Source organism: Hyalella azteca, unplaced genomic scaffold (genome assembly GCF_000764305.2).
Source record: "Hyalella azteca isolate HAZT.00-mixed unplaced genomic scaffold, Hazt_2.0.2 contig10004, whole genome shotgun sequence".
In the NCBI taxonomy this organism is placed as follows: domain Eukaryota; kingdom Metazoa; phylum Arthropoda; class Malacostraca; order Amphipoda; family Hyalellidae; genus Hyalella; species Hyalella azteca.
In genome coordinates this window covers 485,196-556,412 of record NW_025940059.1, presented here as the reverse complement: position 1 = coordinate 556,412, position 71,217 = coordinate 485,196, and the positions used below count along the sequence as shown (strand labels likewise).

Sequence of the window (71,217 nt, the reverse complement as noted above, 5' to 3'; positions counted from 1 at the left end):
GTTTCGTTGCTGGAGACCTCGTCTGTCTTGTGAAACATGCGCGTAAACTAGCGAGCAACAGGTAATGTGTCTGAAGTAGTTTTATAATAATTGGTAATATGATAAGAATGGGCAATATGTCTGAAATTGGTGCTATATCAGCAGCCTGCATTATTTTTGCAATTGGTAATATGTCAGCAGCAGGCAAGATGTTCGTAGTAGGTAATATGTATGCTACGTGTTGAATTTCCTTATACATGGCAACTGTCAGTCATGGTTAAACCTACTTCTCGCCAGTAATGAGGTTTAAACAAACAAATTTACTTGCTATTACTATCCTTTTGAACCGCTATTAATTGATCTTTTTGTGACTAATTGATATATGTAATATTCCATGTGAAATATCTTTATATTTTTGCATATTAATTTTGAAAAAAATTAATATTGGCTGTATACCTTGAACTGTTGGAAATGTGTAGAAATTATTTTGCAGAGTATTTAAAGAGTCGTCATATGGCCAAGCCAAGAGTTTCAGTGACTTCCCTTCTGGTCCTCAATCTAATGATGACGGCAGCGATCCAGCCAAACTTCTGATTACGACGGACGATCTTTTGAACTCTGTCAAGGTAATAAAGCCATTATTCAGCTACCATGTGAGCTCTTTAAAAATTGAGGCACTTCAAAAGTTTTCGTACTTATGATTTTGAGGAGTTAGCACATTATTTTGCTCTATCACTTTTATTTTTGCCAATAGACAGTATTTTTTTCCTGCTGTTTGTAATATCTATTTTGCTGGTCGATATTTTATGACAGATTACTTGTATCAAAAATTTCATATTACATGGTGTGAAAATTGTTATACTATTTGATCATAGGGAATATGAAAAGTCTAGGAGTTGAGGCGATTAAATTTATGTTCTCACAGTTGGTGGTGCCTAGCCTGAAGCGTCACGGGTTCCCCGCGATCCCTGACACGACGTGGGCAGATATCGGTGGTCTGGAGGTGGCTAAGAAGGGACTCAGGGACTGCATCCTGAAGCCCATTAAGCGCCCCGAGTACAGCTCACGCTTCGGGCTCAGGCAGAACTCGGGTGCGATATCTGTGTGTGTACAGCGGTTGTGGCTGTTTGGGATGCTTGCGTAGTTAAAGATGAGCGACTAGGATCCTTTAAATACTTCAGATTCTTGCTTGGTTTTCAATACTCTCGTTCTATTGTGAAGTGCTTACTCCCCGTGGTTATTGCTCACAAGTTCTGATCTCTGGTGACTGGTGAGATTTTCATATAAATTTCTTCCTTTTTAACTACCTTGATATTTATTTATTTTGCGTTTCTTGAGAGGAATTTATATGTTGTGCTTAAATACTTTCATAAGGGACCAGTCATTGTACGTTAAGCAGCATGGCTGCCAATGAGTATTTTTTATTAGTATCACAAGGTAACCGTGAATTATGATCAACGTAGGTGTTCTCTTGTGGGGACCCCCTGGATGCGGTAAGACGCTGCTCGCTAAGGCTGTTGCCAACGAGGCAGGCATCAACCTCCTGACGGTGAACGGTCCCGAGCTGCTCTCCATGTACCAGGGCGAGAGCGAGCGTGCCGTTCGTGAAGTCTTTGCCCGCGCGGCTTCCGTGGCACCGTGCGTTATATTCTTCGACGAGTTCGACTCCCTCTGCCCCAGGCGCTCCAAGACAGGCTCTGAAGTAGGTGTTTAATCCATGAGTTTCACGTTATTGTTTTATGCCGTTTCTTTACATGAACAACATGACCTTTTCAGGCTATTTATAATAATAACACATTCAAGATGTTTAAATGATCTCGTTGTTGCAGTCTGGCAGCAAGTCGACTATCGTCAACATGCTGCTCACGGAGATGGACGGGTTCATGGCGCGTCCCGGAATTTATCTCATCGCCGCCACAAACTTACCTTCTATCCTGGACCCTGCTGTCCTCAGGCCTGGTCGCTTCGACACTAAAGTTTACGTCGGCCTCCCAAATGCTGAGGGCAGAGTTTCTGTGCTCAAAGCCACCACCAAAGTTCGTAAATGGTTAACGTTAAAAATAGGCTAAATATAATTTTCTGGAATACTCGATTGTTTCGATTAGTGAATGCCTTTGAATCGTCCTATGCAAATTGTTTCTCATTTTAGGGGAAAAGTTACAACTAGATTGAGTTTTTGCCACAGGTCATTTGGATATACGAGGTAACTTGAAACGTCAATGATTCCAGTTTATCATTCATTCTCTATTATTACAACACTTAACTTTAACTTCACTTCTTGTTTGTTTGTTTGTCTGTCTGCTACAAATCTTATAATCGATATTTAACACACTTCTACCTCTCCAATCGATCTGAAAATTTGCACACTTGTGTAAAGCTGGAGACAATGCATGTATTAATTGACAGAATCAATAATTTGAAAATTAAAAAAAAATTTTGATATTAAAAAAATGAAAAAAATATTTTATCTGCTACATTACTTATTATCGATATTTAACGCACTTCTACCTGTCCAATCGATCTGAAATTTTGCACACTTGCGTAAAGTTGGAGACAATGCATGTATCAATTGACAGAATAAAAATTTTTGAAAAATTTCAATTTTTTATACTTTTAAAAATAGAATTAAAAAAATTAATTTTTATCATTTAATAATAAAATTAGAAATTCATTGTACATGTGTAACACAGGAGACACTGGATTCTTTAGAAGTGTTGTATTTAAAAAGTAATTTTTAAACGCATATTATTATTTTAGATGTCTTTTCGATTAAAATATTTTTTCTTGAAGTCGCCCTCTTTCTCTAATGTTGATAAAGTAACCGCCTCAAAATTTTAAGTCACAGAACGCTAGTTGCGGAAAGATCTCTGAACTGTTATTTGTAAATTGACTGACTACAAGTTTTTTATTAGAATGGCTCTCTACCGTGCCTTGCATCTGACGTGGACGTGGAAGCTATTGCTCAGCGCCAAGAATGCCAGAACTTTACTGGTGCCGATTGCAGGAACCTCGTCGATCTTGCAATCAAAGCGGCGATCGATGAGCACGAGAAAAACATCTCTACTACTGAAAACGATACTGTTGAGTCTGTCTCCAAGAAAAGAAAGCTAGATAACGGTTCAACGAGTGACAACCGGCCTACTAAAATCATGGCCGCGGCTGCCGACATTGGCGTGCCGTCAATGAAGTGCTTTTATCCCGACGGGGAGTTCGTGCTCTATGCACGACATTTTGATATGGCCTTCAAGGAGGTCAAACCATCAGTACTCGAGAAGGTATGTACCGAAATATTTACTATATTTCAATGATTTTGGTGCTCTTCGTTCAAATTTCATATCCATGCAGCTTCTTGCTGAAGGTTGTTGTTATAACTACTTAAATAATCGCGTTTGAAATGTGCCTGCCGATGCTACGTGATGCTCGTTTTTAAATATGCATTTTTTATCGAGCAGATCATCATGGGTGCAATCAGGATAGATTTTTTCACGATTCTATTTCTGTGCATGATAGATTTGACGTATTTCCGTTTTTTTTCAGGAGCGTCTTATGTACGAGTTTCAACGGAAGGAGTTCGAATCTGGTCCTGAGTGATGCACCGACTTGCGATGTCCGAAGTTGAAATATTAACGTTTCGCATTGAATAAAAAATCTAATTGCCAAATTATCTTTTATTCCTTGTTGGAAGTAATTTTAGTTCACGGAGAACAAAATTAAGTTTAGTCCGTTCTACATTCTGACAACGTACTAGGCTAGCCCAGATGCATCGCTTCATATACCGCTCGAATGTGTTCGAAGTAACAAGTGCTTATTACGATGGTGCCATTTTTAAATGAAGCCTATTGTTTTTGGAACTTAGAACAAGATAGTTTATTGAGTGAGCATTCGTTGACTTTAATTGCATTGACAACCTAAGTTTGCTCTTGGTTAGTGGTTTGATTGAGCGTCTCAGATGTGGGAAAATAGTCTTATCTGATGCATTTTATCTACATTGTTCTTCTGAGATAAATTTTGCTCGGGAAGGCCATTAGACATGTCGAATGTTCCCACGATTACGTATGTTTAATCTTCGTGGCATTTTCTTCTATAAAATTTATATTGTTGAATGATGATGAATTGCTTGTTATTATGTTTAAACATTTAAAAATGTTTGTCTACAAATGTGAGGTCAACAACAGTGTCTTGGACAACATGAATTCATTGAGGTACCGAAAGATGCATTGTACAACCTGGCTATGTCGTCCGTATGATCTTTTTTCTCTTCCACGTGATATCTGCCAAGGCTAGTAAGAATCGTCAGAACGCTGCTGACATCGACGTCACTCACAGTCTGCTGCGTGGGCAATGCATTAGCTGATTAGGCCTCCACTAAGGATGAATTTATTCGTTCTGTAAGTAACAACGAAAGAAATCTGATAAATGAGTTGATCGGTCAATTATGCAGGAGACAATTATACTAGCGACAGGCCAATTTGGCCTTTCTTCAACGTCGATGTTACTGTGCTTAAAACGTTCGAATGATTAAAGATATAACTTTATCATGATATTTGACGGTTGAGTTTGGACTCCGTTCTCATAGGAGTTTAAGGCCTTTCTGATGTTTTTTTTTTGGAAATTCGACGAGTAAGATCGAAATTTTAATTTGAGATTTTGGTTATCACGTTTGATCTTAATTTATTTGGAAGCTTTAAAGTTTTAATTTAATTAGGTTTTATATCTCACTCATCATGCGCCAGCATACGTGATACAGGTAATTTTATGCCACAAGCTATACTTTCTAAAAACGTTTGCATTACGATTAGCTAAGAAATAAATTTTCGTTACATTGTTTGTGGAATTGTTAAATGTTGGCTTACAGGTTGTTAAGCGCGTTTGCGCTACTGGCCGCACCGTGTCGCTCCTATCTAACAGTGCTACAGAGCGACGAAGGCTTCTCTGTGGCATATCAGGGACGCCTGGTGAGATTATTCCACACCTTAAAATTAAGTTTAATTCAATTTTAGGTTTCACGCAACATCATCGTTGGCATGTTATTTTATGACTTCACGTTGAATACAAACGCATTCGATTTTGTCTTGAAGTCGATGTTAATGAATATACCTTACATCACATTCTTGGGAACTTAATAGATCTTGGAGCACACGATCAGTGCTCCAGTTTTGACGGTGGGCTCTGGCAACACGAGTTTCGAACAAATCAGCGGCAACTTTGCCATCGAAGAAAACGTATCTACAGCCATCGGTCTCGGCAGCTTCGCGGTTGTGAATGAGAGTGACACGTTCGTACAGATCGTCCTAACTTCCAACACTGCGCCGGATCTACAGGTGATTATTTGTATCGAAAAATATTTTGAAACTTTAATCTGAATATTGTGTAAAAATATATGCTATCAAGACAATTTTTAACAGAACTTGTGCAATCCTTTAAATGAATATCGGATTTATATGTATTGACTTCAATATTTAAAATGAAGACGTCATCTGTTTTCACTATCATTCTAAGGCAACTATCAACTTGCTAGTGGCGTCAGGAGCATCAAACGGATCGGAGTTTGATACTGTGATTGTTCAAGCGGCAGCAATCCATCCGCTTCTAGAAAAGATCAACAGGCTATGGTTGAAAATCTATGCTGAAAAAAGCGAAAAAATTTTCGGAGGCGGAGAGCAGTACACATATTTTAACCTACGTGGTCGCGACTACCCAATCTGGACCAGAGAACAAGGCACGTCAGTATCCTTTACATAACACTCATTTACGAATAATTAAATGTTAGGTATCGATATAGTCTTGCAGGTGTTTTACAAAGTTTGTGTATTTGAAGCCTGCCACCACAAATATTTAGAGGCTATTCCAGCTAGTGTCTATAGTTTTTTTCGTGTTGGGATATTACCTGGGCCGGAAAATTGTTTCCCAATTGGAGAATATTTAGACACTGCATAACTCGGTAGAAAAGATAGGTTCAAAGATTGAAATTTGTTTTCTACATTATACATATACATTTGGTTTAAAAGACGCAAAGAAGTGTTGACATATTTTAGAATGAGAGCGGCGAGCAGTACACATATACGAATAGAACTGGGAGTTCTACTCGCATTTCAAAGGTTGCTTTGATCAGGGGCCGGATTATCAAAAAATCTTTAATTAGATAAGGATTTATTGTTAAACATGGGATTTGCGATGGCGGGAATCAGGATGACAAAAATGTAAAATTGTTTTAATGAACGATCTTGGGAAACGCCTACCTAGACTTAATTTGCAACTATAAATTTTGCACAGGTGTTGGACGAGGTGACGGTGTGGTTGCGAATGTAAGTAACTCAGTGGCAGACGCCGGAGGCTCTTACCACACTACTTACTGGCCTCAGTCCAGCTTCTTCTCATCAAGACTTTACACAGCATTGATCTGGAACAACAAGTCAGAGGCCGAGCAGTTCTTGAGTAGTGGGAACCTAGGATAGCTGCAACGATTTCTTTTTTTACTTCTATCATGATTTACTATTATACCATCCATGGATTGAATAAATAGTTATTTCATGAATAGAAGTATTATTTAGTTGTTATTATTATGGAAAATTATTATTTCACTTCATGAATTGAATTAATAAATTATTGATTAATATACCTATAAAGTATTACTTATTCAAATCATATTGTATAGGTATTTTTTTTATAATTTCATTGTTCGGTTATATGCCACTCATTACTCCATTTTAGCAGTTATATAGTACAAACCACTAAATTTTTGCTGTCATATGGTAGTCAACTCCTCATTTTGGCAGCCATGTGATACGGTCCACTCAATTTTGGCAGTTATGTGGTACTCAATTATGATGACACATGATGATTCCACCCCGTGAAATGGTCATTTTGGCAGTCTTGTGGTACCCTTCACTCAATTTCGGCTGTTAAATGGTACTCGACACCTCATTTTGGCAGTCTTTTGGTACCCTCCACACCACTCCATTTCGGCAGTTATATGGTGCTGAACTTTACGGCTACTGATTACCACGAAGTGTTCGTCCACTCGGCATCGCTCACCCTTGAGCTGGACTATGACAACACAGCTCTCGGTCTCGTACAGAAGGTGTACAAGAGGGCAGGGACTCAACCTCCTCTGCCTGACTGGGTACTTGGAGGAGCCATACTGGGACTTGAGGATGGTACTGAAGAGGTGAATTGCAGTAAAAGAAACTAAGATTCCGTTTATGACATATTTCCTTGCCACAGCCGGTAAGATGTGTTGAATGAAACATCAAATTCAACTCACCACAACTAAAATGTCTCAATTATGCTTTTAATTGCAAAAGCGGAACTCATTATAGAAGAAGGAAACCATGTATCTGTACATAAATAATTTGAAATGCTGACGACCAATGAGTCACGTTCTATGCAGGCGCTCTACTACTACAACTTAGCAAAGGAGGCCGGAGTGAACGTGAGCGCCCTCTGGCTGCAGGATTGGTCAGGGTACATCCAGACAGCTTTTGGCCACAGGGTCTACTGGAATTGGGCCTGGAATAGTACCTTCTATCCAGGTATGAGACATTTGCTTCTATTCCGAGCGATTTATTTGTTGGTTCTAATTTTACGTTGAATACTTGTGTTGCGATTGTGATTAGGATCATGAATCTTTCATCGCTATGAATGGTTCATCAACGGCTTCTGTTCAAAAGTCCACTGTCCAACCGACATACTAACTGGAGTATTAATTGCATACACACCTGGTTTCTAGCTGCTGACTACTTTCTACTCAATAAAGTGCTAAAACCTTTCAGACACATGATTATTCCACCCCGTGGAATTTGGGGCCAGATTCCAGAATCTGGGGAATCTGGGGCTAGAATCTCAGCGACTGGGAGGCCAGAGAGAACGCTCTGGTTATACGATCTTCCCTGTTTATAAAGCATGGTAAATGTTACCTCGGTGAATGAGCTTTCCTAAACTGATTATTTTAACATTTTATGTTTATTTAGATGCTATATTTGCCAGGCCTGGATGAGGTGGTACAGGAGTTGGCTACAGATGGCGTGCGTGTGACGGTCTACTGCAATCCACATCTAATTCAAGGCAGCCCCATGTTCGAGGAGGCCGCGGCTGCCGGTCACCTCATGCGTGACCGGGATGGCCAAATTTTCCTTTTGGACTTCGGAGGTTTCTACGGTGGCACCGTCGACGTTCACTACACCCCCTCTGCGAATTGGTATGCTGGTGAGTAAATTCTAATGAAAATTTAGTCCAAAATAGCTTAGTTTTCACGATCAAAACTGTCATATCAATAATAGACTTGTCGAAACGAGGAGACGGCACGAGTCTCCATTTTAACACCAGCATCCTCCGATACCTAGGATCGTTTTATTTATGACGGAATTCATTTCTTTTGGTAAGTCAATCAACATAATTTTTTTAATGAGAAGGAAATCTGATTTTGTTTGTGTGTTGTCAGCATCCAATGAAATTTTTTACTTATTTTGCCTGATTGCCTTCAGTTAGGCAGCTGTCCTAAATTTGTTTGTATCTAATCTACTTCTTTTGTTCTAGCACGTCTCAGTACCAACATTTTTGGCTTGGGGTTTCCTGGCTACATGGCCGACTTCGGCGAGTACACGGACATAAATATGGTCTCCAGGAACACGGAGCTAAACGCTGAGGAGACACACAACTATTTTCCCGTAGCCTGGGCAAAAGTTAACAGGTCCGTTCGAACAACTTTGGTCTTGTTCAAAATTTAAATGAATTGAGGGTTGCGTAAAGTTTATGCGTGGCCTCTCTCGGTGAGCGCTCTGTAATAAATTATTTTACTTAAATATTGTTTCGTCACGTACTTTGTGCATTCAAGTCACTGCTCTTGGAATTTGCGGTGAATGACAGAAGTACTTAATTTTAATGCCATTTATTATATATTATTAAGATTTTCTATAAACGGTTATAAGTGGTAAATGCCACGAGACGAATGTTCTATTCTGATTGGTACATAAATTATTATTTGATCAAGAATTTAACGAACATTCCATGCAATTTTAGATCCGACTCATAAACTGTCAGAAATATGTTATTCGTTAGACGCTAACGAGTATACAAACATAGTAGAATATCACCAAGATATTGAACCTAAAATATTTGTACATTTGTTTCATTTTAAATACCCGCTTCATTAACGTAGGCTAGCAGTACAGGCGGCTGGGCTGGAGGGCGAGGCAGTTTACTGGATGCGTTCAGGAGCTCTGGGCGCCGGCGCTGCTCAGACGCTTGCCTGGGCCGGGGACCAGGACGTTGACTTCTCTACCACCGACGGGGTCGCTACCACCATCGTGGCTGGTGAGTGAGGCTGTGGATCAAATAAGTGTTTAAATTAAAATAAATAGGTTGAATTAATTCGGCGATCAAAATCTATTCCTGATCAATGATTACTAATATATTTCCTGAGCTGATTCATATTGAATTGCCAGAATTGGTTCATTTCTTTGCTGGAATGGCATATTAAGATCGTGCTGCTGACACCTGGGAAATTTAGGACAAACTATTAATTGAAATATCCTAAATTTTCTAAATAATTGAAATATCACACCGCTAAATTATCACCGATGTATTTCTCATGGGGCAGCGCTGTCTCTGGGCCTCAGCGGCATGGGCTTCACTCATTTCGACATCGGGGGCTACACAACGCAACCTCCCATGGTGCGCACGCAGGAACTCTTCCTCAGATCTGCTGAGTACGCTGTTTTCACGCCGGTTATGAGAACTCATCTCGGTGAGTGTTCTTATTTGCACTCTTGGTGAGTACGTGTTCTCCTCATCTTTATTATAAATTATCCAATTTTATTATTATTTATATTTGTAATTTAAAAACGTTATAAATTATAACGTTTTTTAGAGACGCTGTCCTATGCTGTTTCCGTCATTATAGTATGCCGTCCTTATAGCTTTCGAGCAAGACCCGTGAATGGTCAGGAATTGTGAAGCACAAAATAATGATCATTGCTGATCATGGTTTATGAAATTGATTTCAGTAATGCCTCGAAAAATACGTCATAATTGTTGTAAACTATGTTTTCATGTATTATTTAGATTGTGGAATGATTACGTTTTCTTGTTTTAATCAGATGATGAAATGAATCGTTGAGTAAGCAGCTTACTAAACAAAATTTTGACGTTAGAACTAATATTTCACTGCAGGTAACAAGCCTGACGCCAACCACCAGTTCTACAGCAGCAACGACACCCTCACTCAATTCGCCAGACTCACACAGATTCACGCGCGTCTGAAGCCCTATACTGCAGCCTTCGTCAAGGAGACTAGCCTATTAGGTAGACGGGCGTATGGAAATGACGGGCATATGAAAATGACGGGCGTACGGAAATAATGATTGTATGGAAATGCCGGGCGTATGAATATGGCTGGCGTATAGAAATGACAGCCGAATGGAAATTACGATTGTATAGAAATGACGAGCGTATGGAAATTACGATTCTATGGAAATGACGGGCGTATGAATATGGCTGGCGTATGGGAATGACGATCGTGTACGGAAATGATGTTCGCATGGAAATGATAGTCGTAGGGAAATGATGGCCATATGCAAATGATGGTTTTACGTTCGCTGGGAGGCCGTATGAGAAAGTGATGAAACATTGACAAATTTTTAGAAATTATGAATAGATGATTTTTTATTAATTAGCTAAATATCTGCTCAATAGCTATTAAGTAGTCGTATTACGACTCTATATATGAGGGATCGAAAAAAGCTAAGGGACTCTGAGATTGAGCACTTAAACCCAGAAAACTAAGCAGGTTTCGGCTGATTGATCAGACTCTTGAAGCCCATGTTTGTTCTCATTTTAATATGTGATACGGGAAATATTTTTATTTGATTCTAGGATTTTAACTTATGTTGAAAGGTATCCCGCTGCAAAGACCACTGTTCTTGCACTACGAGTCAGAATCGCAAGCCTGGAACACGCAAGAGGAATATCTGTACGGACGGGACTTGCTCGTGGCTCCAGTCCTGCATAGAGGACAGGTTAGAAGTCCTTCGTAGTCCTTCCTTCCTTCTTGGCTTCCGTCCTTGCAGAAATTACTTGGTTAAGATGGGGCGCGTCACTTTCTTGAGTATAGGCGCCCGTTGAAGAAATTGAAACCATAAAGCTGAAGTTAAAGTACAGGTAAAGTTGCGCGACTTTAAGAAATACTATAAGAGTTTAGTTTGAGTACAGTTGAGCAAGCTAAAGTTAGAAACGAGTACATTCAAGTACATATACATAGAAGTACAATAAGGTTGATTTTAGGTACAGAAGTTTATCGGCCTATAAAGTACACTTTAAGTAGAGCGACCTAAAAAGTACCATTATAGTTTAGTTCATGTACGATTGATGTAGTTGTAGTTGAAAGGAGAAAAAGTACCGTTAAACTATACCGTTTTGCTATAGTTAAAGTTGATAGACATATAACATATATACGTAATAAGTTAAGATTGAGTTCAAGTAGAGTTGAGGAAGTTAAAGTTAAAATTCCCATAAATTATAGTTATATTTGAGTTTGAGCACAGTTAAAATTGACACTTGAAGTTGAACGACCTAAAATTTATTGAGTAATTGAGCTTGATATTTCGATGTTGCCGATTAATGTAATGTCTTGTTCGTTTGATTAATTTTTTTCGAATTTTGACGGTATACTGAATGACAGTAGGCTGCACTGTAGGCCGCACTGTAGGCTGCACTGTAGGCCGCACTGTAGGCTGCACTGTAGGCCACTGTAGGCACGCACTGTAGGCCGCACTGTAGGCCGCACTGTAGGCTGCACTGTAGGCCGCACTGTAGGCCGCACTGTAGGCCGCACTGTAGGCCGCACTGTAGGTCGACAGAGTGGAGATATACCTTGCTGGGATTATGAGCGAATTCTTCATGATTAAAATATGCGGAGAAAGATGAAAAATATTTAAAATTTAAGTACTGACAAAATTTCAAATACAAAAATTTGCTGGAAGAAGTCATCTGAGGTGTATATTCCACAAGAAGAACTATGCTTAACTAGTCTGGTATTTAGATATGAAAATCTTTTCCTAAAATATTATGGCTGTCCATATTTAATTGTCAATAATTTATGAATGCACAAAATGTTATTGCAGGACTCAGTGGACGTGTACCTGCCTAGGGATGAGTGGGTTCACCTGTTTGCCGTGACCGCAGCTATAGTCGGTCCCGCGTCTCTCACCATCGACGCTCCCATGGGCTACCCGCCTGTCTTCTACAGGCGTGACTCAGAATTCGCCGACCTTTTCCGTTCAATTACTGACGAGTTTGGACTGCCATGATTTTACATAATTACTAATGAATTTATATGTTCTAAATACGGGACCTTTAATCATTTCAAGCCGCCAACGAAAAGACGTTTAGATTTCGTAAATAACTGATCACTGTTTGGTTCCTCACAAAGTAATAACATATGCTGAAAGTAATCAAAATCAATGATAGGAAATGAACGATAATTTTGTAACAAATATCAAATCAAATTAAAGTTTATAAAGTGAAAATAAAAGGCTCTTATCACTTAAATGGAAATTTAATACACTGGAGAAAATAAATTTGTATCTTTATTATCCAAAATTATTTAATATATTTAAATTCAATTTTATAATGCCTGGAAGATTGCACGGTGTATTTAGGTGTGTAAGTGAAATATGTATTTCAGATTGATACCGATAAGTATTGCCTTCAGATAGTTCACAAATTAAAACGAAATGTGGTATGATTATAATTTTGTCTTACTGTGCTTAACCATTTTATCGAACAATTCTCAAATTCAGCAAAAAAAAAAACTTTTCATAGAAAACTTGCTTACCGCACGTGACGGCTGCTAAAGGTCTCACTTGCATGAGTCAATGAACTTCGCTTATTCAATCGCACTTAAAAGCTGCCTTATAAGGTGCTTCTCTCTCACTATCGATAGGCAGCCATCTCGGGATCAGCCGCTATCGTTTCGCTGGGTGTTACACCATCAGAGTATTGTGATCCGGTGAGTATTGTGAATGCTCATGCAAAAAAAGTAGTTTTAATTGAAGTAAGTTGCTCTACTTTAAAAATTCCTAATTATCTTTAATTCGGTTTCTCTTTATTATCTTTAATTCACTTCCTTATTTAATTTAACTTTGTATTGTCTTTAATGCAAGTTCTCTCATTATCTTTAATTCAGATCTTATATTTAATTTTCAAGAATTGACTTTTTTATATGCGTCCATCTTAAAAATAATTTGCGACTATTTTTTTTACTACAATGCCAGAAGAGAAATCAAGAGCGCAATGGCGCGAGTAGACCGGCTGCATGTGGCCTGTCTTCAGCATCGTCATTTTGAGCGTTCATGTGAATACCGCTGCACAGAAAATTAATACGCTAGGTGAGTTTTGAAATAAATGCGTTTTTGATAAATGATAAATTGATAATTAGTATAGGCCATCACAGACATAATTAGTATAGGCCATCATAAAACATCACAGACATTAATGATGGAATTTGTTCTAAGCAAGTGCATACATTAGAGTTCTCAGGATTAACGTTTGTCTGTGTCAAGGTCAGTTCAGACTCAACTTCTGCGGATTAATTGGACGACAAAATACGTTAAACATCGCACCAATCAGGCATCAAAAATCGTAGAAAAGGAAATATTGCTGCTGGTGCGATTTTCGCTATGTTTCCTTACGTCAATTTTAAGAGTAATTTTTCAGCCATTTTGCTTTTTCAGCCAAAGTAATATAATAATGTTCTTAAATTCGTCCGGTGGTTAGGATGTAAAAAATTAGTAAGAAATATCAATACAATCGGTTATAATCAATTCAAGTGTGTATTTGAATTTATCATTGAAAGGTTTGCTGGAAATATCATACCAATTAAGTGAAATATTATCATTTGTGTAGAGACTGAAAAGTGTTATAAATGCAAACTTAATTTTTTTCTTTCAGTTCCAGCGTTAATGAATTTTAGGCAGTTTTATCTCAGTAACGCAAGGCTATTTATTTTTCTTTATTATTCTAAGCTGTAGGTTTCGAAAAAGTAAAATACAGACTCAATTGCCGCATGTGAGATCTTATGAGATTTTAACAGTGAATTTTAAATCCAGTGAAAGGCTCTCATGCAGCCGCATTACTTAAAAAGTTCACTTTGCCGCCGGACAATGCACAAGCTTCATTCAGAATTAATTCTTAATTCATTCATAATTCTTCGTTGAAACACTGAGCATATAAAATATTATCTTATCGGTAGTCATGTGCAATATTTTATTGCTGTTATAACTAAATAGCAGATCGATCCAAATATTCCTTTTAATTTAGCTATTTAAAAAATAAGTAGCTAGATACTTGATAACTGTAAGAAATCTTTATTCAAGGTTATCTGAGAAGTGAAAATATCATTGCCATAAATTTCTTCGTGTGCATCGCCGCATTCATGATCACTAACCCATTTTTATGACCAAATCATGAAGGTCGGTTTATCATAGTAAAGTTTAATACAATATTTATTACTTCCCTCAATTACGATGAAACATTTTCTTCACAATAATGAATGGTTTTCTTTCATCAAGACTCTCGTCGTAAATTTGATATGCGCATACAAGATATTCTTGATCCATTCTCTTTGTATTTCTTGTGGCGTTGAGATAAATTGTGGCTTGAACGCCTCTTACATGCTGAGCAAATTACCGAGTTTATGAAGCTTCGATCGAACACACTACATTTGACTAACATTATTGCGATAAAATGTTATTAAAAGAGATAATCGTGACTAAGTATTTCAATGAGCGTAGATACGCACAAACCACTGATTTCCAATCGAATTTAAAAATTGCAGCACTCAAAATATGAAAAAAATAAACTTCATCTTCATCTAACTGCCTACCGCTGTCAATCTCAGTCCCAGGTTTTGGTATCGTAAAAGTTAAAATATCGAAGATCCTAAATGAATCTTCGTTTCTCAGAACAAGGACTTTGGAAACTGAGCAATTGAATCAGAGACCTGGAATTGAATGTTGCTTTATTCAAGGTTGAATCGTGCGTCACTTGTGCACAAAGTCGATTATTTGCTACTCGTGTGTCACCAAAATGAGCAACCCTTTCGGGCGTCCAACTTTGCTATTCTCCCGCTTATTGGTCGCTCGCCAAGAATGCTGTGCAAACGGCATAATTTTCTTTTAAGGCCTTTGTGTTCCTCTGATGACATTTGAAGTCTAAATTGCGGAATTTAAAGCTGAAATAAAATCATACCCTGTCAAGTTTCTTATCATGTAAATTCGGTAGTATAGCATATCATATGGCATAATTTACGTTAGTGCAATTATTTTTCAAAACTTAGTAGCATTCAGTCAGTTTCGAATTACGTGAATTGAGTCGTCAGTCAATAATTAAATTTATCAAGGTTAGATGCAGCAACATAACTATATTACGTGTAGTTCGTTTAACGCAAATAAATGTCAATTGCATTGAGTCAATAGATTTATTATTATGCGTCTAAAACCGCTCAAAATATGCAATAAAATATTTCATTATTTCCCAAGGTATCTAATGCTTTTAGAATTCGCGTTCAGATAGAGCGCCTGATATAAGGCAAGGTCGGCCTTACATTTCTCACAGGAGCTAAAGTTATTCGTGAAAAAGTCAAGCCACCAATTCATCAACACTGGTAATTTATTTATTGAATTATAGGACCATCGATTGCCATCTTTACTGCCCCATACATCGCAATGGTTCATGGCAATGAGTTGAGCTACGCAAAATTTTGCTGTGGAAGCTTAAAATAATTTTAAGAGCCTTTCTAAATCCTCAAGTTATAGTCAAGGAGAGAACAATATTCAGCTCCTTAAGTTACAGTTGTGGGTTCTCAAGTAAGGTTATTACAGTTCAAGTTATATAGTTGAGTAAAGTTGTAGAATTGAGCGAAGAGTGAACCTTTTTTATAATTCAATTTGGTTTGAAGTTATTTGTCCTAATTACAGTCAAAGTTGACGTCTGACGTCCGAGTTGTTTTTTCTTCAAAAATGTTCGAGTCACAGAATTGTTATGCATCATTTCAGATCTTTGTAATTGCTTTGTTGCCGAAGTATTTTATAAGTAAAAATTTTATATGGGTAGTTTCTGATTATCTTAGAGATAATGATAGTCTATTTGCAAACTTTCGTTTTTAAAATATAATATGCTTAGTGGTAGCCTTGGACCAAGACTCGGTGTTGGATACGCGAGGCGAATTTCTGCTTCAGAGCGCTGCTGCTGCTGCTCATCTGGAGTACTCGTACCGAACTTTGGTTGACGCGCTCGAAAATCCAGGTAGGCAACTGCACCATAGTAGACATACTAGTAGGATATTAGGTACGTATTTGCATTCTAAAATACGGGTTGGAAAAAAGAGTTGAGGACTGCATACAAGTAAAGAACTTGTGAACCAATGCACTGTACTGCACTCTAGTAGACTATCTGCTAACCACTGCAAGCAATCGCACTTCAGTAGTCGCATTTGGAAGTGCGAAGGCAGTTTGGTAGATGCGAAAAAACTGGCAAATTTTTCCACGCTAGATAACGCGCAGCTGAAACAAGGTACAGATCGAGTTCTGGAAAGCACTGGCAGAACAAGTTATATCTTCATTTTCTAGTAGACGCCCTAGCGTAACACAAAAATGTAACTGCACTCATTTAGTCAGAAGAACTTGCTAAGCATTACGTAACAGCGCTGTGACAGAAGCGTTTTAAAATCATATCGGTAATTGCGCTCTGGCAGGCGAGCTCCCCGACCCTATTAAAAAAACCTGCTTGCAGTTCCTGGTAGGTAACAGCTTTCTTGTTCGTGTTTAAGGAGTCACTATATTTTAACTGCAGGTTTTCTGTGTTTAAAAGTTAAAGTTTGCTTCAGATACGAATTAAAAAAAAACTCTACTAAAATTTCTGTGTCAGATCGCGCTGCAGTGACTATAGGTTTTGGCCCATGTTCGCGGCTGACGAGTCTGGCAGAGACTCGGCAGTCCGAGGGCCTGGGTCCACTGATGTTGCTGGCCACGGAAGACTGCGATGGAAGCTCCCGTGACTATGAAATCCAGACTAAAGACCGGCTCTTTGTGGCGCTGTACAATGCCTTGGTATGTTCATATCAACAGCCATGTATCCATTTTCATTCTCATGATCAATAATAGAGGGGATTATTAGGATGATGTTCATTATGGTCTATCATTCTCCAATGCATAGTTTTCAATCGTCACTCCAGGTGAAGAATTATTCTCAAAATGAATTTGTTTAAGCTACAATTCATGATGGACTGCAAAAAAAAAAAGCAACAAAAAATACCAAAACTTACCTTTTGGTCAGATAAAATTATTACTAAATTTTGATCTTATGAAAAATTTTGACCAATCAAGCAGTTAATAAAATTAATTCTTAAACCATGCTTAAAGGAACGTCATAAATGGACGTGTTTGGCCCCGCTGTTGACATGGTGGTTGCCATGGCAAGTCAACAAACTTACGAACACCAACCGAGCAAACAGAACTCAAACATTCCTCAAACACCTGGACGCTATAATGACACCGAGGAGGTGGGCTTTCTCTTCCAGAAAGGAGACAGGAATGTATATATTATGAACTAAAGTTACTTTAATTTTGATCGATTTACCTTGTCCTCTATTTCTTGTCCAAGTAAATTGAAGTATCATGAGAATTATAATTCAGATTAACGCATTATTCCCAATAGATAAACCAATGACCGTTCCATGAAGCACACGGAAGTAACGGTAAAATACTTAATGCTATTCGTACGTTTTATAAAGCTGAAATATTAGACTGCGTTCAGGACATTGTGTTGCCACATTCAATGTTATTGTGATCAATAAATCTGAAATAATGTGATGACAATCAAATGAAAACGCTAAAAATTGCACAATGTTTGCAGTGCAGAAAATTGCACAGTGTTTTCATAGAGTGCCCGAGTCTATAAATTTTTAACATCTCAAACGTACCGGTGCCATGCGGACTTGCACGAGAGTCTTCATGCCAGTGCAGAAGACAAAAAAATGTAGTTTACAAATCATAACTAAGAAGTATTTAGGCAATATTTTTCCGTCTCGCAAGCATTTGGCTACTCGCTCGTTCAATAAGTAAAGCAGCTCTCGCCCTGCAGGCGTAATAAACCATGCGTTTATCTAAATAAATATGAGCAAATGTTGAATACAAATCGTAACTAAGAAGTATTTACTAAATTTTTTCTCCGTTTCGCAAGCATCTGGCTACTCGTTGCTTCAAAAAGTAAAGCAGCTGACGCCCTGCAGGCTGGTGTGAGAGTCTTTATGTCAGTTCATGCACGTTTATCCAAATAAATATGGACAAATGTGTACAAATCATAACTAAGAAGTATTTACCAAATTTTTCTCCGTTCCGCAAGTATTTGGCTACTCATACCATCATAAAGTAAAGCAGCTGACGCCCTGCAGGCTGGCGCGAGAGTACGTGGAGTGCAGCGCCCCTCCCTTGCATGTGCCGCGCGTGCTGCCTGACGGGCTGACGCGGGAGGAGCAGCTGCTGCTGGGGAGGCAGTACCTCAACGGGCGGCACCTTAACATCGTCACCATGAACGTCAATCCAGTTTAAAATAATAATAAGTTGCAATTTTTACGCTGCTAGATTAATTTTGCTTCCAAAAGAACATACAAATAAGAAAAAATATAACTCAGTACTCACTTCAGTGAGTGACAGAGATCGCATTTTTTCGTCGACGAAAACGTGAAGTCACGGACAGGCGGACAAACAGACGGACTGACGGACAGACGGACGGACATGGCGAGCACAATAGCTCTTTTTTCCATAAATGAGAAAATGCGCTAAGAATTTCGGTGCGTGTATTATATATTTATTATGTCAATTATTTATGATGGTTGAGATCAAGACCTAGGTTATCTTACATATTTTCGGTAAGGCCAATCTTCAACCAATGTAAAACTATAATCTAAATCTATAATCTATAATCTAAATTCCAGAGTATTCTTAAAATCAACGAAAACCTGAAGTCACGGACAGAGAGACGGACGGACAGACGGACATGGCGAGCACAATCGTGCATTTTTTCATTAAATGAGTAAATGCGCTAAAAAGTCAAAGGAAAATTAATCTTCAAGAAAATTAAGTGATAATAACGCTTGTATTTACTGATGGAAGGAAGTGTAACTTGCAGAATACCAGTTCTTCGAACATTTCGCTATTTTGCTTTATTGAATTTTGCTGATAATACAAGTAAGTTTCACTGAAGCCAGCGTAGAGAATATCATAGGTTGAGGTGCCTTGTCTTCTGATAAGTCCCTAAATTATCAAACTGGGATCTGTTCAAGGCTTCTCAGACATTCAATTCGTTCAGATTTTCACACTATAACGAGTTTAGGGTCTGGCATCCCCCATTTAGAATCTTTTTATAATCTGTAATATAAAATAAATTTAGGGTCATTTGTTTCCTCGAGGCATTGCTCGGAAATCGAAGCGCCGTACATTGGGCAGTTGATTGCTTACACGCAGTTTAGTTACGCTGTCAATTACGTTGGTCGATATCGCGGTCATGCGGTGCAGACTTCGATGACAGATGCTGCCGATGCATCTGCTATTACGAGCTCAATTGAAAAGATTATTCGTTCCGTAATGTACCATCCACGCATTTGCTTTTGTTTGATGCGATCACAATGAGTTCCTGATCGCAGAGAACAATGTTCATTGCGTTAACAGGCAAATATTAATCGATTTGTTGTACAGTTATCGTTAAGATGAAATTTGGATAGACTTGGTCCGTATTTTGTGTAGGATAGTCGATAAGTAACGCCTTGCACTCACTGTATTTAAACTTTAAACATATGGTCTCAGCTAGGAAGCTTAAGGGGACCGACCTAGCATACGGAAAACTTCTACAGTTATTATCCGATTGTCATGAAACTTCACATACATACGTAAAATGTAAAAAAAAAACATTTTGCTCCTATGAATTTTTCGAAAAAATTGATAGAAAACGTGAAATTCATAGAAAACGGCTAAAAAGGGGTACTTCAGAAAATCTCCTCCCACAAGTATCATCCTACAACATCGAGACACGTATCATTCGATTCGTAAAGACCATATCTATCGACTCTAACATCACTTTTTTCATTTTCCACCTAGTTTTTTTTATGACGTTTTTTCCCATTTTTTACATTTTCCACCCCTCCCCCCCCTTCTTCCCCATATAAAAAACGAACCAGACCGAAATTCAAAAAAGTGATGTTAGAGTCGATAGGCCTAGTCTTTACGAATCGAACGGTATATGTCTCATTGCTGTAGCTTGAAAACTGTAGGAGAAGATAGGTTTTCCGTGACAGTAAGTTGAACTTTTCAAATTTTTCAGGACGGCGCGACAAAGTCTCGCGCGCCTCGAAATAGGCACTCAATGTAGCATGGATACCAAAGTACAGGCTTCTGTAGCTTAGTCCACTCAAGGATGCAAGCAGCAACTTGTAGCGCACCTCTCCGTTCAAAGCTAGAAGGGTAACTGAGCTCAGATGACAGATGCACCCAGATATGTAGTCTTGCCGCTGTAATTATCTCTCGTCTATTTACTTAAGAACTCCACCCCCCGCCCCCAAATAAAGGCGGGCCATCTGCGTCAATATTGCCGTATATAGATGGCAGTAGTATCGTTGGAAAGCTCAGAATGTCAGCTTTAAGATGAGACTAAACAGATGAGCACAAAAACCGAAAAACGTCAAAATTGAAAATTTTAGCTAGGTCGGTCCCCTTAAATTCATCAAACGTTACACAAAACGAGCCAGCTAGCTCGTTTAATAATTAATTACTATTATAATACATCTTGCGTTCATTCTCGTATGAAATAAGATAATTTCGGTTGATTTTTGTACACTTTAATTTAACAACGTAAGCATGGTTTTCATTACTTATCGTTCCAAATATCTACACCTTGGAGACGTCTTAATCAATGCCTAAATGATTTTTGAACAAAATACAGGGTGAACCAGAATTAACTGACCCTTTTAATTTGTTAATAAATAAAAAACTAAGAACGTTATACAATATTACCATAAAAATGTTCCTCTTTTCAATAAAACAAGTTTCAACTTCATAATGTTCTTAGTTTTTTATTTGTTAACAAATTAAAGGGGTCAGTTAATTCTGGTTCACCCTGTATAACTCGAAATTATATTCTTTTCGATGTTCTGTAATTTGAATCTAATAATTCATAACAGCGTCCTCCATTCACGTTCCTGAGCCAGCAAACCATCGGGTCGAAGCATGTCATCGTGGGTCCTGTTCAAGGCTTCTGTGTTGAGATGTTCGACGTTCTGGTCAATAAGTATAATTTCACGTAAGTTTATTGTTTACCTGTAAATGAAACGGACAGAATAAATAATAAAATGCAATCAGAGACTGTTTATTTAGTTTATTGAATTGATTATATTTTTAACTGTTTTTTTTATGTCGACAGGTAAAGTACAAATCAACCAAATTTGCTGTTCAAAGTATTTAAGGCATTTTCTTGTGGATATGATTCACAAGCAGAGATTTTCTGAATTTACCTATTTTATAAATAAGTTTGTATATGACTCTGATCGAAATTTTTCATGTCTTGTTAGTATATTAAAATTATCAACACTGAATTCATCTGATAGGATGCATTAACAATTTGATTATTATCAGTTGATCATCATAATATCGAAAGACGTTGATTTCTTTAGATGAACACAAGTTCGACGAAAGTGTTACTAGCGATTATTCAATTTTAACGATAGTTCAATATTCAGTCGGACTACTTTCATGTTACCCAAGTAAATTAATTCTTCTATTAATTTGTGATGGGACATTAAGAGATATAAATGTTGCTGCAACAGCGTAAATGCAGGGTACTTATTTTATATGAATGAAGTGGTGGCTTTGAGTTGAACTTGTTTTTGATAGGTTTACGCTGGAGCTCCCGTACGACGGAAACTGGGGCAATCAGATGCCTAACGGCACGTTCAACGGCATGATCGGCATGGTGGAGAGAGAGGTAAATATTAGGTAAGCCACAACGGCATGGTCGGCATGGCGGTGAGAGAAGTAAATATTAGGTAAGCCACAACGGCATGGTGGAGAGAGAGAGGTAAATATTTGGTAAGCCACAACGGCATGGCGGTGAGAGAAGTAAATATTAGGTAAGCCGCAACGGCATGGTGGAGAGAGAGGTAAATATTAGGTAAGCCACAACGGCATGGTCGGCATGGTGGAGCGAGAGGTAAATATTAGGTAAGCCACAACGGCATGGTGGAGAGAGAGAGGTAAATATTTGGTAAGCCACAACGGCATGGCGGTGAGAGAAGTAAATATTAGGTAAGCCGCAACGGCATGGTGGAGAGAGAGGTAAATATTAGGTACGCCACAACGGCATGGTCGGCGTGGTGGAGAGAGAGGTAAATATTAGGTAAGCCACAACGGCATGGTGGAGAGAGAGAGAGGTAAATATTAGGTAAGCCACAACGGCATGGTGGAGAGAGAGAGAGGTAAATATTAGGTAAGCCACAACGACATGGCGGAGAGAGAGGTAAATATTAGGTAACCCACAAGAGAGAGAGAGGTAAATATTAGATAAGCCACAACGGCATGGTGGAGAGAGAGGTAAATATTAGGTACGCCACAACGGCATGGTGGAGAGAGAGGCAAATATTAGGTAAGCCACAACGGCATGATCGGCATGGTGGAGAGAGGTAACTCATTTTTATTCCCTAATGTTAATTGGTTACACTGTATAATCATTGTCTCCTATTGCAAAATGAAAATGTTATTTTAATCAACGAATTTTGTTTCATGAACACCATTATGTACTAATAATTATTATGAGAAGTAGACGTCATCGCATCGAATTTATTAATGACGTTTTTGGTAAGGAATGGTAATTTTATAAAATATAAGTATGAGTTTGTGATTGCACCATCATACTTTAACTGGTCAGCTCATAACAGTGGGCTGACATGGCGATGACAGGCTGCACCATCACCGAGGACCGGGATGCCGTTGTCGACTTCACGCATCCCTTCTACGAGGATCCGGAGACCATCCTCATCCGCGCCCCTGGAGAGCGACCCAACGCCCTGGCCTTCCTACAGCCCTTCACATACAAGGTGAAGGCAGCCGGTCTTCTTTTACTCGATTACGCCTTCACATACAATGTGCCGGGTTGCCGGTGTTCATTTATTGCATTACGCCTTCATCAACAAGGTGCAGTGATGCCGGTCTTCGGGTTGCTTTCAAGTTGGTGACTTCTTAGACGTATAATTTTTACCTATCTTTCTAGTCCTAATCATTTTAGTATAATCAATGAATAACACTACATCTAGACGCTACACACTCACCGATACTCATTAAGCTATTAAGCTTCAGTGCGAGACTACACAATTCACATTATATTCATATTATTCTTGAAATTTAATTAGTAAAATAGTGAAGAAATTTGTCCTTAAGCTATTTCAATTTTCAAGAGGATTGGCCCAAATCTCAACCCCGCAGGTGTGGCTGCTGATCCTCAGCAGCCCGTGTGCGGTTGGTCCCTTGCTGTGGCTCATGACTGAGGGTACAGGCGACTGGTCGCCCTCACTCTACCCTCACAAAGGGCGCAGTGCGTCGGTACTCAACTACATCTGGGGCGCAGGCTTCTGCCTCATTGCTCAGGGTAGGAAGAAATCAGAGTGAAATGTGTAAGTAGAAGAAAAATGGAATATTTTTCTGAAAACGGAATAAAATTTACATGGTAGTAGTGAAATTGTGAGGAAATTAAGAGCCAGTTTTCAGAGTTAGTTAAAATCGTTTTTTTCCCTATACAATAGGTGTGAACATTTTCTTCTGATGACGAGTTGCGGTTGACGTTAGTAGTCGTCTGCAACTATTTTCCTCTGATTCTAAAAATTATATAAACATAACTGTAGATATTTATAGATATTTTTTCACTATAATTAAATTCTTTGTAACTAAAATGGCATTACAGGTTATGAACTGCGTTTAAATGAGAGTAGCCGCGTGATGTTGGGTTTGTGGTGGACCTACTGCATGATTTTGATCTACACTTACACTGGAAACCTGATCGCCTTCCTGACCGTGCCGCGCTTGGCGGGCATCATACAAAGTCTCGATGAATTGGCCAATCAGAGAGAAGTTCTCTGGACGTATCGAGCGGAGTCTGTGCTTGATACTCTTTTCGCAGTGAGTGGACAGAATTATATTAATACATCGATTTTCGAGTGGTAATTACGCAGATAACGTTTTGTCCATATGTGGTTATCTCGCACCAGACATGTGATATAACGGGGATTAAACGATGTTTCAACAAAATCAACTTGTAATCAACTTTGTGTCACCGTCATTTACCTGGACGGTGGGAACAAATGTAGGGTTTTAAATTATATAATTCTTTAAATGATAACACGATGTGTCTTTTCTGGTGAAATTTAATATATCTCAAATTGCGTACAACATATTGAGTGTTCCACATAATGTTCTTCATAACGTTTCCAGATAAAATTCTCTACACTGAATGCTCCACGAAGAGTTTTCTATTTAAGATTTGCACTATTTTCGAGGTAGGGTCGCACCTTCTGTTAAGATAAATGTTCATTTTGCAATCAACAACAACAACAACTGCCAACATTTAAAACCTTTCTGTCAGTCCTTTGTCGTATTTATATTTTGTTATGACTTGATGTAGACTTTGTTATGACTTGATGTAGACTTTGTTATGACTTGATGTAGACTTTGTTATGACTTGATGTAGACTTTGATATGACTTGATGTAGATTTTGTTATGACTTGATGTAGTTCATCGTACTGCAATTCAACGTACAGAACGCACATACAGCGATGTATCGCCGGATTCGGGCTATGATAGTAGGTAACAATCATTTTACCATAGATATAGTTAAAAATATTTTTGTTTAATTGTTTCTTCGTTCATATTAGTATTCTCCTTATAATCTGATAAGGGTGCAGAAAATGGAACGTATCGCAAGATCGGGGACTTGAAGCACACACACAAGGATCTGCTGGTCAAGTCGGATGTTGACGGTATAAACGCTGTGCTGCTCAAGAATATGGCTTTCATAAAGGTATTATTAGGCGTAACTTATTCAACACATTTGTTCACATTATTCATATTATAATAAGTAAATATTATAACTTATTTGTAAACATTACCCATGAATTATCATGATGAATCCTCATTGAAGATCTGTTCATGAATGCTGTTATTTTGTCCTTCCCATAAGAAATTCCATTGTGAACGTTTCTAAGAAAATGGTTACATTGGACGTTCTCTTAATGTTTTTCGGTAATTGTTCGGTTAATGTAGTTCACGTAATGTTTTTCGTTAAATCACTAAACAAATGCTTTGCCTATGCTTCTCCGGTCCGCAGGAGCAAAGTTATTTAGACTTTGCCATGGAGAAGGACTACTTAGAGACCAAGCGGTGCCGTCTAACACTTGTCCCAGAGCTCTTCTTCAGCGCCCCCTTTGGGTGGGCGGTGCAAGAGCATAGCGTCTTCTTGCCACTACTGAACACCGAGTACGTTTCTCTTTTTCCCCTAAAAATGCGTTAGTTTAATTAGCATCTAATATATTTTCTGTAACTTAAGAAATGTAAAAAATCAAGTTAGTAATACAATCATGACAAACAATGCATCGGAATTTAGGCCGCTAACAGAGATGGGTAGAAAAATAGACGAGATTATGATTTATTGGCTCAAAATATGATACGAAAATGAAATAGAATTCATTTGCTTTAAAGTTCGAGTTATTTCCCTGTTAGTTACCGCAGTTATTTGATCGTTTAATTTATTTTTTCAAAATTTAATCAACTCGTTCTTATATTTATCATTGATAAAATAAAAACATTATTTACCAAAGTGAAATTATCCTCGCATCAGGATACTGCGCATGATGCAGTCAGGATTACTCAAGGTGTGGAAGATCAAGCATTGGCCCAAGCCCAACGAGTGCACCGCGAGAGCTGACGTAAGGACCACTGGGCCAAGGTCTCTCAGGTAAGGTTCGAGGTTCAGGCCCTTGAGCCCACTGCCTCATCTTTAAATAATTACAGGGGTTTATTATTACAATATATTGAAAAAGGGGAATAAAATCAAGATGCAAGGGCATCATATACTCCAAAATTAAGTTCAACTATAGCACAAATGGCCAGATGAATACGTCATCTGTTTTGTTAATTTATAGTTTATTTAATTTTAATTTCAGGGTTAGGACTTGCGGCACACTAGATTTGACAGCGTAATTAGTGTTTTCATTCCTTCCGTAATTTTATATTTTTTTCCTCCGACGCTGCAGGCTACGAGACCTGGGCGGCCACTTCATCGTGCTGGGTCTCGGCTGCAGCGTCGCACTGGGCGCCTTACTCCTGGAGCTGTGGTACCGACGACGCTCCTTACCACGTCGTGGGTTGTTGTTCTTTTGTTTGATGCCTCTCGACCGGAAGACCCGAGTGGGCCTTGCTGTCGTGCCGTTATTTATAAACACTTAGCCCGAGCTTTATTTAATTTATACTGGTAGTAGCATTAACACCATTCAGTTGATGTTGGTAGCAGCCTTTGCACCAATTAGTTGGTGCTGGTACTAATACTTGCCAAATTTAGAGAGCCCAAACAAAAACCTGGTAACGCCCAGGCTTCTGCCCAGGAGTAGCTGCCTTCGGCTCAGAGTTATAAATACAATATAAATATACTGAGTCTGTTTGGCCACACGATCGACATCAAGTTCTGGTCACAATCTTTTTACCGACATAAGGCGCTCTTAGAGTATGACAAGAGATGGCCAAGAAGAGTCATATCAAGCTTGCAAGCTGCTTAGAAACAGCATTTTAATCCCGGCCGAATGTAAGGGCTACTCGAGTCCTGGGGGGGGGGGGGGGACAACTGTCGCAGAGTCGGGTCCGCATCAAAATTTTGTTAGGGTGTCGCCGCTAGTGCATGAGAACCATGTAGTTAGGTTTGGTAGTAGCACGAGAACCATTTAGTTACGGCTGGTAGCAATATACGAGTACCACCTTGGGTGCTGGTAATAGCATAAGCTCCATTTAGTGTGTTGCTAGTAGGATGAGCATTAGTTTTGCCCCAGTAATAGTTTTGTCCTAGTAATAAGGCAAGCATCGAGCTGTGTATCATTGGTACTGACATGTGTTTTAGTGTATATACTGAATTAGCAGTTTTGTTTCATGCCTCTTCAGAACGAACAGAGTTATTGCATTTAAGGAGCCCGGAGGATTTGCCTAGCTAGATAGCAATATTGCTAAATTTGATTTGTAATGGTTGTGACCTCTGAGTTTTTTAATTAATTATCCTATTTTTTTACAGTTACTGAGGTTGAACGACATGAAAAGATCAGCAATCATCTAACGCTCAAAGAAATGCCACTGGATATCTTCAAGTGAATTCACAAGTCTAAATGGTCATCGTCGATACGGCATCCGATTTCATGTTACCTCCTCGAACGGCACAACTGACACTAACAATGATAGACCGGCGAATAGCAAGCAAATAGTAATTATTTTTCAATAACGTCAAGCCCACTGACCTTTTCTTCAATAAGTTCAGATGAAGCAACGTGATCGTATATCAAGTAATCCCTCGCAATATCGCGCTTCACATATCGCAGTTTCACTTCATCGCAGATTTTCAAGAAATATTAAAGATAAGAATCGTTCGCGAATCTTCGCTGGTTCGCGGATTTATGAGGAAGTCGATCGGTAAATTTAAACAGCCCGCGGAAGTTGGCCTGGAAGGATTTGCAAATACTTAAAAACATGAAAGCATACTGAACAATAACAGTATGAATATTTAAATTGATACTATCAATCGATCAATTCCCCATCACGGATTTCACCTATCGCGAGCTAGGTCTAGAATCTAACACCCGTCATTCGTGAGTGATTACTGTGTAACATAACTAACATTCATATATCTGTTTGATTCAGTATTGTTCGGAAATATAATACAAATTCTTGACTGAACAACCGAGGAGCTCGCAAATATTCAATCCCTAATGACCACCCAAAATATGAAGATGAAAATCTGTCCAAATGAAAAGTTCGCCCATGAAATTTAGCGTGGGCATTAATAAATCATTAAATTTGGCTTGTTGCATTTTCCACTAACCTTTTGTATGAACGTATTTGCCCAGAGCCACTTAATGAATTACTAATTCAGTAATGTAAAAAAATTCTATGCCTATTTAATCGAATCGACATTTCTCCGAATTCATCTGAGAACTCACCAGCAGACTCAAAACTGAACCTGTCATAAGTCTTTCAATTCTGAGCGGATCTGCTTGAAATTTGGAATACTAGTATAAGTAACTTTTAGCAATGCGCAAAGATGGCAATTTTTGCAAATTTATACTCCATTGCGTTTTTTGATAAAACGAAGAAACGCAACTTTAGCGCAACCGAAGCAGTCATTCAGTTTCGTACCTATACGGATCTTGTTGAAATTCAGAATATAAATAATTATATGCCATGCACCGCGATAAGGATTATTACAGATTTTTATGCCATTACGTTTTTGATTAAAACGAACCTAACCTTGCCTATCTAAACCCAACTTAATTTTTTAAAATTTATTTTTGTTCAAAAACGAATCACGTACCTCTCAATACCGGAAGCGGATTGGCATGCCATGAATAGGCATTATTCGGCATGAATTGAGGGTCGGATTAAATTAGTAAAGAAAACATTTTCAATGAAAGAATGATATTTCAAAAATGTCTCTATTGAACTTGAAAACTTTATAGATAAAATAAGCTTAATATCATGCATAAAGGAAGCTCGTAAAGTATTTTGGTACATGGAGACGATCTAGCTTTGTTGTCCGTTATATTGATGAATTGTGGTCTCGAACAATCCTCACATTGTTGCAAATCCCTTTTTAACAATAGAAATGAAATCTAAAAATTTAAATTAAACAAAATAAATCAAAAACTACTAGCAATTGAAATCGAAAATTTAAAATCACAATGGCTTTACCAATATATGCTATCGCTAAATCACCTCAGTTTCAGCATTCCTGAAATAAAATTGAAGACAGACCTGTGTTCTGGCTCCTGTTTATGGTCTCACTTGCGTGAGTCAATGAATTTCGTTTATTCAGGAGCAATTACAAGCTGACGTATAAGAAGCTTCGCTTTCACAACCGGAAGCGGAGTATTCATGATCTGGCCTCCATCGCTGACGCGTGCAGGCTCCGTAGAGTTTCCTGGCATTCCCGGTCCTGGCGGTACAGTGAGTACGGGGAATGATGGTCCTCATTGTAGCTCTATATAAATATATTAATTGAATGAATTATATTTAATTAAAAAAATGTGTACTATATTTTATGTCGAGAAAGCGTAATGATTTACTGATTAATAAGGTTGTCCCTCCACAATCAAAACCCGCTTTTTTCAGTGCTGGAGCTAGTGGCAAATGTAAAATCGAGATACGATGGGTCACAAAACCCTTCGGTCCGGCTCAAGCATCGTCATTTTGACTCTAATTGTTACTACCGCTGGTCAAAGGTTTAATAAGCTTGGTGAGTTTCACTCGGGGTAACAATAACACTAATATTTTGGTATCAACAGAATTGGTTGGTGAAAACGCTCGATGCGGGAATTGTTTTGTATACGGTGCGTAGAAATTAAACAATAGGTTTGGAATGATGCTAAAAAATGTAAAGAATTAAATCTGTTACCAATGAGGAGTCAAAAATTGTCTGAACGTAGTGAGTGATTAAACTTATAATAATACTGTTACTTGCATGAATTCACCATGAACTTGAACCAGCAAACGCATGTGCAGCAAAGTTTTCGTATAGATGATTTGAAAATATTTTTGAATAAAAATTCCACAAAAATGAATCATATCTATCCAAATAATTAATTGGCTGGAATTATTTATGACCGGTCTTTCCGGGTAACGGCGTCTTAATTTCGTTTTTCCATTATCCATCTAAAGGCCAGATTAAGACAATGGTTAGGACATTCAAACTCTACTAAGTGGAGTTACATATCATTAGAAGTTTTATTACATGCTAATCTTTTAGAGTTTTTCCTTAGAGAGACATTATTTTTATTCATCATTTGTAAATGCTACGAAATAATAAAAACTAAATTCCACTATACAAAACGTCTCATTAACAGGATGTAGGTCTTTGTTTAGAATATTGTATGGCTTTTAGCGTAATAACGTGAGAAGTTTATGTTTACGTTAGACAAAGTGTAGACATCACTCAGCAATCATTGATTGAAATAAGAAGCTAGCTTAGACAACAGCTCATTCTTTTCGTTGTTTAGCTGCGCCGCTCAAACAATTGAACCTGAATAAAATACACTCAAATACCATAAACTATGCTCATACATTTCACCTTTCCTTTCGCGTGTATTTTGAAAACACGGGTCCCTAAAAATTGGATTAAATTAGAATTTGTTCTCTTTCTGTGTTGATTTGTTCTATGAACCTGACGAGACTTCGTGAAAATGCTTTGCTGATGACATTATCATTAAGACAGCATCGCGCTAACAAAATAGTTGTTGTCTATTTTCTAACATAAACAAGAGTCTGATGTAGGTAAAGAACAATTATTTTTGATGGGAGCTTCCGAGAAGTAAGAGATTACAGCAATTATATCCAATTGCTGTATGATATTGAAAATTATTTATGTATTTCTTCTTGAACTGGTATTTGATGTATAGGGAATTGGATTTAGGTTAGTGTAAAAGTGTGTGTTTGTAGGGTAGGTAAACATAATTAATAATGATTCAGGCTCTTTACAGGCGTTTAGACTCCTAACGTAAATTTATATGCTTTTTAATAATATACATTATTGAGTTTATTAATTTTTTTAGGAATTTTCCCTTTAGGTCTGAAGTACATTGTGTCAATGGCTTCTAATTTTTTTAATTGCCGAGCTTAAAATGAAACGATTAAACAAAACCTTTGCGTCGGCTGGAGTATTAAGGGAAGAATGAACATACGAAAGAAAAATAACTGAGAATTTAAATAATTGTAACAATTTAATTGATAATTACTCTGACCATTTTAGTGCTCAAATAGGTGAGAAACTGAACTCAGCTGCATCTAATTACACCAGTCATTTAAATTACTGTTCTAGCTTCTGGTGTCGCAGAAGTAATAAATAAAGAAATGTAGAATATTAAAGTTCTATATTTATATAAAGTAGTGCTTTATTAAGTATGTAGTATTTTTAGTATGCATAGTAATGCCCTTCAATGGATCTCAGTTTCACAGAACAAGAACTTCGTAAACTGCGCACTTGAACTTATATTTTTTCAATAATTTTATCGCGATTTTCACCATCGCCGAGGCCTGAGATTGAATGTTACTTTATTCAAGGTTCAGTCTTGCGTCACTTGAGCTCCAAGTCGATTATTTGCCCTCGTGTATCACCAAAATGAGCACCTGCACTAAGCAGAGCTTTGCTATTCTCCCGCTTATTGTTTGTTCGCCAAGAATGCCGTGCAATCGGAATAATTTGAGCTTAATGCGTTCATGTTCCTCGTTCGACATTGACGTGAAATTGTGAAAGTTATAGTTGAGGTAGGTAGCGTTATTCGGCATCCATGGTATAGTTGGTGTCATTCCTGTCATTAATTTTGACTGCATTTACTCAATAGATTATCGATTTCGAATTTTGAAAAGTACCATTGGAAACGTACCACCACTGCAAACCACCGATGCGCTTAGTTTACGTACCAGTGGGACGTTTAGCTTGGTTTTGCAAATTTTCCTAAAACTTTTACTGCTCCACCAATACACTTTACGACTAGAGCAGTTGATGTACAGCGGGATTGGCCTTACATTCTGCTTATTGCGATTCAAGGAAGAGGCAAACTGATTATTTGTCTTTCGGATTCTACGTACAACCATTGATTATAATTTCTGTTGGCCTCATACCTTGCCGTTGTTCATGGCAGTTATTGCTAATATCCAGGGAATATCGAGGCTACATTTTCTGATTAGAAGCGCTATTATTCTTCGAATATGAGGTCATGAATAAATATTAAATTAATCATGTCATAAGCATTAAATTACTGACGTGCCTTTACTGCAACGCTCGCGATTAGAATTTTTCGGCTTTGTGAGTGATGGTCTTTCTATGTAATTACCTCATATTCAGACAGAATTTTGTCTTAATTGTATGTGATTATTGATGATAAATAAATTATTTCGTGCTCTAACATATAAACTAATTAGAGGTGGCCGTGAGTGAAGACTCAGTGTTGGATTTGCGAGGCGAATCTCTGCTTCAGAGCGCTGCTGCTTCTGCTGATCTGGAGTACTCGTACCGATCTTTAGTAGACGTAATCGAAAAACCAGGTAAGAAGCCAGACTCGATTGAAAATACAAAATTTCATTATCAAATTTCAAGAGTTTTATCGTAAATATTTGATTTTTCGTTCCTTTATCATATGAAACAACCATTAAAGAAGTTTTTAATTCTGCCTAACTCGTTTTTACTAAATGTTAGAGAAAAATTCCAAACATGGCGTAGCGAAATAGCCCTGGAAACAACATTTGGAAGAAGATATATCGTGTCATTATCTTCTCAGATCCCGGTGCAGTGACCATAGGTTTAGGCCCATGTTCGCGGCTGGCGAGTCTGGCAGAGACTTGGCTGTCCGAGGGCCAGGGTCCACTGATGTTGCTGGCCACGGAAGACTGCGATGGAAGCTCCCGTGACTATGAAATCCAGACTAAAGATCGGCTCTTTGTGGCGCTGTTCAATGCCTTGGTATGTTCATATCAACAGCCATGTATCCATTTCCATTCTCATGATCAATAATAGAGGCGATTATTAGGATGATGTCTATTATGGTCTATTATTTTCCAGTGAATAGTTTCATTCGTCATTCCAGGTCAAGAACTATTCTCAATATGAATTTGTTCAAACTGAAATTCATGATGGACTGCAAAAAAAAAACAATAAACAAGATCGAAACTTATTACCTTTTGGTCAGATAAAGTTATTACTAAATTTAGATCTGATGAAAAATTTTGACCAATTAAGGAGGTAATAAAAGTAATTCCTAAACTATGCTTAAAGGAACGTAATAAATGGACGTGTTTGGCCCCGCTGTTGACTTGGTGGTTGCCATGGCAAGTCAACAAACTTACGAACACCAGCCGTGCCAACAGAACGCAAACATTTCTCAAACACCTAGACGCTATAATGACACCAAGGAGGTGAGAGTCCAGTTCCATTATGAAGATAAGAAACTTGATGCTTTAAGTTAACATTACCTCTGCTGTGGTTCTTGCTTCATTACCCTTTATTTACTGGTCAGATAAACTGCTTGGACGAAGAATTTAATAACGAGAAATGCATCAACACGATTTTTATAATTTGCGCGCATCTTGAGACATGCATGTATAAGGTAGCAGCGTCAATATAGCAACTGAATGGAGTGAATGTTTTAATGATTACACGAAGGAAATTTATCCAGCTACCTTTTCGGCAACAAGCAACATGATGATCGCGATTTCTACCTGTGTATGGTCATTTCCAAATAAAAACGACTAAGATTATTGTGTTCAGTCAAATTAAATACTTTTTAATGCTGTATGTATTCTAGCATTTTATTAATTAAAGTATCTATTTTAAAAACATTTAAAAGTATATGTAATCTTCTCCCATTTACTTTACTTGGCTTTTCGTTCCTTCAATAAGTAAAGCAGCTCATGCCCTGCAGGCTTGCGCGAGTCTCTATGCCAGTGCATGCATGTCATTTCCAAATAAATATGGAAAAATGTTGCATGCAAATCATGACTAAGAAGTATTTACTAAATCTTTTCTCCGTCTCGCAAGCATTTATCTACTCGTTCGTTCAATAAGTAAAGCAGCTCACGCCCTGCAGGCGTAATAAACCATGCGTTTATCTAAATAAATATGGACAAATGTTGCAAACAAATCATAACTAAGAAGTATTTACTAAATTTTTTCTCCGTTCCGCAAGTATTTAGCTACTCATACCATCATAAAGTAAAGCAGCTGACGCCCCGCAGGCTGGCGCGAGAGTACGTGGAGTGCAGCGCCCCTCCCTTGCCTGTGCCGCGCGTGCTGCCTGACGGGCTGACGCGGGAGGAGCAGCTGCTGCTGGGGAGGCAGTACCTCAACGGGCGGCACCTCACCATCGTCACCATCAATGTCAGCGCAATGATAAATACGAAGAAGTTACAATTTAAATCCTGCTGGTTTATATTGGTTAATGAAGAGCAAATGAAAAAATAAAAAATAAACAATAAGTTCCTTCCGTATGATAATTATGGTTTTATACAGTATCGATTCCGATAGATGATACTTTTAACACTTCAAAAGAATATTTTTTACGTATTGGACTTATCTTGAAAAAACCCGTTGACGATATATCTATTCACTAAAGGCTAAAAAAGTACAAATATTATTTCTGGCATTTGCTAAAGCCTAATTCATGAATCCGTTTAAAGTTTTTCGGGAAATTTATGATTTTTCGGTTCTCGAGGATAACTAATTATGATGAAATTATGCATCATTTGTTTTTTCCAGGCATTGCTCCGAAAGCGTAGCGCCCTGCATAGGAGAGTTGACACATAATGAGTTTAGGGTCTGGCATCCCACATTTAGATTCTGTAATGTAAAAGGAATTCATGGTAATTTGTTTCCACCAGGCATTGCTCGGAAATCGAGTTACCTTACATTGGGCAGTTGATTGCTTACACGCAGTTTAGTTGCGGTGTCAATTACGTTGGTCGATGTCGCGGTCATGCGGTGCAGCCTTCGATGACAGATGCTGCCGATGCATCGGCGATTACGAGCTCAATTGAAAACATTATTTATTCTGTATCGGATTATCCTCGCATTTACGATCATTCAGTGCCTTGCGAGCAAAATATTTTCATGATCGTAATGCTATGAGGTCCATGTCGTACTAGTTATCCAGTTTACGCGGAACACAGTTATCGTTTAGTGTCAATTTCCGTGTAATATCATTTTTTTACTATTCATTACGCAATCAGTCAAATGCCTCTCACCAACTGTTTTTTATGACACCGTGGCCAAAATTTCTGCATCGTGTGCAGCAAATCAATGTCTAGGGTCTGTTATATATAACTATCAGGTTAAACTGGCCTTGTCCGAGATCGATAACCCATACAATTTTAGTATCCCTTTTGTATGAGAAACTAACAAATTATAATTATATAAAAAGAAAATTGAAACTTACATGTTACTTCAAAATAAAACTTCTATTTGACTATTGAAACTTACATTTTATCTTGAAAATCCAACTTCTATTTGACTATTGCTGAATTATTCGAAAAACTTTTCATCTGACTTCCGATTTAAAATGATGCGTGCCAATCTGAAACTACTGTTTTGTTTTTCTTCTTCCGCTTCTGAAATGCCTTTCTATTCTCCAGTAAGAGTAAAATTTTAGGTCCAGGTAATATCTCGATACGATGTACATCGTTGATCCGCACCCAAAAAGTCCTTACATGTATATCTACAGTGTCAGACGACTTCTAACAATACAATATTCGCCAATTTCGACAAATATTTTAGATACGATATTATTAACATAAGTCGATGTTCATTTAATTTTAAAGTCTTCATTTATCACAGCGTCCTCCATTCATGATCTTGGATGTGCAAACCATCGGTTCGGAGCAGGTAATCGTGGGTCCTGGTGAGGGCTTCTGCATCGAGATGATCAAGACGCTGGCTAAAAAGTATCATTTTAAGTGAGTCAATTGAATGGATGTTAAGCTGATAAACAGAATAAGCGGTGAAATATGGTGGGTGAGTGTTGGTATGAGTATATATTATTTATAAAACTATTGAATTTTCAGCCTGTTTTAATAAAAAAATGTGGGAAATAAATTAGTTAAGTTCGCTTATCGCGTAGTTCTCATAGTATTTTCATCGTTAATAGCGCAGATTTCCTGTATACATTTTTGAGTTAATTATTTTACGGCGTAATACGTATAATCTGAACTAGCAATTAATAGGTTTAGTTGGAAAATTAATGGTAGAAAGAAAGTTCATACTGAATTCAGCTGCTATTCTTGTTTCGAACAGTTACACGCTGGAGCTTCCGTACGACGGGAACTGGGGTAATGCGATGCCCAACGGCACATTCAACGGCATGGTCGGCATGGTGGTGAGAGAGGTAAATATTAGGTAAGCCACAACGGCATGGTCGACATGGTGGTGAGGTAAATATTAGGTAAGCCAGAACGGACTATCACAAATGCCGTAATGACATATTAAAGAGAGGTGGAACTATAATGATTGTCAAAAGGGTGAAATGGGGTGAGCGATAACTATTGTTAATGCCATATTGATAGGGTTATGAGATCGGTAACTATTATAAATGCCACAACGATAATGAGGTGAGAACGGTAATTATTATGTACTTCAAAATGGTGACAACAACGTCTTCTGCTGGGAATCTTGGAATTCGATGGATATTGAAAGGCATGATTTGGTGTCGGTTCCCTCACTATTCGAACGTAACCCTGAAACAGTAGACCAAGAGCCTCGTAGAGTTTTTTCGTTAAAAATAATCTTGAATTTTAAACTAAAGGTATTCAATAATCAACGTAATTTTCAACGTACCATTGTAGTCTAAGCGGCAGTCCTAAACGGGTCGCATGCATGTCGATCGTAAACTTTGTTCATTTTCCATCAGATATAATTTATCGTAGTAATTAAGCGAAGAGGTATGAAATATTAGTAAATCAGGGCTATTAAAAAAAGTAATTGGATACCCAATAGTGGGCAGACATGGCGATGGGGAGCTTCACCATCACCGAGGCTCGGGAAGCCGTCATCGACTTCACGCATCCCTTCTACGAGGAGCCCACGGCCATCCTCATCCGCGCCCCTGGGGAGCGGCCCAACACCCTGGCCTTCCTGCAGCCCTTCACATACAAGGTACCGTAGTGCAGGTCTTCAGGTACCTTGAAGGTGAAGGCTGCCGGTCTTCTTTTATTCTATTGCGCCTTCACATACAAGGTGAAGGCTGCCGGTCTTCTTTTACTCGATTACGCCTTCACCTACAAGGTACCGTGATGCTGGTCTTCAGGTACCCAATTATGCCTTCACCTACAAGGTACCGTAGCGCAGGTTTTCAGGTACCCTATTACGCCTTCACTCACTAAGTGAGACACGTGCAGGTCGGTCTTTATTTAACTTTTTCTATATTAGACGAGTCACGAATTTTAACATTAGTAATGAACTAAAATGAGTTCATTAATATTGAGTTTTATTTAAGCCGACGTGTTTTTGCTAGGGTAGTTTCAAAATTTCATATATTCATCTCAAACCAGCAGAAGTACATAACGTACTATATTTTCAAATGAAAGCAACGTTGTATGTCTATTTGGTGACAGCTAAAAAATTCGAAAAATATTTCGGCTGACAAAATGGTTAGTGGAAATTCTGGTTTTAACAAACCAGTAATTAAACGTCTAATCAAATCTGGGATCCAGAGGTACGGACAAGTCGAACCTTTATTGACATATTGTTTCAATTTAATATCAAAATGTTGTATAATTGCTGGGTTCGCTTCTAATACATTAATATCACATTAAAAAGCGTGTTATTTTTAGATCTATATTTATTTACATGTTTGCATCCTCATTACAAATCCAAGTAATCGAGAACTTTTTCGCATTAAAATGCTTATTTATGATTTGAGCATAAACATTTATGACTTAATCTTAAAGAATTGCAGCTTATATAAATTTAAACTATGTTTAATTCAGAAAGTTCCTCTTTTAAGCCTCAATTTATGAAATAATCTGCCTAAATCATTACTTAATCTCAACCCCGCAGGTGTGGCTGCTGATCCTCAGCAGTCCGTGTGCGGTTGGTCCCTTGCTGTGGCTCATGACTGAGGGTACAGGCGACTGGTCGCCCTCACTCTACCCTCACAAAGGGCGCAGTGCGTCGGTACTCAACTACGTCTGGGGCGCAGGGTTCTGCCTCATTGCTCAGGGTATGCAGGGAAAAAAATTAGGATTTAGTAAGTGGGAGAGAAATGAATAATTTTGAAGGAGAATGGAAAATGTTATAACATAAAGAATGAATGTGCGCCAAATTGGCGTGTTTTTTTAAGATATTGTAATATGAGACAGAATTTTTCATGGGATGCCTTAATCACAATTTAATTATCAGACTATCTTGGAATTTATTGTTCAGAGAAAGTTGGAAGAAAACAGAAAGTAAAGTGAATATTAAATGAAGACGGGAAGCAGTCTTTTTATTTGTCATTGCGCATTAAGGACTTGCACAGCACAAATTTTTAGTAGTAATCATTTACTAACCGAAATCTTGGCCCAAATCCATGAATAGCGTAACTTTTAGAAATTGCTGGTTTCGTCAAGCCAGTGTTTCCAGAATTTTTATTCATTATATTAAAGTTGTGGATTCTATTCGTATTAATTAGATTTTTTGAGCATGAAGTTTGCAACAATGTACATTTTCCAGACGCATCGATTATTTTTCTGATCTCAAAGCGATATTTTCCAAATCTCACTTTTTTAATTTTAATTTTAAATCTCGAAAGCGAGATTTCGAAATTTGGAAAAAAATCTGGAGAGTTCGAGACTTGGAAAATCTCGAAATCTCGCTAAACAGAATTTCGAAAATTCACGAAAAGTCTACGGACATTAGAACCAGCATTTATGTACTTCATGTGTAAGTGTGTGAATCGGTGAGTCAGACGACAAAAACAGTTCAATTAAAATTAGGTAAAAATCCAGAATTACATAATTTTACGTGTAATTAGTAGTTTATTCTATTAGCAGAATACTCACTCACATAATTGTATAAATTTACTGCAAGGTTGATTGGCGGCTGATGGCTGCAGTTCATGCTATTGGAACAGAACTGCTAATATTATAGATGTTATTTAAAATCAGTAACTATCGAGGAATATCGATTCGTTCTACAGGTTATGAACTGCGTTTGAATGAGAGTAGCCGCGTGATGTTGGGTTTGTGGTGGACCTACTGCATGATTTTGATCTACACTTACACTGGAAACCTGATCGCCTTCCTGACCGTGCCGCGCTTGGCGGGCATCATACAAAGTCTCGATGAATTGGCCAATCAAAGAGAAATTCTCTGGACGTATCGAGCGGAGACAGCGCACGAAAAACTCTTTGGGGTTAGTCAACAAAATAATAAGTTGTGCTTTGTCTGTAGTATATTGCTGGAAGATTACGTAACAAGTTCCTAACAAGACATTTTTGTGCAAGTGTTTACACAAAGAGAGGTCTAGGAAGAACTTTTATAAGTATGACAAGTGTTATCCAACATTAAATAAAATATCTCGCCATGATCTCCCAGTTCATGATTCGAGTTCTTTTTTCATAAGGTTAACTGGCATTTCAAAGGAGCTAGTTTTCATAAAATTCCTTTTAATAAATGAAATTTTATGGCTTGCATAAGAGTTTAAGTTGTTCGTTGCTGTGAATTGATAAGTTTTATTTATTTTATATTTTTATGGTGAGCAAGCACATGAATACAATAAATATCAGTTTCTTTATTACAATGGTTGACATTAGCGAAAATGTAGTTTTGCATCATTATGTCTTATAAGGACGATTCACTGAATTTTATCCTTCTCTGAATGTGACTCTGATTTTATCCTTTTCTGAATTAATTTACTTATGAACCTTCTTCTCAAAAGATTTATGCGTTGTGGGTAATTTTGACGAGCGCTATTTTTGAATTTTCGCAATGTTGTTATCGATATGATGACTGCACGTTTTCGTTAAATGGGCTGAATTTATGGAATATTCTACGAACATTGGATTAGAACAATACAATTCATTTTGCTTAGAAATGTTTCAACAAAACTTTATTTTTTCGTTGGATTTGTTTATCCTATTTCAAGATTTCCTTAGTCTCATATATGTTTTATTTTCGATATTATTTGAGTCTGATATTTGTATGCACTCGTGTTTTTGTTATTATCGGAACAGGGTGCTGAGTCCGGAACTTATCGCAAGATAGGAGACTTGATGCGCTCAAACAGAGGTCTGATGGTCACGTCAGATGTTGACGGTATCAACGCTGTGCTGCTCAAGAACATGGCTTTCATAAAAGTACGTTAATATGCAGGTCATCGAGAGGTTTTTGCCCGCAAGATTTGGATGAAAAGCCAAATTAATTCACCTTATGTTCTATGAAAATGTTTGGGATACTATAGCTCCTTCTCAAAGACGTTTTCATGGGAGATATCGTGAATTTACCTGGCGTTTTCTTTGGTTCTAAATTTTTGTTGAACTTGCGATTAATAAGCTGACTAATGATACAAATACCTGACAAAGTGCAGATGAAGAAGGCTTGGAGAAATGGAGAAAGTCAAGGTAAATAGAGAAATTCTTGTGTTGTTGAGCTTTACTTACTAAGCCTGCTTTGCTGTCAAACATTGTTTGTGATACTCGTTTCTCATTTCCAAAAAAATTTTCCATGGAATAGTTTCACAGAACAGAAGCATTGACTGTTTTTTGTCAATATTTTGAATTTGTTTACTGAATGACACTCAGAGACTGTCTTTTAAGCCGCCATATTTGATATGAAGGTTAATGAAAAAATTCATTCATATGAGGAAAAGATTCTAATGATTTGAGTCGAATCGTCTTTTACATTGACATGAAAATAATTTTCACAAATACTTTTATCCCTACCGTAGTTAGAAAAATATAACTCAGTGCATAAATGAGAAAATGCGCTAAAAAGGTTTTCATGCTCTCTGAACTACAATTCACTTACCATACGCATTGTTTAGGTTAATTTTCTTCACTACCGGTACGTTAATTAATTTTCTTCACGTTAATTTTCTACACTCAATTTTATTGTTTACGTTAATTCAGGAGAAAAGTTCTCTTGACACGGCCATGGAGCAGGACTACTTGCAGACCAAGAAGTGTCGTCTGACGCTGGTGCCTCAGCTCTTCTTCAGCGCCTCCTTCGGTTGGGCGTTGCAAGAGGATAGCGTTTTCTTGCCTGTATTCAATGCCGAGTATGTATGATGTTCATTAAAATTTCCTGAATTACCTGAAAAAGAGCACTGGTATTAATAGCTTCTAAAATGTATGCTAGAACTTAAGAAGCAAGTAATTGGTCCTTTGAATTTACAGAGTCTGGATCTGGTTATCCAGGCAATAAGATATAGTTCCTGAAGTGTAAGTTCAAATGCGATGACTGATTTATAATATTTTCCTAAAACCCAAGCAGTAGGGCAAACTTTATCATGTTTTCATTATTAATCAAAAACAGATCAAATAACGTGTAGGAAAAATTAAAAATAAAACGGGGATATTTTAAAATAAACATACCATCTTGAATAGAACGGTCTCTTACAATTTTTTTTAAAGAATTGATACCAAAAATATTAATTACGCATATGAAATTGCCTTGTCGTGCGTCAGGATACTGCGGATGATGCAGTCAGGATTATTCAGGGAGTGGCAGGTTGAGTACTGGCCCAAGCCTAACGAGTGCACCGCGGTAAAGGACAAAGACGCTCAAGGACCGAGGCCTCTAAGGTTAGTTCAAAGNCGGAAAGGACAAAGACGCCCGAGGACCGAGGCCTCTCAGGTTAGTTCAAAGGCGTGAAGAAGCAGCGCGGTTAAGGACAAAGACGCCCAAGGACCATGGCCTCTCAGGTTAGTTCAAAGGCTAAGGTCTTTGAGCCCACTAATTCATTCATAGCTCATTACACGTAATCATAATTTTAATGTGGGTTATACTCGAGAGAGATAATTATTACCCCTGATATTTTAGTACCTCTTTATCATATGTCTATTCAGGCTTTCGCAATAGTTCTTAAATTAAGGTAACTTTGATAAAAGATAAACCTATATTCAATCATAATGTAACATAAATCCAGTGTGAACTTAAAACTGTGACCAATAAATTATAATTTCAAGGTATATGAAGGTGTGATATAATTCAAATTTTTAATCCATGTTTTGCGCTAATTAGAATTGAAAAAAATTTAATGCAAGAGAAATTTCTCAGCCAAGTAATATCCCGTACATAAATATAAATTGCTAGGTTTCGAAAACTCATTGTTATCCGATATGCTGTATATTGATCGAATAGTAAATATCATAATACCTCAAAACCTATTTACTATATACAAGTATATATTATTTTATATAAATATTTAATAACTTTAGGATAATAAATACACTGTTACCAGTACCAGCAAAAATAATAATGATCGGTAGCCGACCATGAGTTGACGATTCAATTATCTATACATACAAGGCCATGACATTTGTCGTTTAACATTTATAGAAGCAGTTCGAAGTGTAGGCTGTTTTTCTGTTTGCCCGAAGTGATTTGAAATGCTTGCACCATATCGAACCTGGTGGATTTCTAGTAGCTATTTCAAACTAACGTCTTTTTTGAAAAGATCCAGTCAAAAGACCTGTTTTTAGATCTCCTGTCACGAAAAGTCATGAAAAGTGCAAGAATCGGCGACAGGTCACATCAGGCCTATTTTTCAGAGCCAACATCACTATGATATTATATGATAAGTGATATGATATGATAGCTCCTATTAACATATAGAGTTTTTTATTATGTCCATTACTTATCTAAATGTTCAATATAGACAGCACACTACATCTGACAGTTACTATTTCCTATTTTTCCGACATTCACGTGCAATGCGCTCACATTTCTTGTTGCACCGCTGCAGGCTACGAGACCTGGGCGGGCACTTCATCGTGCTGGGGCTCGGCTGCAGCGTCGCACTGGTCGCCTTACTCCTGGAGCTGTGGTACCGCCGACGCTCCTTACCATGTCGTGGGTTATGAAACGAACCTGTAGCTCGAGCATCATTTAATTGGGGCTTGATTAATTAATTAATCAAGCATTAATTAATTATTAATGCTTGATTATTAATGTTGTTAATATTATAAATATTAATGCTTGAATTAATTAATTAATTAATTAATCAAGCATCAATTAGTTACATAATTAATCAATTAACATTAATTAGCACCAATTAATTAATCAATGAATATTAATTTGCAACCTAAATTTGGTGCATTTACACACAAAAGCTCAAGCATTTAATAAACCAACTGAGCCGCAACAATAAAAATACCTTATGCCTGTGTCTGATCATTGAATGATTGTACTACAGTTATCACCCTTGGAATACTTTAACTACAATTTTATTTGACGAAAATTTCAATAAATATTTGTAATCAATTTATTTTCGCAGGTCCTGCCGTTGAGGAGCCAGCGAAGCCTTCAAAGTACCGAACACAACTCGATATTCCGTTGGATATAACCAAGTGATTTTGAAAACTGAGTATTTTTCGTTGACAAGTCTACTGACTATTTGTTGCCTATTCAAACGCAGGCGAAAAGAATTATTATTACTCTAGCACAAACACAAAGAGACATGCAACTAGCATAAAATGTAAAAACATGAAAAAAATAATACAAATGGTCGGCATATTGTAGAGCCTGGTCTCCTCTCCGCGGCAAAAAATCATTGCCAAGGAAAATGTTCAAAACTTCGATAGCAACATCGATGCATCCGTTTCCTTCGCATAATAATTCGGCAGTACCAAACTTCTTAATTGTATATTTGAGTAAACGCATTCTAGCTTCAAACTGTCGTCTATATACTGAAGGAAAGGACATATATAATGAAAAATGTAATAATTTCCATCCGACCAAACAGCCTCTAGTTGAGAACTATTTTAAAATCAGGAGCGAATCACTAGTTAGTATCGTTCGGTGCGTGAACTTGGTATCATTGAATTTGAGCCAATTCAATAGTCGACCTCTCAAGTAACAAATTTTAAAATTAGGTTCGCAATTTAAAATAAGGTTCAATTAAATCTGTCTCACTGGCAGGTAATGAGAGTTAATAAAAACGACATTTGTTGCAGTTAAAAATACTAGTTGTATTTCCTATTAATTTGGATTCGCTTATTTATCCATATGATAAAGGATGACAATGTATTACACGTAAGTTACCACTTTATTGCCGATTTTGAACGATTTCTGAAAATATAATAAAATAAAAGGTGCAATAAAATACCGATACAGTTAAACACGAAATTATCGCACAATATTAAAAAAAACATTTGATCGCTTTATGGTAAACTCTTATTTTTTACAGCATATTGCAGGTAAAGTGTAATAACACACGTCGCTTGCTATTAGTTTGAACTTGGAGCTTCCTCCCTCAGAGACTCATTTACTTCTACATGGGCATTTTAAAGCAATTCTTACTGAATTATCTTCTTGAACTATGTGTTCGCAGTTCAATTAATAATTTTATTAAATTTAATTTTACCAAAAACAAAATCTAGGAACTCAAAAATTCATAGTTTATTTTGAAATTAATTTCGTTGTCTACCTGACGCACATCTAGAACGGAGAATAAATTCTCATTTCGAATCAGAATGGAGGAATATTTCCTGAGTAGGTTCATTTAAAATTTGCGGCTGCATTCTTCTGGAACAATTTTGTCGATGACATGCAGAGCAATAGCATAGGTAGTAACTTGACATCGTGATGAATGAAGAAGAAAAATGTTGATTTTTTAGTATTAACATTTAGAATGTGTTTGAATTTCGAAATGAATACATTTCGGAAAAACATCGCATAATGTTTGAGAATTTCTGAATCAAATCATGTTTTTCATTGAAATGTTGAGCTTGTCGAATCGACTATTTTCTCACATAAATATTTTACATATGGGCACATATCCCGGTATAAAAGGTACCATTATATTCAAGCATCTCTTCCGTTTATATGTATTTGAAAAGTTAAGTATCTATCACACTAAAATTTTAACGAGTCTGAATGTTGTGGGAGGTTACGAAAATGGCGGTAAATTTATAGAAAGCGGGTTAAGTTAATTATTTCCAGGATTCAACATCGGACTTCACGTAACTCGGGGAATTCCTCCATTTCCCAACTGCGCAGTATAGATTGCATAGTGGTTATTTTAGCCGTTTCAGAATTTAATTTCCCCTGAAAAAATGCATTATTAATGCCGAACATCACTTTACTCTCGAGAAATTAATTAATTTTTAACCGTGAAAAGAATCATCGAGTATCGTTGGAATGTATTCATCTGATTCGAATTTGTTAAAATTGGCGCGCGTAAAAAGTTGTTGGTTTTCCCCTTATTATTTAGAGCCGAGTCACCACAGTAATGTGGAAATCATTCGCCTGAAAGGTTTACGGTGCTAGAATATCTTATAACATGTTTACAGATCAAACTTGGCTGGCGCTAATGCGCTGCACTAATGACCGGCTACATTGTTTGTTCTGGATGAGAATTTTATCTTGCTTGACGTTCGTTGATTTTTTGGCTATTTACAGTCAAGTTATTCTGTTGGACTAAAATCATGGAGAATGTCCAAAATATTCGGTGTTAAAACATTGGTTCTTCATTCTAGTCCTGCATTTACGCTATTCAAATTAGAGTTAAATTCTTAGAAGTAACATGCATGATGATTTTTGATACGATATATTTGCACGGGTTTTAATCGCCTGAACGTAACACGTCAAAAAATTTCCCGAACGTTCGATTAAATCTTTTAGCATGTTTTTGTTTTATACAAATAATTTGGCGCCGTTTGTTTTTTTACCTAATTAGTGGGCAGTTATTTTTGTTTAGTTTATCAATATCAAACTTTTTAGAAACATCACAACTATTCATCTCTTGATCAATGTTTCATTCAAGAGCCGTTTACTTCTAAACTCTTCGTGAACCTGACCTCGTTTCACATATCATTCCAGTTGCATGACAAGGCACTGCAATGAAACGTTATGACTATATTTCAAATATTTTAGAATTAATTCAGTGAATTTATGTTGCAAGAAAATTCCAGGGTTCCTGCATCAATGTTATTTACAATTTAAGTACATTTCCGCCCGATTCAGAAATAAGTTTCAGTCTTGCTCAAGCCAATGCATTGTATACGCGCTGCGTCGGCGCAGCCCATAAAAGAAAACTGACTCTGAACTGCAACTGAAAGAAAACTGATAACTTGCCCGTCTTGCCAAGGTCAAGGCACAGAATCCAGCATTTGTGTGGGTACCTTCCCTGTAACTGTAGCGCTACACAGAGAGAGTATAATGAGCTCACAGTGTATAACAGATCACACAGATTACAGTGGAAATCACAGTCTGAAACGTAAATCACTAATTACCATTGAACATAAACTTCTTAGAGCATAAAACATTTGCTGTGGTTCACTCTAATGAAATCCAGGAACGTATACCACCAAAAAATATCAAAGGAACAGAAGGAAGGCGGCTTCAGCACAACCAACACGTGGAGCGGATGTGACACAATCAAAATGATAAGACGCAGAACAATCAATGCCTGCATGGTATGATAAGGTAGAACTGTCACTGACATCATTTGCGATTGTTGCGAGAATTTTACGTTGATTAGAATGCCTAAATATCTAACTAACATAATCCATTATCAAGATCAAAATATGATTTTATTCCGTCATTAATTTTTTAATCAAGAATTTGACTTGACTATGTTCAAGATTTACAAATAAATTTCAATGCTACCAGTTAAATAAGGCTACAGCAGTGACAGTATGTCTTGAAGATGCCGCGTCAGCTGCTACATTAGACAATAATTCATGTTTGGAAGGACTGCAGGGAACCGCACTAATACCCGTGACCGAAAAACCGAAGACGGCTATTAGTGTGAAAGTGTTAAAAAGAACGGTTATTATTACTAGTTACATTAGTGATTATTAGTTGTGAGGAAGAACTGTGCCGAAGAATAGTAAAGATACCAATTGAGAAGAATCACATAGAATGTCCTTCCAGACCCAGGTTTTTTAAATCGAAATTTCCGCGAGTTTAAGGTTTTAGACATTACACAGCCATTTATTGACCGAAAATAGATATATTTTGGCATTAAGGTTTCATCTAAGCGATAAAATTCGCCTGAAATGAAACATTAATAGAAATCTGTACATTTTATTTCACAAATTAGTATCATTGACAGTCGTTTTATAGTTCCGTGCAATAAATAACCATCAGCTATGTCATTGGTGTAAATAATTTGATTACCTTTTTCTACAAAAATCTATAGAGTTTCAAGATGCATAAATAAGCCTTAATTTTTTAAATTTTGGTTGAAGGAAAACAATTATTAAAGATCAGTGATATATTTATAACAAAAAAATAGTGGAAAAGAAGGCAAAATCAATTGCTGTGAACAAATAAAAAATTCTTATTTGTAAGAGCTGACCTGAAACCAAATAAAATATTTTGCGACATGATGAAATCTAAATGCATTTCTATTAAAAAAACACGATAAAAATGGTTCAAAATCTGATCAGACTAAGATTTTGGTGTCTTCGCCAAAACAAACTGCTGTAAATTATTGCACTAGATACAATTATTCTTGCAACAGATACAATTGACGGGAGGAAAAAATTTCATGTTTTAATATCGTATTTCAGTTAGTTTCTGACGAGTGAAGCACCGCTAAAGTGACCATGTGACAAGTGTTGAAATAAGTTTGTGTCGCGGCAAGGTCGCTCACAGGTATACTAGGATGAGGGCCACCACAGCAAAAACTTGCACTGATTTAACAACCCGCGTTTATGTTACCTGAGCGGTCAAGTCGAGGAAGGTCACGTTCAGGCATTCCCAGCGTTCTTTTTTTTTGCCATACGCGAATCTCATTAATGTTAATATTTGATCTGGCATTGGAGTGTTTTAAATGTTGTTATACAACCAGGCTGCAATTTTAATTTGAATAAGGTTCTGCATTTTTCTCCCTACCGAGTAGAAATCACATGCTCCTTTAATTTTTATACAGAATTTAACATAATAAAGAGACCAGAATTATTCCCGTCATAAACAACATTAACAGCTTATTGCTGATTAACTGGCCGATTACTTAAGGGGACCGGCTAAGCTCCGGAAAAACTTCTTCAGTTATTATCCGATTATCATGAAACTTCACATACATACGTAAAATGTAAAAATAAAAACATTTTACTTCTATGAATTTTTCGAAAAAATTGATAGAAAACGTGAAATTCATAGAAAACGGCTAAAAAGGGGTACTTCACACGAAATCATTTTTCGACGCACAGGGATGATTCTGGTACCGTTGAATGCGTTGAAAAGTGAGCTTTAAGATGAGCCCAAAAAGTGGAAAACGCCAAAATTGAAAATTTTAGGTTAGCCGGTCCCCTTAAGGCGTCTGTCGATGGTCAGTCACAGGCAGTCATCCTGCGAGGTCATGCTTTTGGCTTCAGACAATTCTTTCAGTGCTCGGTTGATGATGAAAATTCTCACTTTGTGCGGAGAATCGTAACCGTGTTTGAGTAATGGTTCAGGGATGTCGTAAGGAGACGGGTTCATCCTCACGAAATAATTTGGAAGAAACTTTCTGTCGATGCGAGTTCTTTCATAGTCATGAAAACCTCGTGGGAATTTATTTTCAATGCCTCTTTCTCTGCTGCATAACTTTGCGTTTTTGGGAGGCACGGAGGACTTAGGAAATCCAATCGGAGACAAAAATTGAGGCGCAGGGTCTGATCGTGATGATGCCAGAAGTTTCATTTTGGAAATCGAAAGACTCGACGATTTCGGAGATTCTGTAATGGGAGGAGAAGGTTTTGGGCGATTTGATACGGATGAAGGTAGATGGTTCGAAGCAGACGATTGTCTAAAAACTGCCTTGAGAGGAGCTCGGGATATCGAAGTACGGTTAGGGGTGACCTGGGTTTTTCGGCGTGAGGAAGAAAGAGATTTGATCACGACAGAATCGGTGGTCCTGGAGTCCGCAACTGAGGGGAGAGAAGCAAAAAGTGTATGAGAAATGAAATTATTCGATATACCTGATCCTACATGAACTGGGTTCGTAGATGTTGATCCAGAGTACAAAAATTTACACGTGCAAGATTTATTGCTATCGTTAGGATGAGTAAGGGTTGATCTTTGGTTATCGCTGGTATGATTTACTGATTCTGGGGAAGAACTCTTCTCCATATGTAAGGTAATGAACGCTCTTCCAATATCGTGATATTAAATACAATACGAGCTTTTTTGTTAATTGCAATACGAGGTTGAGGTTTTTTAAACTTCAAAATTCAAATAATTGTGGGAATTTGGCAGATAAATAATCATAAAGTAAACTTCAACTGTAATTCGTTACATTGATCATATGTTTGAAACTTGAAAGCGATTTATCAATATCAATATTGTATACATATCATTGGAAAAAACTGCAAATTGATAAATATTTATTAATCATTATAAAATACATTGATTACGACAATTCGGAAATTCATGAAAATCGATAATCTTCAATCTTTTAAAAAATTTAAATTGATACACTCACGTCAATAGCAGCTGGAACTGCCACAACACCTGCATTGTTCGAGTGCGCGACTTGGACCAGCGGTGCCCTGACCCTTGTTTCCCCTCCTCCAGCCAACACGGATACCAGAGAACCATCCTTCGCTCCCGGTCTTGGTGAGTTGCCACCCACATCCAAATCGAGGATTCCCGGAATATTGACTTGGGTTGATGGCCGTCCAAAGCCGCCTCGATTTGTGGCCACGGACACCAATGATGGTCCGCTGTTGGTAGCGCCGGTATTGAGGCCTAGAATGCCTGCAGGAAACATTAAATACGTATAAATTGCCACTATGATTAGTATGAATAATTTGTTTGTAATTTTTTTGTGTCTGCATCCAGTTTCAGTGACGAATTTGAGCAGCATTGAAAAAAATATATCGTATTATTACTCAAAATGACAGTATAAGCGAATTATAAAATTATTAGAACTTAAGACACGTGGGCATTGTGTTGGTAATGGTTCAATATGACAGAATTTAGTGTAGCTGCTAGTGTTTAGGTTTACAACATCGAAGCAAGTAGGCGCACGCTTTGGCGAAAGTTAAAAACATTTGCCTGTCAGTTTCAAAATAGATTAATCTCAAATCGATACTTTAATCAGGCATTAATTAATTTTTAAAACAGATTTTGAACTCGGATCAAAATTTGTTTCGCTTCGCTTAATACAGTTTAGAATAAAACTTGAAACAAACCTAGATTTATGGAATGATATTAACCTCGAGACTATCACCGGCGTAAATTTTATGATTAGTTGCGATTAAATGCTCGAAATTTCGGTACCTGGAATGTCAATGACGGGACCATGATTGTTATCGATGGCAACGAGAGGAACGATGCCACTGCGCGTGTTGCCGCTGCGAGAGTTTCCTCTGTTGACTGGAGAACAGGCGTATTAGTTAGCTCAAGTATTATGAAGTGCTACTTGTAGCGTTGTTTTGTTAAAAGTTTTATAGAGGTAAATCTAAAGCTGACAACACTTGTATTCTAGAAGAGTACTTAGTTGATGATTGTTCTTTCGATGATTATATCTTAAAAATATTTTTCCGAATGAAAAAATATTCTTTAATTCTAAGCAAATTGCATTTTATTAGATAATGTCATTCTGCGGAGATAGGATACATTTTTAACTTACAAAGACTGTTAAAGAAATTCTCGATGGCATGGCCGATTGTCTGGGCAGAACGCTCAATCTGAACGAAAGGGTCTGCAGGCCGAACTTCCACCCCAGGACCTCTATTGACGACAGCAACTACAGGTATTTGGTCGCCGTTGTTTGGTAAATCTGTGGCCGAGGCTGCAGGAGGAACCAACATAACCGCCACATACGCCATCGCCAAAAACAGCGCATGCGCTCGGATTGTTGATGTTGCCATCTCGTAAAACAACTGAATGAGAAGGGAAAATTATTTTATTAAATTTTTCTTAATTTTAACACAAGGTGAATTTTATATAAAAATTTTAATGAATTAAGTGTTATCTAAGTTATCTAATTTTTATATTTCATTTTAAATAAAAAATTGTCATGAATTCCGTATTGAGGCAGTCGCGGTTGAGCAATGTCACGAGGCGGGCGTGCGTGCTGCGCGGACTCACAACGGGCCTTGTCACTGTGCAGGTTTAACTATATTTATGCATTTTGTGCTGAAGCGTTTCAGTGAAGAGACTGAAATGAAGTCAGTGAAGGAGAACGCGAATAAAGAGTGGATCAAGCAAAAAATGGTTCCTGTTTTTCTTAATGAAAAACGCGGGCAGGGTAGTAAGTGAAGGCACAGTGTTCTATGCGGCGTGGCTTTCATTTAAGACTAATTTTTCCTGAGCCAGGCTCTGCAACTTTTACCCTGCTTCTCCGTCCACCTATAGCCTGCCCCCACATCTCCTCAACTAACCCTTGTTCTCCTTCACTCAGCTGCAGTGCTCGAGTCGAAATTTTCGACGGAACTCCAATCAACTCAATTTAGTTTTAAACTTGTGTTTTTCTCAGTGCATTGCACGCTGGCCGGACAGAGAAGTAAAAAGGTAGTCGAAAAGCCCTCTAGTTCCCAAAGACAAAAGGCCAAATCAAATCAGCTCAGTTAGAGATGAAAGTTTGCAAGCACTGCAAAGAGATATGTGAGCGAGGTAGATCACTCGGTCACCTGTAAACGTTGTGAAGAGATTTTATTTGTATCAGCTGATCGAATTTGAGCTATGAGAAGTAGTACTCATTTCTCCAGGATAATTGATTGCTTCATTGGTTATGTCATGACTTCGAAAAACCAACTCTTTGTGTGCAAAAAAGCGGGAAGCCGGTGAAAGAGCATGGCAATTCAAGATCACTATGCAGTGAGCTTACTGTAGTGAAAGCTCAGCTGAAAAATTACGGAAAAAATGGAAGTGAAAAACCAGAGAGGTGATTTATCTGAAGTCGATAGCGAAAGCTCCCGCGAATTACTTGACAGAGACCGCAGGAAGTCTAACCTAGTATGGTTTGGTATTACCGAAAGTGCCGAATCTGATACGAAAGATCAAGCGATGGCAGATACTGTATTCATTGCAGACTGTTATAGCAAACAACTCAACACACCGGTTGATATTACATCGCGCAATAGACTACACTCGAAGGATACTGCTGCTTTCAACACCTGCAGACCTCTCTTGGCGACTACAGGATCTTGCATAGATTTGGAGTGTGCTGAAGGCAGCCAGAAAGCTAAGAGTACATTTGTTTTTATCGAGAAGGATTCTATCTTCTTTAGAGAGAGAGCGCATTTTCTCAAGAAATGGCAGGAGAGAATCAGGCGGAGAAGCACGGCAAATCAGGTCAATCACTTCCAAGATGTCAAGATAACACCGGCCACACACGTACGGTCAGTCAGAGGAGCTGGAAGACAAATAAACAATATAGGTGTCATGTCCATAGATCCAGGCCTGTAAATAATGTAATATGTAACCTCAGACATCAAAGTGAATGTGCAAAAAAGTTTTAAAATGTTTTTACATGAACTGAGATTCCGTTTTGAACAAATACGTGAACTGGTAACTGTGATCGCATACGAGTGTATAGACATTATTTGTGTTACAGAAACACTCCATAAAAATCACAGGTGGAAAATTGTACCTGCTGAATTTCAGTTGCCAGGTTTTGATTGTTTTCATAACTTAAACAAAAAATAAAGAGCAGTGAAATAGAAGTGTAGCTCTGTGGGTTAGAACCTTTTATGCGGCCCAGCAAGTCAAATTATCTGCAGAGCACCAATCAGCTAGAGAAACAGCGTGCTGCGAACTTTCTTTAAAAGGCAGGGATAGCCTCCTCATAGGCGATGTGTATAGATCACCAAACAGTTCCTCTGATAATGATAAATAAGTACTAAACAGCCTTTTACCGAGCATGACTTTCAGTAGGTCGCATAAGTTGATCGTTGGAGACTTTAAGCATTCAGAAATAGACTGGATAGATGAATCCTCTCCAAGAGATGGAAATCACCTAGCATCCCTGTTCTTAGCGTCTGTGCGAGATTTATTTTTAATCCAAAATATCATCAAGCCAACCCATTTTAGGGATAAACAGACCCCAAATATTCTAGGCTTACTGTTTACTAGTGAAGAATCAATGTTAGATGAGCATCGCCACGAGGCTCCGTGGGGCAAAAGCCTCCTTCATCACCAATCATTGTTTTTCAGTAGTAGGGGGCTACAGATAGAAGACACCTTGAAAGCGTGAACGTTTGAACTTTGCGAAAGGCGACTATGATAAACTCCGTAAACTCCGTGATGCAGTGAGTGCGGCGAATATTTCGGACTGCACCAAGGACATGAATGTGGCTGATTCATATCATTTCTCAGAGACACGGTTAAGTCTGCAGTTGATGCGTGAGTGCCTAAGATGAAGCTCGGGGAGTCAAAAAGTCACAATGGATGAACCGTACAGTTTTAGCCAAGCTAAAGACCAAGAAGGAAGCCTGCAAGCGTTATCTAAGGACTCGTAGCGATACTGATTATAACCTGTATGGTAGAGCTCGAAACCAAGTAAAAGAAATCTGTCGCACCGCAGTGAAAAACTTTGAAAAAAAAATATTGCCAAAAATGTAAAAAGAACCCGAAAGCTTTCTTAAGTTATTTGTACGTTTGTACGAATTGTAAGACAAACGACGGTATTTATGATTTTAAAATAGATCAACGATAGATATCCTCTAATGAGAGCAAGGTTAAGAGCTCATGTGACACCATTCATCAGTCTGACAAGTGTACGTAATGGAATTTGTTGTGAGGGAGAGGATTATAATTATCGATCACTTGACTGTTAACCATCTCCTTTCAGACTGTCAACATGGCTTTATTGCCGGTAGATCCTGCACCACTAACCTCTTGTGTACTTTAAACGATTGGACTCGCCTGTTGGATAAAAGGGAGCCAGTGGATGCAGTGTACCTCAATTTCGCAAACGTTTGACAGCATTCCATATGAGCGGCATTTGCATGAAGTGAAGTCTTTGGGAATAGAGGGAAATGTACACCAATGGATCTGATATTTTCTAATAGGTAGACGACAACGTGTCAGTATTAACGGAACCGTGTCAGACAATTGAGCTGAAATTTTCTAAGCATGTTGAAACGCAAGCTAATAAATCCAATAAATTCGGACTGATCAGACGCGCTTACGAGTTCCTAGATGCAGAAGCGATGAAGCAGTTGTTTGTTGCTGTCGTGCTCCCGAACCTAGAGTTTGGAAACGCCGTATAGACAACGAAACTTGATAAGGACAAAATTTAGTAGAGGGTGTTGTAAGACGTGCAACAAGGATAATTCCAGGCTTAAAGGGCAAGTCTTAATTATTAAAAAAGATTAAAGATCATGAAGCTTCCAAGCCTCAGTTATCGACGTCTGCGTGGGGACCTCATTGAAGTATACAAGTATAGTATGGTTTATACAAGGTCCCAGAAGGATTACTTGAATTTGAAGCAAGAACCAGCATGAACCAGGGGCAACGGCTATTAACTAAAAAAGACTGCGTTTCAACTCATCCACGCGACAACACTTCTTATCGCTTCGAATCATTGACATGTGGAAAAGCCCCCCTGATTACATCGTTGACGCCTCGGGTATGGATGAGTTCATGAATAGACTGGATAAAGTTACGGAGAAATACATGTTCAGACTTGAAATGCCAGCACCATATCGAGACTGGTAGAAGTCTAAAGGCTATTTCAAACAAATGTCTGCTTTGAAATATGACGATAAATGCACATCTTTGATGAATCAACATAATAAATTATAAAATGAATGTAAGGAGGAACACGCTATCAGAAAATTTTTGAATAAAATAATTTTATTCATATTAAATTTTTTTTCAAAATATTATAGTTTTTTTAAAATTGTTTTAAACATTTCAAGGACGAGGAAAACAATTTAGTAAAAGGACGACTTTCCACTAGACTGTAGCTCAGTCAGATTCACCAATGGTCAGACTCCCGGCTCCTCTGGATTTTTAACGGAAGGAACAACAAAACAGGAAGAGGAAAAAGTTCAGTTTTTATATTCGCTACAGGAAATCGCGGTTCTCCTCCATCCTCCTCGACATTATTGATGGTAAAAAATTATGTGCGTAAAGAATTAAGAATGATGCTATTTCAAGGCACGCGGGCTAACTTAGCTTTCTAATTATTAGAATATTGTTATTGAATTGTTGGATGAGAGAACGTGCCACCTTCTAATTTTATTTAGACTGAAGTAATGAATGCCTAAACAATTGGGGGAAGAGGGTAACGGATAGCAAGAGAAAAATTATTGATGATTTTATTCAGCACACTTCGAGTTTCCTGCGGTCGTTACAAAAAATTACGAATGTGATGCGCTTCGCTGGAAACTTTAATGCCCAGTGGTAGCCGTCAATACTTTGCTGCATGAACAGGATGTGGAGGCTTCACATAAGTAAGTATAATTTCCAGGTGAGGACGTGGAGTTTTTTTTCATGTTTTAGAAGCGACTTTGTTTATTTAATTGGTTTAAAAAATTCTGCTTTATTCGGAAAATACAACAATAAAAGAATCAATAATTTCAATTGGAACATTTCAGTTAGATAGATTCTTACTGCATTTGGCAGTAGAAATCATTTTGCAGACCCCCAACAAAGACAAACATTTAGGTCTAAAAATTCTTAGCCTTAGTGGAACATGAAATGAAAATTCGTAGTTAAGTGATTAAAAAAAAACAGAAAAAATTAAATTTAACGCATGGAATCCCACTGTGTCGTCTCGACCATTATTTGCGTCATCCAGTGCGCCGAACGGATCCTACAACGTCCCGAGTTTCGTTTCTTACGACTATAATCTCAGGTCATAAGGGAGAATTTTTCAAGTTTCTAAATTTCAAGGGCAGATACAAAGTCAACTTTACAAGCACTCGGTAGAGGGAGACAAGCGACTCATGAGTTGGCGGGCTTACCTCAGATGGACTGACAAGGTCGGTTGGATCATTAGGTGTGTTATTAAAGCATCGAGAAACAAAGCTTTATCGCCTCAAGCACTGCAAAGACTGAGCGCCCTTCCCACATCAGCTTATGACATCGTCATCGTTCGCATTTGATTCATTTATTCTGAGTGGCGATGCTTCGATCGCTTCTGGCGTTCCTAGACTGATGCTAACGTGCTACTGCGGATGCAAATGGTCATTCTCTTCACAATGGATGCATTTTGTTATGTTTGCCAGTAATTTTACTTTCAATAATGAGGTCATTAGTTATATTTTTCGCTAATCGTGAGTCATTACACTTACATTTACTAACTCAAACTCATTACACATTTTTTTGGGTTGTGGATTGCATTTCACTCTTATTCGGGCGGCAGCAAATTTTTTTACGACTCTTTCTTTGTTCGTAACGCATTGCCAAGTTACTTCATTACTCCTGCTAATGAATAGCACCAAAATGATACCCCTGTAGGAGCTCGCCGACTTAAATATATTTCATGACACACAACAATTGATTATATTAATTTTTAGGAGCAATTTTCACAGAAAAATTATTTCAAATATCACAATGAACTACAATTATATTTCACAGCATCTCGATAGTTCTCGAGACGCCGATACAAACCAAAATTAATTATAGGAAAAGATTCCAGTTCAGCCTTGCATTACCTTTATATAAGCTTCAAGGCCCGGGGCGCGCTCCCTTTAGCCTCATATGAAAATACTTCCTGGTGTCGGCCTTTTTTATTCACCCAAGTTTTATGAGAATTTGCGTTCTAACATTGAGTTTGTCGTAACACCCATCACTGAACTTCTCTTTAAGCTTGCAATTTAATTCAGTAGCATACATTATATGGCTTTGGCAACAAAAGTTAATTTATACAGCGTAGAGGAGTAAGCGTTAATTGAAGATTGCACATGAGATTTTAAGGCAATTAATCTGGGACTGTGAGAAAATAATTGGGGTTGGCAGTGAGATTGAGATACTACCTGTGACTTAGAGGCAAAATTAAAGATTTAGTGCGAGAGTGCCAGACAATCTATGTCTCTAAGACAATAATGAAGAATTGAAGATTGACTGTAAAATTGAAAAAATTGAATATTAAGGTCATAGTTATTTAGATTAAAAGAGCCAATACGACAACCGCGCCCCCTGAATATAAGGTGTATTGGCGACATGACGATGCAGCACAATATCATCTATGAACATAACTTTTTTTTTGAATAAAATGCATAAATTTGTAATCTATACATTTTTCAAGACCATTTAGCTGACGTGGTAGCGCAATTATTCTTGTTTAAATAAGAAACTATATTGAAGTTTAGTTGAGACTGAATCGATAATGCATCATTTAAAAATTTCAAGTTCATTTCGAAAATTTCCCGAAACACATTTGTGCTTAAGAACAACATGCATGGGAATGCCGAGCCGGCAGGCTGCATAGAACAGGTTTACAGCGGGAAGGCTGCATGACTTGAAAACAATGCAATGCAATATGTATGTCTTAGGAAGACCGGTTTTTGCGGCCTCTTATAGCCTGGGTTTGTATTCTGGCAAAGTGCAGAAGACGCTTTACGGGACTTACTGAAGCTGTTGCGTAAAACGCGGACATTTTCCATCTACAAGAGCTATATAACAAAGAGTTTCCTAATTTGGTCCGAAATTGTCTCATTGGACATCATGCTGGATTTAAAAAAAATTATTTCATTCGTGTTATGCTTTAAGATGAATTACTTACCGTGAATTACATCAATATATTATGATATGTAGATGAGACCGAACCTAAATATGAATGCAATTCGGGGGATTTTTAGTTAAACGCAGATTCAACATAACCACTTATTTGTATCAAGTTACTAACAGATTTGGAATGATTTAGGCATGTGTCCTTATTGCGTTGATCTTTCAGGTACAGGTAGCACGCCCGATTTGAAAATTATACATTGTTACGTAAAGGCTTTCAATCGAAATGAAACTGTTCTAAAAGACTGTCCTATAACATACAAATATTTATATTACGCAAACAAAGGAAGATTCTGCTTTAGCTGTCGGATTCTTTATTGTATAATAAAAAGTTGAACAATTCCTGCAAAGTTTATATAATAAATATTAGGTTAATTTAATATTAAGTAGCGAGTCTATTCACCTGAGTGTTGCAGGTTAAGTGTCGCAGGGCCGCTGTATCTGTGACACGTTCACCAAACAGCGGGCAAGGCGAGACTGAAGAGGCACCCGCATTGCCTGTCTTCCAAGACCTCCGAGCCTGAGAGACGAGCATGAAACTCCGGAGTCGCTTGACCGGATGTTTAAGATTGGGGTAGTAGGAGAAATTGCAACGTTGGTAAAAGTTGAGTAAATGAAACTTTAGATTAATCTTCAGCTGTAGGAGATTGCTATTATTTTAATGTTTCATGGTTACTTGGATAGTCGTTTTCAGCGGGGCAGAGCTGTGTCATTGTCTCACGTGGAGGACAGATGTCGACGACGAATAAAGAATTGAACAACGTAACGTAGGAGTAAAAAAATATATTGATGCACACGAGAGACTGTAGTGGTATGAATGGTAATGGAAAATTTTCGAACAATCGCTGATAATTTTGAGGATTGTAGTTTGAGGCGTATACTTAACTCCGAATTGTAGTACTCTATAGAAAATAATTTATTTACTTATACTTTCACTCCGTATGTTGTTAGAACATTTTTTATGTTATTATTAATATTGATTATATTCGTCTAAATGGTTTTACGTTCGATTATATTATATTGCAATAAAAATTTAACGTATGTTTATAAATATGTATTTTCATCCTGTAAAATATCACGAAAGAAACTTCATACTGTTTTGATTTTAACAAATTCATAGCGAATACAAAACAGAATCTTGCAGGTGCTGCAGTCTCAGATAGAAAAGTTGGATTGAAACACGGTGCAAATTTGTATCAAGAAACCATAAACGTGTCATTCAATGTGGGCATTAAAAATTCCATTATGAAAAATGACACACGCTGATTCATGAAAATGAGCTTAAAGTATACTATTATAAAGTTTTATTAACTAAATAAAAGTATCGCTAGCGAGAAGAAAAAGAGCTGTTTTTGGCCACTTTTATCAGTTGAGCGGTAAATTTCTCGTTTTCTTAGGTACTTCTGATTTATTCTAGGAGCGCACGCTAGAAAACGGGGATTGTAGGTCGAGGGAAGGGTCAGCGAGAGCCAAAGCTTGTTCCGCGAATGTGTCCGTGAAAGAATGTTTTCTCCTGAGACAAGAGGTTGACGCATACAGAAGCGATAAAGTTTGTGATAATTAATAGATTCCGATTCGTTCTCTGTTTTAATTTCACTTAATGTGGATTTATGTGGTACTAATGTGGCCAAATTCGTAACATTGCAATAGGGTCTGTAGCTAACCTCACACATACTGACTTGGTGTTGCTAATCGCTGATACATCGCTTGAACTAACCTATTGTGTTCATTGGTTTTAGAAGGTCGGTCGCTTGTATTGTACGTTAAGTTGAAACTATGCGTATTATTATTTCTCCTACTTGCCAACTACTTCATGCCCCTTTTCAGTGAAGCAGGAAACCATGTCTTCTCTATGTCGCCTCTGACCAGATTTTGAGCACCTAGTTCTAATGAACTTACAGCATTACAAACTCGAATTAGGAATTTATTAACAATATAGTGCCTCGAGCGCTGAAGTTAAGACAATGTCTGTTCTGTCATACATTCGAGACATCGCACAATTCTTATCTAACCCAGCAACCTATCTAAGTTTCGAACCCACAATTCACTGCTCCAATTGTGATGCTCTTAATTAACAGCTTTGCCATACAGTTGCCCGGCCACCAAACACAACGAGAGAAACGAAGTAGAATTAGTAAACACTATATCGACACCCAATCAGAAATTTGAATTAATTATATGTAGTAGGAAAATATTGCTTTCTATAAATTTTTCACTCACACTTAAAAAAAAATTTTCTGCAGTTCAATAATAAATGAATGAATTGAAGGTTGACTTCAAAACATAGATGCAAGCCAAAAATAAGAGACAAAACTGAAAAATTTCATTTGTGTATTATCACAACAATCATCCCTAGAAGATATTATTTGAAAGAAGGAATTTAATAAAAAATTTTGATATAACCGCTCAGCTTAGTGAATCTAACATGTTACTGAGAATCTGTAATTGTTGGCTTACTTGGGTAGGCTAGCCAATTTAAATAATTTAGCCCGCTATGATTGTATCGTAGATCCGACAAATCCTTGCCAATTCGAAACAACTGTCTGAATAGATAATATAACCAAAATTATTTTTTGGCTTTTAAATGAATGTTAATATTTTCAATTGTTGTTTTTCTGTGCATTATTTCAATAATCCTGATACAGTATCCGATAAGAAGATCTTCTCCAAGCTAATAATGAAGCCTTGCACATAAGAATAGGCAACGGGAAAGTTGTTAATAAAATTGTGTGTCATTTTTATTAAAGAAGTTACAGAGCAAATATTGGTTGACATCTGCAAATATTTTATAGATAAAAGAAAAGCCGTTTATTTGCGGATATTCATCTCCCACGAAACTTAAAAAAAGGAAAAGAGCATTCGGAGAATCGAATGCAATTACCTATGAATATCAGGAATTTATTTATTATTTATTTGATAACGATATCAAATAAATTGAAACGATCTTGAGCATCAAAAATGACAACCAGTCGTCTTTTTTTAATCGGCTTGAAGTTTAACTTAACGAAATCTAAGTTTTATTGTATGAGAACATGTGGACAGGTAAATTGAGCATCAATACTTAACCGATTAATTTCTCTACTATACCTACGCATTGCTCGCTGCAAAGCAGTTTCCACAGACATTTGGGCAGATTTGAAATCTGTAAAGCTCTTCTATACCCACCTGCTTGGGAACAGCTGTTTGGTACTTAAATATATAAAAATTATCATCTAGGAAGTTTTTTATCATTTCATATTTGTTTTCATGTTTTTAATAAAAACAATTAAGTGATGAAATGAACGTTGATCAAGTCCCGAAAGCTTGAAAAATCTTAAACATAATTCCTGTGCTTTCTTCTTATATCATTGTCGATGTATTCATCATTCAAAATGAATCTTTCACGACAGATAAATTTGTCTTATCAGGTAAAATCTGCTTTTCGTTGACATCATCATCATTGAGTCGTAGCATCTCTTCTATTTGCTGTTGACGAACTGAACCCTATCAGTTTAGCCCGAATCACCTTGGAATTTCCAAAGTTCTGGCCACTCTCAGCGGCAGTATTCTCAGCCACATTATCGATATTGACCAGATTATTGTCCGTTGAGCCTAAAGTTCCAGATGCAGATGTACTACCCGATGTAATTATAGCTGTAGAATTCACTCCCGATGCTGGAGAAATAGAGTCAATGCTGCGACTGTTCGAAGTGCGAAGGGTTGCACCTGAAGCCGTCAAGGAAGGCACGACCTCGTTGGTTGAGGGGTTGTCAAGATCAGCGAAGAAATCGATATCCGTGTCTGAAATGAAACATCAAATTACGTTTACATTTATGGGGCTGTAGTATTAAAAAAACTTATTTTTCAAGATGAATACCTTAAGAGAAATATCAATGGCAAGAACGGCAAGAATTTAGAGGGTCTAGCCTGACGAGATCGGTCAGTTTATTGAATGCGATTGTAAATGCACGAAAATTCAACCTGATTAATTAGTTTACTATTTGCCTTGAATTGTCTGATCAAATACCTTAATGCAATCATCACAAGCTGCTGAAACACCAAACTAAGAAAATAACACAATTTTTCGTCTCACCAGATGGGTCCACGCCGAAGGGATCGAAATCAGCTAACTCGCTTTCTGCCGCTACTGCGTCGAGATTGCGATCGTCAGAGCTTTGGTCGCGGTTTGCTGGAATGAGAAGGGCGTGTCAGTATGGAAAATATACAATAGGGTTATAATTCGTAGTAAACTAATTATATCAGTAAATATATAATTTTAGTAATATACAATAGGCATATAATTCGAGGAATAACTGACCCGTCATTCTAAAACGTAGGAAAGTGCAATTTGATGCGATGTTTTTAAATCGACGTCTGGATGTTTAAGATAAAAATTTTGGAATAAACCAATTGTGCACATTCATTTTTACGTTAATTAAGAAATTACGCTTGGATTAAAAACCGGTCACATAAGAATTTTATCTTAATTATTTTCAAATAAAATTTATTTCAAGATTCATGTGGGTTTTTTTTTTTAGAAAAAAGTCTTAATGAACGATTAGCCTTCTAGTGTCATAATTAGGCATAATGTCAGAATATAAAGCTTTTCTTTACTGAGAGATTATTGGGATGCTAGATGAGAGGAGTGAAGATTAATTAATGCAATACAATACAACAACGTGACAACTTGAAGACTCTTCTGATGCATACAATGAAGGTACAGTGTATGGATAAATATATTTTAGTTACTGTTTCGATGAATTATTGCTAAGGAAGTGAGTGAAAAAAGTTGGCAGCCTGACCTCAGCACCAATAAAAAAAGGACACTTTTAACCTTGTACCGCCTGATGAGTAACCGGAGCAATATTGTCACAAGCCTATATATACTTCCCAAAAAGGATACGTTCTAGTGAGCGAAAAATGACTTGCACGGATGGTTGCCGCAACGTACGACAACTTTAAAATGTTCTCTGTTGCGTACAAATGTCCTCTGGTTGCTACGCTCAATAGTTTACGAATAATTTAAATTGAAAGTTATGTTCCTGGAGGGTGACATTCGGCGCTTGAGGGTTAAGGAAGCCGCCAATTTATTTCTCAGTGAAATACAACAAAAAATACCGCAAAACACATACACAGATGCACAGCAAAAAATCGACCCAGAGAATAATAGATTTATTCTACCTTTGACCGTCATTTGACTTTGACTATCAGCAAAGACATTTGATATTAATGTCTTATTATAATGTCTTTGCTGATATGACTATCAGCAAAGACATTATAAAAAATATTATTCGCTCTTAGTTTCTTTTAAAATTTTCTCCTTCAATCACTCACTGATGACAGTTATGAAGCTCCTAATGAAGGCCTTGACAAGCCTCGCCCCGCTAGCGATGCGCTCGAAGAATCCAGGCTCCGGCACTTGTTCATCGGTGGACAAGCTGAAGTCCAGGGCGAAGTCATCATCGTTGGTGCTACTGCTACTGCTGCTGCTGCTGCTACTGCTGCTGCTGCTGCTACTGCTGCTAGTGCTGCTGCCTCTGTTGGTGTTGCTGTTGCCCTTACCGAAGAAGAGAGGTGAAGCATAGAGGGGCGTGACTAGGCACAGAAGTAGGAGCAAAGTGGTGGTGGTACGTGTGGGAGACGCCATGTTGGACTTATTCTGAAAATAAAAGATGGATTTAGAGATGTGGAAGAGAAATTTTGATTGGTATAAAATCAGCTGTGTGTCTTTTGTTTTCAACGGAAATGAGGAGCTGATTCAAGTTTAGTCTTTGTTCTTGCTCGGGTAAGAGAAGTTTCATGAGAAATGTCTTATTCATCATTTATGATTTGAATCCAATAAATTATACAGACTCCTACTCTGCATTGCCACTCCTGCGAAATGGACAAAATCAATTGTGGACCTTTTATGGCTTGTTTTACTTTTTATTAAATTTCAAGAGAAGAAATCTGATTTACGTTTCTGGCACCACGGTCATAGTTCTTTACAAAACATCAGAAAAGTCGTGAGGTAGTTATTAAACGACTGACCATAATTTTATTGACAAAGTTACATCGTTCCCTCTTAGTAAGACTTGCCCTGAAAGGAATTGTATTCGTTACGAGATGAAAAAAGTGACAAGTTTGAGCTTCCCGGTTATAAATTTTCGTTGCGTCTGTAATGCAGACTTGACCCGGTCCTTTTTTGCACTGTGGGCCTTGAAGCTGTACAGTGCATATGCTTTGGGTGTTATATTAAAAGTACTGGCATCATCAGTGTTTTCCGAGGAACAATTTGTATTTTCTCGGAAATAAATAATATAGCCTTCAGTGTGGATGAAACTCTTGGAGGCTGAAGTGTTTTTATGCAGCCCTGTGGCAAATCATAAATACTTTTATTAACACGTTTCATCCTTAGTTACTTTTGAACACGAGGACTCCAAATGCATAATTTTTTAACGCATTTTGCACTGCCGCGTAAAATAAGAATCAACAGTGAAGAGAGAGGTCGCTATCATCGAAAGTTACCGAGGTAAAAATCAGTCATTTGTGTCAATAGCGAGAGGTCACAAACAGTCAGCCCACAGAGGCTGGTGACAATGATGGTTTTAGTAACTCGGGGGGATGGTGGAAGATGAAGGGATAAGCAGATAAGAACACTAATATATTCGCTTCTTAATCGAGGACTCAGCTATATAAAACTATAAATAGGTGACATCATCCTTTGGTGCGAAACCAACATATGATGTTCGTTCTTTAGCGTTTTCGTTCACTTAAGGGGCGTTGCATACTTTATTGGTCATTATTTCCGCATGCAGCTTATTCCTCTAGTCTTGGTCAAGGCTGCTCACTTGGTCATATATTCATGACGTATATATAGTGTTGCCACGCATACATATATAAGTAAGAGCCTGAGGCAAATCTGTTATTTTTGAGTTCTGAAAAGGTGTCTTGATCCATGGTTTACTTGTGAATTTTTTCGGCGAATTAGGGCAGTCCGATCGGTAGCTTGAAGTTAGAAATTTAAAATTGCTTTATCAGGAAATTGACGATTCAATCGATGGTCGTTGTGTTGTGATTACTTACCGGATTATATATTGCGATGTAAGTTGATGAATAAATCAATTAGAGGTTGGTTTATGAGGAAATAACTGTAAATACCATTGAGATACATTTGGTAAGATCTTTTTACCTTTAAGAATAATTCCTGCTATTGAATAACAAATTCTTCGAAATGGGAATCCATAGAAGCTGTCAGTGACTTGCCGACACAAAATCCCGGGCCTTAGACTTCAAAGTTTTCCTTCATAGCGATAAACCAAATTTTTTAATTTTGGAACTTTTTCCTTCTTGCGTGTCGTTTTGTCGTTAACTTCATAAGGCAAAGAACTGCCTAACGTTACCGACATGACTGAGGGAGAAAACATTCGTGGGAGATATGAATAAAGGTAACATCGTATCTTGTCTGGTCAGCATTGCATCGTAAAATCTTGCAATTTTTTTACGCAGGGCCTGGGTGAACATTTGGCAGCTGATACGCAAAAAAACGGCTTCGAAAAATGTGTGACTGTAGTAGGAATAATCTTTTAGTAAATTTGACATTTAGTCAATGAAATTATTTTTAAATAATCAAGCCACAGATTTGCAACATTCTAAAATACTTGAATAATTGTAGAATTTGTGATCTAGTTTCGACACAATCTGCTGGATAATGTAGATAAGCAAATTTAATTCCAACACTACATAATTATTAAGCACAACTGCTTCAAACAAATCCGCCACTTCAATTAATCGTGACTAATTTTCTACTATTCAAGGGTAAAAAATATTATTTCAAGTCATCACTCTCCTATGAAAAAATTACGTGATGGAAGTCAATAAATTTTCAATTGTTTAACTTGTATTGAATTTCTTCTTTCCCGCAGCTTCTTTTAATTTTAAAATTTCTCATTTTTATTCAAAAATTTACTGGGTTACAGGGCATGATAATTTATCGGCAATTGCTGGTGAAAACGTGGTCGTCCTTCAAGGCATGTTTTTTATTTGCTCAGTAAATTAGCCAGGAAATCATTGAGCTGTGTACTTCTTTATGCAGCAATCGTTTTGTGGAGCGTAATTGGCATTAATGTATTAGATCTTCAGAAAGCGACTGAATATTTCGCTCAGTCGGTCAATCAACGAGATCCTTCAGCGTATCCTTCAGCGTATCAATCAACGAGATCCTTCACATCAAAATTCTTATGAATATTTTTTCATTAGAAGCAAGCCAAATTTGATGAGAATTAATATATCTCAAAAGTTAGTTGGTGATATTGGTTGATATGAAGACAGTATTTGCGGCTAAATTCCTGTTCAAATCTCTTCCTAATCCAAGATTTATTTTCATCACATTTTATTCTTACATTATATGTATCTCCTCAAATCAATGCATAATAAAATGAAAAATTCTAATAATAATTATCAAAATTTATTAACGATTTCTGATTGTTAATTTTTAATCCGCAACAATTATACCATATATTTTGAAATTTTATATTTTTAACTAGTGTCAGTACCTTTTTGTTTTAATTTAATTAACCATAATAAGTAAAAAAAATAATTCAGCGTTATTAATCGATGTTCTAAAGAATTTTTTGCCTGTGTTTGTTAGTAGTCACTTGGCACGGCCAAATCTTTTTTTCGATTTAAGGTTTTTTATGGAATTGTTTGTTGACTAATCTGAGTTGATACTAATAAGAAATTATTTTAACACTTTTTTCGCTTAACAAAATGTTAACGAAAATTCTATTCAGCAAAATTTTTGGCGCATTATAAAACAGTATATATTCCCTACACACGTGCATCTCTACACACGCGCTGTCTCTAGCAGAAGAACCGGTTCTGGTTCGCCTTACGAGCAACCGTTTTTATGAGCACGAATCAAGTTCAAGTTCAAGGTCCACTGCAGCATCGGCCATCTCACAAATTCATGTAACAGGCAGTTTTCAAAATTGGAATTGACTAATGTCTACATCTATGTAGACATTAGTCAATTAATATGGTAAATTTCACTAAAATTTTAACGAACATCAGTTCGATTGACTTATTTTTAACTGCAGTTAGCCCTTATTCACAATAACTTACATATAATTCTGACTTATTAGACAATAATCACTATACCACAGCATAGATACCTAGAAATTTGTGTGATGAAGAGCAGCGTGCATCGCTTGCGATGTTGAATGTGTTCTGATTGTGACCCCTAAAATCATGCACGAGACTTAGTGAGTCTCAATACTGAAATGCGACCTTGGCCGCCTTGACTGGAAGCTTCCATTGTAAAAAGCGGGAGCAGAGAAAGCGACACTGCCCAACATTTTTATCTTCTGGTAAAGTCAAGAGGCTGCGAGCCCATCGCGCTAGTGAAGGCAGGAGGGTGGGAGCCCATCGCGCTAGTGAAGGCAGGAGGCTGGGAGCCCATCGCGCTAGTAAAGGTAGGAGGCTGGGAACCTATCGAACTGGTGAAGAAAACATGCTGTGAGCCCATTGCGCTGGTGGAGGCAGAAGGCTGGGAGCCCATCGTGCTGGTGAAGGCAGAAGGCTGGGAGCCCATCGTGCTGGTGAAGGCAGGAGGCTGAGAACCCATCGCACTGGTGAAGAAAACATGCTGTGAGCCCATTGCGCTGGTGGAGGCAGGAGGCTGGGAGCCCATAGAACTGACGCGAATACAGGAGGCTGGGAGCACATTGTGCCAGTGAAGACAGGAGGCTGTGAGTAAACTTGACCCGTGAAAACACGAGGTTATGGGATAATTTTGAAATGGAAGAGACAGGTGGCTATGAGCCGATTGTGCTCGTGGAGACAGAAGGCTGCGAGCAAATTCTCTTGGTGAAGACAGCAGGCTGGGAACGAATTGTGCTCGTGAATTCAGGTGTTGAAGCAAACTTGGAGTAAACTTGGCTTGAGGAAACGAAGGCTTGGAGGAAAATTGGCTCGTCAAAAATTGAGGCTGGGATTTTATCGAAGTGGGAGAGACAGACAGGTCCATGCTGGTGAACTGGAAGAGTTGTGAGTGCCGGATATATATATGAAGAAATAGTTATTTATATCGACATGTATGAGTTGACAACTACTGTACACGGTCATGAAGAAAGAGTAGTTGCATTGTAGGTGATCAGTTCGCCTGCCTGATCTCTTCAGGGTTCTCACTGGTCGCTTAGTAAACTTAATAGTTGTTCGGTCATTTCCAGCTTGTTTGAGAACATAGCATTTATCCCAGTTTGCCAATGCTGGATATATGACGCGACAATTGATTTCTACTTTGAATTTGTATATAAAATATATGAATATAGCTGAGAAGGCGGAAGTTAAAGCCAGGATGTTTTGGAAAATATTTAGGATTGAATATTAGGAAACTGAATCAAGGAAATGAATCAATATTATGTATCAAGGAAATGTATTGAATACAGCATCAAGGCAACCTGAGCCCATTTCAAAAGCATATAATGACGATCAATGACGAACAATAAATATCATCTCAGATGAGAGAATTCTTATAACGGTACAACAATCTACCCGACGTTCCAGTCAGCCTTCGGCCGTCCTTGTCATACCCCACACAAGGCGGCCCTGCACCAAGTAGAGGAACGGCCTCCAGGGCGGCACACCAGGGCCCCCGCTTCTACGCAAGCTCCGCAAAGTGCGAGTGAAATATACGAATCGGGGTATAGTTAATGTTTTGTAGCGAAAAATGTGCGAGCAAAATCAAGTAGTGCGCAATAGTCGGAAAAATTTTTGCCTGTGTGATAATACATAATAGATTGAGCTTGAGTAACACACATTATTGGTGGTTCATTTGTGCTAAGCATATATTCACTTCCACTGGGAATGATAGCTTAAATTTATGTTCGATTATTTGAAAATATATAAAAAAATCACACTGATTTCAAAATTTGTATGAAATTCATATAAATCAGAGTAATCGATATTATAAACACGAGTTATCAACCCGAGTTTGGAAACTTTCCGATTTAAATTTAGCAGCAGCTAGTGACCGAAAAGGAAAATCAATGATTTTTTTACCCATGAATGAATGTTTCGATCCCACTTTGAGAGATGACAATTTCTATTTCACGCATCTGCTCATGTTTTGTAGTGAATTTCATACCAAATGGGGCGATTTTTCCGATTAAAGTTTTAGATGGTCCGCAATTTATTCTACACTGTTTGCCTTGTGAACAGCTTTGCAATCATTATACAGTGTATTGGAGTCAGTCTCTTTTTACTAATTGAACTGAAGTAATGTAAGGTATTGACAATTTTTCTCTAACACGGCGTGGTTTTCTTTGGCGACTCTTGTATTAGATTGGGATAGACCCCTGCTAGAAAAGTTGCTCGTGTTGCATTCGACTTAGAATCTTACCAATACTCAGGCACTGTGATGACGATTCCAATTAAGGTCGCAGCGGCTCGCTAGCACCGCATGTCCTGATCACTTAACGTCAAGGGCGATACTGACGCGGCGAGAGTGCAACAGTGCCCTCGGTTTTCCCTTCTTCTTTTTTGTTATCGAGAGAAAAAAATGTTTAGCTAGTGTCGGCTATAAATATTATGTAAGGCGTAGAGAGATAAGCATAAATCGTGAACCTAAATGTTAGATGATAAAGGTACTTGGTCGTAGTAATATTTATTAAAAGCTTGATTGTAAATGCATATGGGCAATTTTAATTCTTTTCCTATTATACGTGATTTGAATTCGTCTTTCAAGAATGACTAGTAAGAAGAAAATATAGCGAAAATTAAATTAAACATTTCGGCCGTTTATAAACTATCGCTTTTTTATTGTCAATTTACAACAGGGTTAAGTATCTGATACGAATTTAAGCGTTTTTCAAATAAATTTCGCTTCAATTGACATCCATTATCACTGTAAGCAGGTAAGCTTTTTAATTATAGAAGGTTTTACATTTCTTCGATGTAAGATTGCTCTGGAATTGAATAAGAGCTATGAATGGTAAAATTTAAGCCCTCCTGGCGACGACTTCGTATTACAATAGCGGGAAAACGTCCAAATAATGGAGTCAACGGGCATCAACCCATCAAATAAGTTCAAAATTATGTGCTGCAGTAAAATTTTTTGAATGAAAACTACTTGTAGTTAAAAAATCACTTTTGCTAGAATATCTTTTGTAAAAATTACATCTCCATTTGTTTCATATGCACCGAGAGAAATGAATCAGACTTTGTCCGAACAGCAATGCATCCTTGCCCTTATGTGGGTCATCTTGACTCAGTTTGCCTGCAAAAAAACATATCAGTTCTATACGCAGCAAATGTCATTACTTGGACAATGTGACCCATACAATTTTCTTAGTGAGGACCAGTTTATCGATATTTCATTGATAGATCAGAGGTCTTGCTTCTAGTTCGCCAAGGGCAGGGAAAGAAGTGATGGTGAGTCACGCGTGAATTAACGATTTCTCAAACTATTTTTTTGTTCAGTGTCACGAAAGACGAGAGGCTCTGTAAAGGTATTCCTGAGCAGGACATTTCTGGCTAATTTTTATGATAGGAATCAAATTCATACCAACTCCTAGACATATTAGTGACACTTTCTACCAAATAAGAAACTGGCATTTTAATCGGAGACAATTTTTGCCTATGATATATGTATTTTTTTTTAATTTTGAATGTCAAAAAGCAAGCAAGATGATTAGTGTAGACGAGAGAACGTCCACACGAGTGATCTCCGGCTGATGAACAGGTTCCAGTTTTGCCGGAGGACGAACCGTTTTTAGGAGCAACAAGAAGTTCAAGTTCAAGGTTATATGGATCAACGGCTGCATTTAAGTCTAGAATCCCATCTTCGAAGATGGTTAGAAATCGAATATTGTCCCTTCAATTTAGTAGCAGAGCTTTATGAATGAGATGGGAATTAATTAAAGAACCGGATCGCGAATTCAGTTTCAGGATGAAAGTAATTACGATACATGGCATTCCTCGGCTCTGAGCTTTACGCATCATTACAAACGTAAATCAAATCAAGGGTTGAAGATTGCTAAAACTGAAAATCTAAAATCTTGTGTTAAGAATCATAGAATTTTCCAGATTATTTTGCCCTTCCTTTATCGACATAAATTACTTTTATCAAAGAGAAAAACACTTGAATTTGAGCGATCAGAACAGACCTTTTGTCACAAGTGATAGTGGGTCTATTTTAATTTTGACCCCTAAAATATTGGTGAGTTTGCAAGACTTGGACGCGACTTGGCGAGTCTGCATACTGAAAATGTGACCTTGGCCGGCTTGACTGGAAGTTCAAACAATAAAAAGCGGTAGCTGAAAAAGCCAAACTAGCCAGCATTATTAGCACTTAGTAAAGTCACAATGCTGGAGCGAGTACAGTTGGTGAATTCAAAAGGCCAGGGCTCTTGGAGTTGGTGAATACAGAAGGCTGAAGCTCTTATTGTTAGCAAGGAAAGGAACCTGCGAACATTTTGAGTTGGTGAATGCAAAAGGTTCGAGCTTTTTTTAATTGGTGAACACAAGGATTATAGCCATCTGAATAAGAAGGCTGCACGAATTTTTAAATGATAATAACAATAATAATAATAATGATGGAAATTCTAGACATGGGTCAGAAGGATTTAACAGAGAACAAAT

General features: G+C 37.6%; 6 protein-coding genes across 6 annotated transcripts in view; 4 read left to right on the top strand and 2 right to left on the bottom strand.

Moving 5' to 3' along the window:
- LOC108676127 (nuclear valosin-containing protein-like) overlaps nt 1-3,640 on the top strand; it is an 8,240-nt gene extending 4,600 nt beyond the window's left edge. Inside the window, exons 10-16 of the mRNA XM_018164171.2 lie at nt 1-61; nt 473-605; nt 905-1,070; nt 1,443-1,681; nt 1,809-2,015; nt 2,892-3,254; nt 3,517-3,640. The exon at nt 1-61 is cut by the window's left edge and continues 64 nt beyond it. Coding sequence (XP_018019660.1) covers nt 1-61; nt 473-605; nt 905-1,070; nt 1,443-1,681; nt 1,809-2,015; nt 2,892-3,254; nt 3,517-3,570 — 1,223 coding nt within the window. The 3' untranslated portion in view covers nt 3,571-3,640. The remainder of the gene's footprint in view (nt 62-472; nt 606-904; nt 1,071-1,442; nt 1,682-1,808; nt 2,016-2,891; nt 3,255-3,516) is intronic.
- Nucleotides 3,641-3,843: 203 nt separating this feature from the next.
- Nucleotides 3,844-12,502, top strand: LOC108675977 (sulfoquinovosidase). The gene is made up of 14 exons (XM_018164030.2): nt 3,844-4,367; nt 4,835-4,934; nt 5,106-5,300; nt 5,479-5,698; nt 6,253-6,391; nt 6,949-7,147; nt 7,370-7,511; nt 7,966-8,184; nt 8,515-8,668; nt 9,137-9,291; nt 9,578-9,724; nt 10,150-10,281; nt 10,873-10,994; nt 12,099-12,502. The coding sequence occupies exons 1-14, from the start codon at nt 4,351-4,353 to the stop codon at nt 12,282-12,284; spliced, it is 2,127 nt and encodes a 708-aa protein (XP_018019519.1). The 5' UTR covers nt 3,844-4,350; the 3' UTR covers nt 12,285-12,502.
- An 8,696-nt stretch (nt 12,503-21,198) lies between these two features.
- Nucleotides 21,199-26,027, top strand: LOC108675964 (glutamate receptor ionotropic, kainate 4). Its single transcript, XM_018164025.2, has 8 exons — nt 21,199-21,327; nt 21,918-22,008; nt 22,958-23,116; nt 23,502-23,664; nt 23,977-24,191; nt 24,968-25,090; nt 25,397-25,545; nt 25,907-26,027. The coding sequence occupies exons 1-8, from the start codon at nt 21,293-21,295 to the stop codon at nt 26,025-26,027; spliced, it is 1,056 nt and encodes a 351-aa protein (XP_018019514.2). The 5' UTR covers nt 21,199-21,292.
- Nucleotides 26,028-31,432: 5,405 nt separating this feature from the next.
- LOC108675954 (glutamate receptor U1) lies at nt 31,433-43,350 on the top strand. Its single transcript, XM_047882240.1, has 14 exons — nt 31,433-31,477; nt 32,238-32,358; nt 32,592-32,773; nt 34,031-34,186; nt 35,639-35,757; nt 36,095-36,185; nt 36,794-36,952; nt 37,856-38,018; nt 38,976-39,190; nt 40,011-40,133; nt 40,905-41,053; nt 41,463-41,579; nt 42,743-42,849; nt 43,274-43,350. Exons 1-14 carry the CDS (start codon nt 31,433-31,435, stop codon nt 43,348-43,350), a joined length of 1,824 nt encoding a protein of 607 aa, XP_047738196.1.
- A 3,853-nt stretch (nt 43,351-47,203) lies between these two features.
- LOC108676117 lies at nt 47,204-58,124 on the bottom strand. Its single transcript, XM_018164159.2, has 6 exons — nt 58,022-58,124; nt 50,564-50,816; nt 50,212-50,307; nt 49,441-49,686; nt 48,259-48,857; nt 47,204-47,958 (listed from the first exon to the last, which is right to left on the bottom strand). Exons 2-5 carry the CDS (start codon nt 50,802-50,804, stop codon nt 48,283-48,285), a joined length of 1,158 nt encoding a protein of 385 aa, XP_018019648.1. The 5' UTR covers nt 50,805-50,816; nt 58,022-58,124; the 3' UTR covers nt 47,204-47,958; nt 48,259-48,282.
- Nucleotides 58,125-60,299: 2,175 nt separating this feature from the next.
- On the bottom strand, nt 60,300-69,050 carry LOC108676146 (uncharacterized protein DDB_G0271670). Its single transcript, XM_018164193.2, has 4 exons — nt 68,978-69,050; nt 62,932-63,256; nt 61,691-61,786; nt 60,300-61,398 (listed from the first exon to the last, which is right to left on the bottom strand). Exons 2-4 carry the CDS (start codon nt 63,242-63,244, stop codon nt 61,055-61,057), a joined length of 753 nt encoding a protein of 250 aa, XP_018019682.1. The 5' UTR covers nt 63,245-63,256; nt 68,978-69,050; the 3' UTR covers nt 60,300-61,054.
- Nucleotides 69,051-71,217: the final 2,167 nt, after the last annotated feature.

What these genes read in the sequence shown, in the direction of transcription:
- LOC108675977 (XM_018164030.2), top strand. An exon ending in TTGAGGATGGTACTGAAGAG is followed by an intron (nt 7,148 to 7,369) that starts GTGAATTGCAGT and finishes CGTTCTATGCAG; the next exon opens with GCGCTCTACTACTACAACTT. An exon ending in GCCTGGGCAAAAGTTAACAG is followed by an intron (nt 8,669 to 9,136) that starts GTCCGTTCGAAC and finishes TCATTAACGTAG; the next exon opens with GCTAGCAGTACAGGCGGCTG.
- LOC108675964 (XM_018164025.2), top strand. Translation starts at nt 21,293, where the DNA reads ATGTTCGACGTTCTGGTCAATAAGTATAATTTCAC. An exon ending in CTTCTGCCTCATTGCTCAGG is followed by an intron (nt 23,665 to 23,976) that starts GTAGGAAGAAAT and finishes ATGGCATTACAG; the next exon opens with GTTATGAACTGCGTTTAAAT. An exon ending in TTGCCACTACTGAACACCGA is followed by an intron (nt 25,546 to 25,906) that starts GTACGTTTCTCT and finishes TCCTCGCATCAG; the next exon opens with GATACTGCGCATGATGCAGT.
- LOC108675954 (XM_047882240.1), top strand. Translation starts at nt 31,433, where the DNA reads ATGAGCACCTGCACTAAGCAGAGCTTTGCTATTCTCCCGCTTATT. An exon ending in TTGCTATTCTCCCGCTTATT is followed by an intron (nt 31,478 to 32,237) that starts GTTTGTTCGCCA and finishes AACTAATTAGAG; the next exon opens with GTGGCCGTGAGTGAAGACTC. An exon ending in TGCAGCCCTTCACATACAAG is followed by an intron (nt 36,953 to 37,855) that starts GTACCGTAGTGC and finishes TCAACCCCGCAG; the next exon opens with GTGTGGCTGCTGATCCTCAG.
- LOC108676117 (XM_018164159.2), bottom strand. Translation starts at nt 50,804, where the DNA reads ATGGCAACATCAACAATCCGAGCGCATGCGCTGTTTTTGGCGATGGCG. An exon ending in GAATTTCTTTAACAGTCTTT is followed by an intron (nt 50,308 to 50,563) that starts GTAAGTTAAAAA and finishes CCTGTTCTCCAG; the next exon opens with TCAACAGAGGAAACTCTCGC. An exon ending in TCCCGTCATTGACATTCCAG is followed by an intron (nt 49,687 to 50,211) that starts GTACCGAAATTT and finishes TGTTTCCTGCAG; the next exon opens with GCATTCTAGGCCTCAATACC.
- LOC108676146 (XM_018164193.2), bottom strand. Translation starts at nt 63,244, where the DNA reads ATGGCGTCTCCCACACGTACCACCACCACTTTGCTCCTACTTCTGTGC. An exon ending in GAGCTTCATAACTGTCATCA is followed by an intron (nt 61,787 to 62,931) that starts GTGAGTGATTGA and finishes TTCTCATTCCAG; the next exon opens with CAAACCGCGACCAAAGCTCT. An exon ending in CTTCGGCGTGGACCCATCTG is followed by an intron (nt 61,399 to 61,690) that starts GTGAGACGAAAA and finishes GTTTCATTTCAG; the next exon opens with ACACGGATATCGATTTCTTC.